Raw genomic sequence first — 72,089 nt, 5'->3', positions numbered from 1 at the left:
ACAAAATACTAGCAAACAGAATCCAACAGCACATTAAAAGGATCATATACTATGATCAAGTGGGGTTTATTCCAGGAATGCAAGGATTCTTCAGTATACGCAAATCAATCAACGTGATACACCATATTAACAAATTGAAGGAGAAAAACCATATGATCATCTCTATAGATGCAGAGAAAGCTTTCGACAAAATTCAACACCCATTTATGATAAAAACCCTACAGAAAGTAGGCAAAGAGGGACCTCTCCTCAACATAATAAAGGACATATATGACAAACCCACAGCCAAGGTCCTCATCAATGGTGAAAACAGAAACCATTTCCACTAAGATCAGGAACAAGACAAGGTTGCCCAATCTCACCACTATTATTCAACATAGTTTTGGAAGTTTTAGCCACAGCAGTCAGAGAACAAAAAGAAATAAAAGGAATCCAAATTGGAAAAGAAGAAGTAAAGCTGTCACTGTTTGCAGATGATATGATACTATACATAGAGAGTCCTAAAGATGCTACCAGAAAACTACTAGAGCTAATCAATGAATTTGGTGAAGTAGCAGGATACAAAATTAATGCACAGAAATCTCTTGCATTCCTATACACTAATGATGAAAAATCTGAAAGTAAAATTACGAAAACACTCCCATTTACCATTGCAGCAAAAAGAATAAAATATCTAGGAATAAGCCTACCTAAGGAGACATAAGACCTGTATGCAGAAAACTGTAAGACACTGATGAAAGAAATTAAAGATGATACAAACAGATGTAGACATATACCATGTTCTTGGATTGGAAGAATCAACATTGTGAAAATTACTCTACTACCCAAAGCAATGTAGAGATTCAATGCAATCTCTATAAAACTACCACTGGCATTTTTCACAGAACTAGAACAAAAAATTTCACAATTTGTATGGAAACACAAAAGACCCCGAATAGCCAAAGCAATCTTGAGAAAGAAAAACGGAGCTGGAGGAATCAGGCTCCCTGACTTCAGACTCTACTACAAAGCTACAGTAATCAAGACAGTATGGTACTGGCACAAAAACAGAAATATAGATCAATGGAACAGGATAGAAAGCCCAGAGATAAACTCACGCACATATGGTCACCTTATCTTTGATAAAGGAGGCAAGCATATACAGTGGAGAAAAGACAGCCTCTTCAATAAGTGGTGATGGGAAAACTGGACAGCTACATGTAAAAGAATTAAATTAGAACACTCCCTAACACCATACACAAAAATAAACTCAAAATGGATTAAAGACCTAAATGTAAGGCCAGACATCATTAAACTCTTAGAGGAAAACGTAGGCAGAACACTCTATGACATAAATCACAGCAAGATCCTTTTTGACCCAGCTCCTAGAGAAATGGAAATAAAAACAAAAATAAACAAATGGGACCTAGTGAAACTTAAAAGCTTTTGCACAGCAAAGGAAACCATAAACAAGATGAAAAGACAACCCTCAGAATGGGAGAAAATATTTGCAAATGAAGCAACTGACAAAGGATTAATCTCCAAAATTTACAAGCAACTCATGCAGCTCAACATTAAAAAAACAAACAACCCAATCCAAAACTGGGCAGAAGACCTAAATAGACAGTTCTCCAAAGAAAATATACAGATTGCCAACAGACACATGAAAGAAAGAATGTTCAACATCATTAATCATTAGAGAAATGCAAACCAAAGCTACAATGAGATATCATCTCACACTGGTCAGAATGGCCATCATCAAAAAATCTAGAAACAATAAATGCTGGAGAGGGTGTGGAGAAAAGGGAACACTCTTGCACTGTTGGTGGGAATGTAAATTGATTCAGCCACTATGGAGAACAGTATGGAGGTTCCTTAAAAAACTACAAATAGAACTACCATACGACCCAGCAATCCCACTACTGGGCATATACCCTTAGAAAACCATAATTCATAAAGAGTCATGTACCCAAATATTCATTGCAGCTCTATTTACAATAACCAGGACATGGAAGCAACAGAACTGTCCATCAACAGATGAATGGATAAAGAAGATGTGGCACATACATACAATGGAATATTACTCAGCCATAAAAAGGAACGAAACTGAGGTATTTGTAGTGAGGTGGATAGACCTAGAGACTGTCATACAGAGTGAAGTAAGTCAGAAGGAGAAAAATACCATATGCTAACACATATATATGGAATCTAAAAAAAAAAATTGTCATGAAGAACCTAGGGTCAAGATGGGAATAAAATGCAGACCTACTAGAGAATGGACTTGAGGATACGGGGAGGGGGAAGGGTAAGCTGGGACAAAGTAAGAGAATGTCATGGACATACATATGCTACCAAACATTAAAATAGATAGCTAGTGGGAAGCAGCCGCATAGCACAGGAAGATTAGCTCAGTGCTTTGTGACCACCTAGAGGGGTGGGATAGGGAGGGTGGGAGGGAGGGAGATGCAAGACGGAAGAGATGGGGACATATGTATATGTATAACTGATTCACTTTGTTATAAAGCAGAAACTAACACACCATTGTAAAGCAATTATACTCCAAGAAAGATGTTAAAAAAAAAAGTAATGTAAAAGATCTTTGGCATTACTGCATAAAAGAAGAGCTAAAAATTTAACGATTAAAATATACTATTAATAAAAGCACAGAAATTAAAAGATATTTAGGAATGTGTCTAACAAAACTTACACAACATTTAATGAGATAATTATTGTACAAAATGTTATTGGAAGATAGTCAAGAAGATAATTAAATGTAAAGATAAACCATGTTCATGGACTGGAGGAAGACCATTAAGATATCAGATTTGCCCAAAATAAACAAAAAATTAACTGGCTTATAAAATATTTGTCGATTTTCTTGATCTTTTCAACTTTCTTTTTTATTAATTTTCTCTATTGTTTTTCTATTCTCTATTTATTTCCACTCTGTTCTTTATAATTTCCTTCCTTCTGTTTGCTTTGAATTTAGTTTGCTTTTCTTTTCCTAGCTTTTTAAGGTGGAAAGTTAGATTATTGGTTTGAAATCTTTCTTCCTTTTTGATGTAAGTATTTGTAGCTATAAATTTCTTTCTAAGCCCCGTTTTAGCTGCATGCCATAAGTTTTGGTGTGTTGTGTTGTTTTCATTCATCATAAAATATTTTCTAATTTCTCTATGATTTCTTCTTTGACCCGTTGGTTGTTTGTGTTGTTTAATTTCCATATATTCATGAATTTCCCCAATTTTCTTCTGTTACTTATTTCTAATTTCATTCCATTGTAGTTGAAGAGCATACTTTTTAAAATTTCAGTCTTTTAAAATTATTGAGACTTGTTTTATCGCCTCACTTATGATCTATCCTGGAGAATGTTCAGTGTGCAGCTAAGAAGAATGTGTATTATGCTATTGTTGAATGGAGTGTCTATTGATGTCTAAGTGTTCTATTAGGTCTAGTTGGAGTCTAGTGTTGTTTAAGTCTGTGTCCTTGTTAAGCTTGTGCCTAGTTCTCTACTGTTAAAAGTGAGGTTTTAAAGTTTCCAACTATTATAGTGGAATTGTACATTTCTCCCTTTAATTCTGTCAGTTGTTACTGCATGTATTTAGGGGCTCTGTTGTTAGGTTTATATATGTTTATAACTGTTACATCTTCATGATGGATTGTAGGTTCTTCCTTCTTAAGTGCACACTCATTTCCAGAGTCATGAAAATACACAGTCAGCACTTTCATGACCTTGAGAGAGAGTATCTCCCTAAATTTTCCACCCTAGACACCTTGCTGGCTCACTCTAGTCCTGGCTCTGGTTAGTGGAATAGACTGCAGTTGGTCTCAGAGCCACAACTGAAACTAATCATCTCCCTGCTATACTATTCATTCTAGATTCCCTTCAGCCTTAACTAGTTCTTCCCAGTGGCTTACCTGATGATGTACCAGATTCTCATCCCTGAGTGGTTTGAGTTCCTGATTACTATACCTTTCTTGAGATAAGTTTTCTTCACTTGTCCATTTACCATCATAACTGGACAACAAAGAACAAAGTACCACCTAAAGAGATCACCTGTATGCCAAGTATCAGTAGATTCCATAGATTAGGTTCCATAACAGAAACTATACTTCCTCTTGGATCAGGGTCAATTACTCTTGCCAAGATTATGCCTCTTCTTGCTTGCCGATAGTTAGACACAGAGAATTCTAAGTTTCCAAGTGGTAGCCATAACTTACAGTTCAATTTGACCCTTGCTATATCACCTGATGAAAGTATTTCCTATTTGGGGAAAAAGACCTCTAAGGCTGGAGATCCCAGAAGCACAAATTCCCCAAGTGGGTTATTGGAAGTGATGGTAACCAGAGCCACTCTTACTTTGACCCTCTGGTTCCCAGACTCATGCATTCTTGCTAATAGAGACAGAACAGCATGTGAAGGTCTTGACTACTGTAAGTTGGCCCCTGGATCAGATGTGATGTTATACAGGATCCTATGTGAGTGAATCAAACACTGTAAGCCCTCAGACAGTGATGTTGGCTGAGCCCCTGCAGGCAGGAAAGGAATATCTATTCCTAGAATATGTGTCTATTCCTGTCTGAATGAATAATTCTTTCTTCCAGGATGGAAGGGGCCCGGTGCAGTCAGTTTTCCACTGCATTATGTATCCAGTTAACCTCCTCAAGTGATGGTGCTATAGTGGAGGCTATGCATTGATTTTCTCTGTGGGGAGTTCGGATATTTGGTAGTGGCAATAGCTAGATCAGCCTTGAAAAGCAGGAGCCTAGGCTATTGATCCCATGCATAGCTTTCATCTATGCAATCATGATCACTTCATTCATGTGACTATTGGATTAGCACTGAGGTAACCAATGGCAGAGGCCAGTTGACATCAATTGGACAATTTATTTTGTCTAGTTGTTTGTTTAAAGTTTCTTCCATGATGGATGCTCTGTGGTGGGTATTAACATGTAATCTTCATGTTTTGTGTCCACTCCCATATATTTACCCACATGCCTCAATCCCACACTTCCTTGATCTCAGGCTTCACATTTTTTAATCTTTCAGGCTCCTCATCATCCAACCAAGTCATTTTCCACTGCCCATGTATCCATATAAATTCTAACTTTGGGCCACTTTTCCCTCAACACAAAATGTATGACTATGCTCATACTGAAGTTCTGCCTATTGAGAAGATTTTTATTTTTTCTTTTTCTTTCTTCCATTTTCATTGAGATATAATTGACATACAGCACTGTGTAAGTTTAAGGTGTACAACATAAGGATTTGATTTACACACATTATGAAATGATTACCAAAATGGGTTTAGTGAACATCCATCATACATATAGGTACAATATTAAAGAAATAAAAAGAATTTTTTTTCTTGTGATGAGTAGGATTTACCCTCAACAACTTTTATATATAATATACAGTAGTGTTAATTATCTTTATCATGTACATTATATCCCTAGTACTTATTTATCTTACAACTATATTTCCCACACTGTACCTTTTGACTGCCTTCATCCAATTCTTCTCCCCCCACCCCCTGCCTCTGATAACCATAAATCTGATCTTTTTCTATAAGTTTGTTTGTTTGTTGAAGTATAATTGACCTACAAGGTTATGTTAGTTCCTGGTACACAACACAGTGATTTGCTATTTCTATACATTTCAAAATTATCATCATGATAAATTTAGTTGTCATCTGTCACCAAAGATATTACATAATTATTGACTGTATTTCCCACACTGTATATTTCACACCTGTAACTCACTTATTTTATAACTGAAAGTTTGTACCTCTTAATCTCCCTGACCTATTTCTCTCCTCCTCCTATCCCACTCCCCTCTGGCAACCACCTGTTTATTCTCTATATCTATGCTCTGTTTCTGTTTAGTTTTGTTTATTTGTTTTGCTTTTTAGTTTCCACATATAAGTGAAATCATATTGTATTTATCTTTCTCTGTCTGACTTATTTCACTTAGCATAATACCCTCTGAGTCCATTTGTGTTGTCACAAATGGCAAGATCTCATTCTTTTTTTATGGCTGAACCATAAAACCATATGAACTATCTTATATATATATCATATCTTCTTTATTGATTCATTTATCGATAGACACTTAGGTTGCTTTCATATCTTGGCTATTATAAATAATACTTCAATGAACATAGGGGTGCATATATTTTTTTGGATTAGTATTTTCATTTTCTTCTGATAAATACCCAGAGGTAGGGTTGCTGGATCATACGGTAGTTCTGTTTTTAATTTTTTGAGGAATCTCCATATTATTTTCCACAGTGGCCGTACCAATTTACATTCCCACCAACAGTGCACAAGTGTTTGGGGAAGACTTTAACAGGGATAGGAAACCAAACATTGGCCAAATCCACAACCATATTCATGTATCTAAGCCATGTTAACTTTTTTCAGCAAGAGATACCTCATTTGGCATGCAGTTGCAATAGGGATTACAATTTGGTTGAATTTGTGGTAGGATCAGTCTGGTTTTGTTACAAATACCAGATTAATGACTTAAATAGAGATAGGATGAGGCTCACCACTCCTGATTCCTTTAGATCCTTAATGGTAGCACTAACTTCTGTTCTCTCCATCCCTGGAACACAATATTTTTTTTAAATTTAATATCTTGCCCAGGGTTAGGGAGTTTAGGCACTTGGACTTGACCTTCCCCATTGTTATAGAAAGCTCTTACCCCATTGGCCAAGGACCCAATGTGGAGGTTGCACCAATTAGCAATTATACTTTTGGGGACTGGGGTAATTACCACAGGGTGATTCACAAACCCAAGGAACCAACAACAAACTAGACGTTTATCAAAGTCCATGTTTTACCTGACCCCTCAGTCTCTGTCTTAACAGAGGGACCATAAAAATATTTCATGTCTCCAGGTGTCAATGTTAACTCCAACATGGTTTCCAACAGTCTTTGAATTAGTTGGGTATTCCCTTTTCACAATGTCCCTGAGTAAATTGCTATATGTCCCTTTGGGGAAGACCTGGAGAAATCATTACTGCATACCTTGCTATGGTGTTGCAGTCTTTCATTCAAGAGGCCCTATTTCCTCTTCAATCAACAAGTTCAGGATCCAAAAACTGGCTCAGGTCCAGAAAATGGACAAAGAATCATGACTTTTTATTTGGGTCATGCCTTCAGCCTCTTGATTTCCTCTGATGGTACAAGTTGAGTAATACCTTGATGAATGTACATCTCTTCTGCCCCCAGAGATGCCACAGTCTGTTGACAATTCATAACTCTGCAGATCCCATCTTTTGGCTGCCATTCCAACCTTGCCATTCTTTATGAAAATTACATCCACCTGGCTTCTGACTGTTAAATGCTGCCAACTGGCCTCAATTGTTTTAGGGATCCAGTCATCTCATTGCTATCAATGAGCTTTGTTCTGTGATAGTTTCTCCTATCATTATCCATGACCTGTATATGAGCGGCATCACTGAAATTCTTGATGCTGGTGACCTTCTCATCAGAGCTTTCCTTGTGACCTTGGTAAATTGTATATCCTCTGGGTCTTCCCAAAGAACATAATCATCTGGTGGGTGATGTGGCTTTACACAGTATATCCATTTCAGCATGCCTACTTCCCAAGTCTTCTAATAATTGCCTCCTTCTTCTTCCATGGAAATTCTGGCATTTCAGCCTCACTCAATGTGGGCTATTGATTTTTCATGCTTCCAGGCTTTGTAACAAGTCTGCCACATCACTGAGGTTCTTGACACAGTATTAAATCCTGTATCTCAGAGGAATTGTCCTAATGCAATAAAATCTCCCTTATCCAGCCATATATTTTAATCCCCTTGATCAAGCACCCTCAGAATCCAGTCCCACACAAACTCCCCCCAGCCCCTGTCAGTACACTCTGGCAAAGTCCTGCATCTCCTTTAAAGTATAGTCTCTTTTCTTCCTTTGCAGACTTTGTACTTCTGGCTGCCAGTTACAGAGGTCTAGTGGCCAGGAGGGGAGGTGGGGCAGGTCCTGAGGACAGCACATGTTTCTCAGGAGAGAGGCTGCTGCATTTTCTTCAAGCAAGAAAGGGAATATGTTAGCTCTTAATAGGAATGGGTGGGCTACTTCTATAGGCTCAAAAAGTTCAGGATAATCTAGAAATTTAAGATTATTAGAGGAATCAATTCATATGTCCCTACCCTACATGTCAGTGTCCCCTTCTTTCCTAACCAGAGTCCTGACCTTAGCCTTAGCATAACAGACCTTCCTTGGTTGGGAGTTTAACCTTCTTTGGAGCTCAGTCACTCCACTGATTAAGTCCTGGTTTAGCTCCATAGCTTTTCTGTCCTCCCACTATGTGAGATGAGAGTAGTCTATCAAAAGGTCTTCTGGGTTTCACATTTGGTTTTGAAATTGCTTGTTAATCATTCTAACTCTTCCTCTTTTTTCTTATGCAGGGGTCAGCAAAATTTTTCTTTATAGGGGTATATAATGAACATTTTAAGCTTTAAAGCCATAAAGTCTCTATCACAATTATTCGACTTGCCTTTGTAGTGTAAAAATAGATATAAACAACATGTAAATGATAGGTAGGGCTTTGCTCCAATCAACCTTTATTTATAAAAACAGCAGTGGGTGGAATTTCACCCATGGGCCATGGTTTGCTGTCTCCTAACCCATTGCATCAATCAAGCTTAGCAGTAGCCACTCAATTACGCTGTTTTTCTGGTTACAATTTTTCCCATATTTCTCTCACTTGATGCATAACATTTCCTTCCACTGGTATACCATCCAACCCTGGTGAAAGTCTTAATAACTGAAGATTCTCCTGTGCCAAGGGCTCTCTGTGCTCTGCTAGTGATGGAGTCATCATTGCCAGATGGGTAGTAAATCATCTAGCTCCAAAATTCCATCTTAATACCTGCTTTCTTGGACCACCCGGGCACCAACTGTCACTGGTTGAGTTCTCTGGGAAGCAGACTAAGATGGAGGTTAGTGTGGAGGATGCTCTTTAGGGAAGCAACTGTGGGAGGGAGAAGAAAGAAGATTGGGTAGAGGGAGAAGCTGAGCTGCAGTATAAACCCAACTGACAGCCTCGGCCAATCCCATGCGGAGTTCTGGGGCTAAAATGTCCCAGTGGAGTTGTCCTGCATTGGCCTGAAGTGGCTAAGCAGTTTTCCTCCCACCTCCATCAGTAATTAGATGTATGTCATTTCAGGAAAGTATTGCCTTTGATGAGGTGCTCTCTGCAGCTGATCCAATATTAAATGGACTGAGAACTGAAGGCTCTCTGCAGATAGCACTCCTGCAGCTGGGCACCAACTGCAGCTGACTGTTAAACTGTGGGACTTAGAGGCACAGACCCTCAGTCCAGTTGAAAATCTGCATGTAATTATAGTTGGGCCTCCATATTCACAGTTCCTCATTATATATGTGGTTCCTCCATATCCGTGGTTCTGCATCTGCAGATTCAACCAACCTCGGAGCATGCAGTATTGCACTGCATTGAAAAAATCCACGTGTAAGTAAGTGGACCCACAGTTCAAACTCTTGTTGTTCAAGGGTCAACTGTGTTTCTTTGAAGGACTGAGTAGTGCATTTCTAAGTACATCACAGCCCTCAACTTAGCCTTTTTACCCACTGACTTTCCCCTTTTCCTGCTTTACCCATCCGTTGGTCCTTTACCACCCATACTGGCTTTGCTTTTGCCTCTTTACTGATACTGGCTGCATTACTCTTTCATGGCACCTTTCACAAGGTCTGCACCCTATGTTCCTTTCTCCTTTTGCTGACTGATACACAGATATTTCGTGTGGCTCTCACACTGATTTTCTGCTTCTCGCAGAGTCAAATCCCTCATTAATAATGATTTGCAGTGTTATCTCTGCTGTACTCCCGTTATGTTACTGAGCATGGTGAGTGGGTAAGCACCTATGGGAGGCTTTTAACATTATTTATATTTGTCTTCAAAAGCAAATAATTACAGACTTGTTGGGGTTGGGAACAAAAACCAACAGATAAATTTAAAGCTTTGGTATAAATGGTCAGACGGTTGACAAAATGGTCTCCTCTTTAGTGGGACCAAGAGAGCCATCCAGAGATAAGTAGGCAGCACACAACCCAAGCTAATTTGTCTGGTGCCCTGGGTAAGTCTTCATGCTCTAACCCCACCTCCCAACCCCCCATCAGCCCATCTGAATATTGAGGAACAGAGCTTATCACCTCCACTTCTGTCCCTTGGGGGTTTCATGACCATTAAAGATGCATGTTCCTTTGAAAAGGTGATACACAAGTAATATTATTTTGAAGAAATAGAAAATATTGTAGAAGGGGAAGGAAGAGATATTCAGGACAAAACTACAGAAGATGAGTTAGGTTTGAAATATGGAGGAAGGAAAACAAAGTAAATGAAGGATGAAGCGGAGGAAATAGAATGGACAAAAAATAAAGTATGGGGAAGGACACTGAAGAAAGAGGAGAAGGAGAAAGAAGAAGAGGAGAAGGAGAAGCACAACTACAACGAGGAGGAAGAAGAGGAGAAGGAGAAAAAGGAGGTCAGAGAAGACCAGCATGAGCTCTAAACTTCAGGCAGAGCAACACACTCCCTCTAACAAACAATAGCACATGCAAATTGAGCCCGAATCTCATCACAGAAATGAAATTGGCAATCTAGAAAATGAAGGTAGATGAGGAAGCCAAGATCTTAGAATTTCCTCAACTACAACTCTGTCTTGCTCCTTGTTTATTTGTCTAATACAGCTTGTTGTTGGGGATGCAAGTCTCTCCAGAATTCAGAAGGATAACTTGAAATAGGTTCCTAGAAAAATGAGAGAGAAAAAAAAAAACAAACCCAAAACTAAAAATAGAACTCCAGCTTTGAACAAAGAATAGAACTCACAGAGGCAGGAAATTACGCATGTAGATTCAGATCTACATGGTTCTCTGGTTTCCCATCCCACTCACCCCATCATCTGAGCTTACACTGGGAAACTCAACCATTATCAGAAATTATTTTTAAGGTGAGGAGAGAGTTGCACATTACCTTCATCTGCGGATTTAATACTCAAAGAATGCCATAAGAAATTTAAGATAACTGGAATTATTTTTTAAATATAGCTTTATTGTGCTCCACTCCCCTGCCAGCGATAAAGTGGACTCCTTAAATAGGCCTTGTAAAAGCAGACTATAAAATCAAAGATCCAAGAGAAACAGACACTTAAGCACCCCACTTGCTGTACCCAGGGCCGCCAAGGACCTCTGAATGTGCACCTTAAGAGCAAGCACAGGTTTTTATATTTACCTTGCCTCCATTATACAGGTATCACAGTCCCAGTCAATCTCCTTCACCTTTGGCATTAATTATTCCCCATCTCAGCGTTCACCCTCTTCTTCCCTTTCTTCTTGTATAATACTTTTAGCCCTCCCGGGTGTAATCATTTCTTTGATCGAGAGGACAGAATCAAATTTGGTTTTGTAAAGAATCTCTCATGGCTGGAGCTCAGAACACTTGAAAAGGCAATGCTGATGCACAATGGTGAGTGGGAGAAAGGTTCTAACACCCACTTCTCTGTGTTTACTTGGGTAGAGAAGATTACCTGACCCATTTTTACCCAGATGCTGGGGGTCTGAGCACAGCACTGTAAGATACAGATTAACCCCTGGATGATCCTACACCAAGGAAATGGACTCTCCTTCCCTGGCATTGACTAGAAGGGAGCCAGTTGTATTGACTGTTTTCTCACTTCATTTACAAGGTCTTTGAAGTTCATGAGTTTGTGTAAGGAAATGGGATGGGGTGGAAAGGGGGAGGGGGTGTCTTAAAAGCTCTCTTAAAAGGAGAGAAATAGGATGAGAAAGTCCTGAGGGCAGTATGTATTGGAAAGTAATCTTAACATTTCCACTTATTAAGTGCCTGTTATGTGCCAGGCACTTGATATAAATGATCTCTACTCAAGGTACAAGATTCAAACCAAACCTGGGTTTTAATTTTAGCTCCAACTGTTATTAGCTGTATGATCTTGACAAATTAGTTTGGCTCTCTGCACCTTGGTTATCTCATTTGTTTATAGGGATAATAATGCCTACTTCACAAAATAATTGAGGAGGATTAGTGCCGCTTAATGGAAAATGATGGTAACTATCATTATTATCATCTTCAATCCAAATCTTCTATCTATGCCCTTTAAAAATGAGAAACCTGAGGCTCAAGAGAGTTTAAGTAACTTGTTCAAGGACGTAGAGACAGTGAAGAGCAGACCTGGGATTTGAGCCCAACTCTACATGACTCTTTCCACTCTGTAATGACACCTCGGAGCACCCAAGATAGTATCCATGGCAACTGCAGAGCGACTTTGGTGGAGGTTTTTCTAGTTATCAGCATCATACCAGTTCAACTTCTAGGTGTAAACATCTCCATCACCTATTCCTGTTTAGAGCTTGACTTAGTTCATTTCACTGACTTCCAGAGGTTTCTTTTGGTCTAGTGAGAAAAATACACCAGTGAAAAATGAGTGATGGATAATTTTCTAATTTTCTTCCTTAAACATGGAAGGAAGACAGATGAAATATATGCCGAGTCACTGTGCTTAACCATTTTCCTCTACCAAGTCTCCTTTCTATTCATTTATTCGACTAATATTTACTGATCACTTACCACACGTCAGTCACTATTCTAACGCTGGGAATATGGCAGTAAACAAGAAGACAGGGTGCTTCCCCTTGAAAGTAACAGGCATCATTGTAAAGACATACTAATTGAATATCAAGACAGGAGGGAACCTTAGAGATGTTGAAAAAGAATAAAATAAGAGAAAGACTAAAAAAACACCAAAAAAACAGATATTGTTGCAAAAGATGTGACTTACAAATTCTGGAATTCTCACCAACATCATACCATCTGAGAATGTCTTCAATAAAAAATATGTAATTATAATAATTGAAGAAATGCATAATTGAAGTAGTTACAGGAGTTAAATGAGAAAGAAAGAAGGGTCAGAGATTTTAATAGCAGCATGATGGATGGATTCAGTTAATTAGATGAGGCATTCTCTTTACACTAATCCTTCCTAAAATGGGCTTGTCAGTCATGTAGCTTGCTACATTCACCATCCCTCCTAAAGAAAATTGTCTACCCACAGCCTTCTGAGGGACATTGCCCTGGGGTGTTTTATAAACAAAGATTGGCCACTGATTGAACAGCATGGAAATCTGACCCAAGTGTGGTCAGTCTACATACACTGGTCACCAATCATCCGATACTCTTGTAAGAAAAGCTCTACTATGATATGATTTCCAGGGGGGAAGGGTGGGAGGGAGGGATAGACTGGGAGTTTGAGATTGACATGTACACACTGCTATATTTAAAATAGATAACCAACAAGGACCTACTATATAGCACAGGGAACGCTGCTTAATATTCTGTAATACCAACACAACATTGTTAATCAACTATGCTCCAATATAAAATAAAATTTTTAAAAATAGATAATAAGGACCTACTGTATAGCACAGGGAAATCTGCTCAATATTCTGTAATAACCTATATGGGAAAAGAATCTGAAAAAGAATGGATATATGTACATGTATAACTGATTCACTTTGCTGTACACCTGAAATTAACACAACATTGTAAATCAGCTATGTTCAAATAAAATTTTTTTTAATGAAGAAAAAAAGAAGAAAACAAAAAGAAAAGCTCTACACAATAGAGGTTAATATAATTTTCCAAAACATTCAATATCTTTCTCCAGATTTCAAATGGGGGAAACTGATAAAATATATTAGTAATAAGGGCTTTAAATATATGAACTCATTACTTATCAAAACAACCAACGAGGAAAGTACTATTATTATTCCCATTTTACAGATGAGGAGATTGAGGTAAAGTAACATGCACAGTTAGTAAGGAATAGAGTTGGTGTTTAAATCAGGTATTTTAACTCCAGAATCTATGCTCTTAGTTACTTTGAATCTCCAAAGAGTGGGAAGAGGAATGATAAAAGACACAAAAAGTAGAAGAAACAGAGAATAACAGAGCCTTGTTAATGGTGTCAGAGTGTAGATCTAAAAATTCTTGCTCCTAAGGGGACAACAGAGATGACATTGGTGCTCAGGACTATCTGGGAAAATGGGTAGTGGATGTTCCTTGATTCCTGTGAGAATACTGTCTTCTCTATTGCCTCGTGTGCCCTTTCCAGAAACTTCCACTACTAAGATAACTTAAGCAAGTTTCCTGCAGCCCAAGTGCCTAACACTCTTTTCAACCATGAGTTCCCCATGCAAAAAATTCTAGAATTCCAGAATTTGTAAGTCATATCTTTTGCAACAATATGTTTTTGGGGTTTTTTTTAGACTTTCTCTTATTTTTTTCGTTGTAGCAAATACAAATTGTGAATCATTCCTGATGAGATCTAGGAAAAGAGTAAACTGGAGGGTAGCTGACTACCTGGGGTTCTAGCTTTTATGTATTCAGCACATAGAGACTTGGCTGCTGACTACAAATCTAACTAAGGATACTGGGCATCATTCTGTAGGAAACCTGAGCCAGCCAAACCAGCCATGCGGGCTCACACGTTTGTTACTCTTGGACACAGACTAAGATGTAAATCCTCTGGGCATCTTTCTGCTCTTCATTTCACATTCCCATGTCACTTTGCTTTGCTATCCCATACTTTTTTTTATTTTTATTTAACATCTTTATTGGAGTATAATTGCTTTACAATTGTGTGTTAGTTTCTGCTTTATAACAAAGTGAATCAGTTATACATATGTTCCCATATCTCTTCCCTCTTGAGTCTCCCTCCCTCCCACCCTCCCTATCCCACCCCTCTAGGTGGTCACAAAGCACAGAGCTGATCTCCCTGTGCTATGTGGCTGCTTCCCACTAGCTATCTGTTTTACGTTTGGTAGTGTATAATATGTCCATGCCACTCTCTCACTTTGTCACAGCTTACCCTTCCCCCTCCCCATATCCTCAAGTCCATTCTCTAGTAGGTCTGTGTCTTTCTTCCCGTCTTACGCCTAGGTTCTTCATGACCTTTTTTTTTTTTTTTTTCTTAGATTCCATATATATGTATTAGCATACAGTATTTGTTTTTCTCTTTCTGACTTACTTCACTCTGTATGACAGACTCTAGGTCCATCCACCTCACTACAAATAACTCAATTTCGTTTCTTTTTATGGCTGAGTAATATTCCATTGTATATATGTGCCACATCTTCTTTATACATTCATCCAATGATGGACACTTAAGTTGCTTCCATGTCCTGGCTACTGTAAATAAGAGCTGCAATGAACATTTTGGTACATGACTCTTTTTGAATTATGGTTTCCTCAGGGTATATGCCCAGTAGTGGGACTGCTGGGTTGTATGGTAGTTCTATTTTTAGTTTTTTAAGGAACCTCCATACTGTTCTCCATAGTGGCTGTATCAATTTGCATTCCCACCAACAGTGCAAAAGGGTTCCCTTTTCTCCACACCCTCTCCAGCATTTATTGTTTCTAGATTTTTTGATGATGGCCATTCTGACCGGTGTGAGATGATATCTCATTGTAGATATGATTTGCATTTCTCTAATGATTAATGATGTTGAACATTCTTTCATGTGTTTGTTGACAATCTGTATATCTTCTTTGGGGAAATGTCTATTTAGGTCTTTTGCCCATTTTTGGAATGGGTTGTTTGTTTTTTTGTTATTGAGCTGCATGAGCTGCTTGTAAATTTTGGAGATTAATCCTTTGTCAGTTGCTTCATTTGCAAATATTTTCTCCCATTCTGAGGGTTGTCTTTTGGTCTTGTTTATGGTTTCCTTTGCTGTGTAAAAGCTTTTAAGTTACATTAAGTCCCATTTGTTTATTTTTGTTTTTATTTCCATTTCTCTAGGAGCTGAGTCAAAAAGGATCTTGCTGTAATTTATGTCATAGAGTGTTCTGCCTATGTTTTCCTCTAAGAGTTTGATTGTGTCTGGCCTTACATTTAGGTCTTTAATCCATTTTGAGTTTTTGTGTATGGTGTTAGGGAGTGTTCTAATTTCATACTTTTACATGTACCTGTCCAGTTTTCCCATCACCACTTACTGAAGAGGCTGTCTTTTCTCCACTGTATATGCTTGCCTCCTTTATCAAAGATAAGGTGTCCATATGTACGTGGGTTTATCTCTGGGCTTTCTATCCTGTTCCATTGATCTATATTTCTGTTTTTGTGCCAGTACCATACTGTCTTGATTACTGTAGCTTTGTAGTAGAGTCTGAAGTCAGGGAGCCTCATTCCTCCAGCTCCATTTTTCGTTCTCAAGATTGCTTTGGCTATTCGGGGTCTTTTGTGTTTCCATACAAATTGTGAAATTTTTTGTTCTAGTTCTGTGAAAAATGCCAGTGGTAGTTTGATAGGGATTGCATTGAATCTGTAGATTGCTTTGGGTAGTAGAGTCATTTTCACAATGTTGATTCTTCCAATCCAAGAACATGGTATATCTCTCCATCTATTTGTATCATCTTTAATTTCTTTCATCAGTGTCTTATAATTTTCTGCATACAGGTCTTTTGTCTCCTTAGGTAGGTTTATTCCTAGATGTTTTATTATTTTTGTTGCAATGGTAAACGGGAGTGTTTTCTTAATTTTGCTTTCAGATTTTTCATCATTATTGTATAGGAATGCAAGAGATTTCTGTGCAGTAATTTTGTATCCTGCTACTTTACCAAATTCATTGATTAGCTCTAGTAGTTTTCTGGTAGCATCTTTAGGATTCTCTATGTATAGTATCATGTCATCTGCAAACAGTGACAGCTTTACTTCTTCTTTTCCGATATGGATTCCTTTTATTTCTTTTTCTTCTCTGATTGCTGTGGCTAAAACTTCCAAAACTATGTTGAATAATAGTGGTGAGATTGGGCAACCTTGTCTTGTTCCTGATCTTAGTGGAAGTGGTTTCAGTTTTTCACCATTGAGGACGATGTTGGCTGTGGGTTTGTCACATATGGCCTTTATTATGTTGAGGTAAGTTCCCTCTATGCCTACTTTCTGCAGGGTTTTTATCATAAATGGGTGTTGAACTTTGTGGAAAGCTTTCTCTGCATCTATTGAGATGATCATATGGTTTTTCTCCTTCAATTTGTTAATATGGTGTATCACGTTGATTGATTTGCGTATATTGAAGAATCCTTGCATTCCTGGAATAAACTCCCCTTGATCATGGTGTATGATCCTTTAAATGTGCTGTTGGATTCTGTTCGCTAGTATTTTGTTGAGGATTTTTGCATCTATGTTCATCAGTGATATTGGCCTGTAGTTTTCTTTCTTTGTGACCTCTTTGTCTGGTTTTGGTATCAGGGTGATGGTGGCCTTGTAGAATGAGTTTGGGAGTGTTCCTCCCTCTGCTATATTTTGGAAGAGTTTGAGAAGGATAGGTGTTAGCTCTTCTCTAAATATTTGATAGAATTTGCCTGTGAAGCCATCTGGTCCTGGGCTTTTGTTTGTTGGAAGATTTTTAATCAGTTTCAATATCAGTGCTTGTGAATGGTCTGTTCATATTTTCTATTTCTTCCTGGTTCAGTCTCAGCAGGTTGTGCATTTCTAAGAATTTGTCCATTTCTTCCAGGTTGTCCATTTTATTGGCATAGAGTTGCTTGTAGTAATCTCTCATGATCCTTTTTGTTTCTTTAGTGTCAGTTGTTACTTCTCCTTTTTCATTTCTAATTCTGTTGATTTGAGTGTTCTCCCTTTTTTTCTTGATGAGTCTGGCTAATGGTTTATCAATTTTGTTTATCTTCTCAAAGAACCAGCTTTTAGTTTTATTGATCTTTGCTATCATTTCCTTCATTTCTTTTTCATTTATTTCTGATCTGATCTTTATGATTTCTTTCCTTCTGCTAACTTTGGGGTTTTTTTGTTCTTCTTTCTCTAATTAATTGCTTTAAGTGCAAGGTTAGGTTGTTTATTTGAGATGTTTCCTGTTTCTTAAGGTAGGATTGTATTGCTGTAAACGTCCCTCATAGAACTGCTTTTGATGCATCCCATAGGTTTTGGGTCATCATGTTTTCATTGTCATTTGTTTCTAGGTATTTTTTGATTTCCTCTTTCTTTGATTTCTTCAGTGATCACTTCGTTATTAAGTAGTGTATTGTGTAGCCTCCATGTGTTTGTATTTTTTACAAATCTTTTCCTGTAATTGATATCTAGTCTCATAGCGCTGTGGTCAGAAAAGATACTTGATACGATTTCAATTTTCTTAAATTTACCAAGGCTTGATTTGTGACCCAAGATATGATCTACCCTGGAGAATGTTCCATGAGCACTTGAGAAAAATGTGTATTCTGTTGTTTTTGGGTGCAATGTCCTATAAATATCAATTAAGTCCATCTTGTTTAATGTATCATTTAAAGCTTGTGTTTCCTTATTTATTTTCATTTTGGATGATCTGTCCATTGGTGAAAGTGGGGTGTTAAAGTCCCCTACTATGATTGTGTTGCTGTCGATTTCCCCTTTTATGGCTGTTAGTATTTGCCTTATGTATTGAGGTGCTCCTATTATCCGATACTGTTGACCCAGCCCCTTACTACTCTTTTTTTTCCTATATTTTTGAGAGTGCCCTCTGAAGTTCTCATTCTTTATAAGTGAATTGCAGTTAAGTATATCCCTTTCTTCATGTATAAAATAGATCAATTAAATGGCAGTTGCTTCATCTTCTTTGTTCTATCTTCTGAGTCTATTTTTTTTGCTAACCTTGCATACACAGTCTATACATACCACCTTCTCCAACTTTCTTCAAAAACTCTTTTCAGAGTCTTTTTATTCATTCTGAGAAGTCCGTAGGTAATAACTACCATTTGTCTTTTCACAAAAGTATAGCTATTTAGATAAAAAGGAAGATCTGCAGTTAGAATTTCATTTGTTCTTAAAAGTAGGGGAGGATTTTAGGGTGGGGAGGTAGCTTGAAAACAATCACTTCTTTTACTTATCATAATTGACTTCAATATTAGACCTGGGTACAAATTACTCCAATAGAAGCATTTATTGTTTGCAGGATGAGAACAAGCTTTACACATGATCCCTGATTACAATAGGAATATGTCTTTATCAGCAGGATGGTGATATTGAAATCTCCTTAGGCAATACTTGATGTTATTAGCAAGGAGAATGAAAACATGTTAATAACAACTCCACATTATTTTTCAAAATTAACTTAAAAACTACAGTGAAAGGTTTATCCTTCGAATTTTCCTTGATTTTTCTTTCTTAGGGAGGACGACAACACTGCCAAGTTTGAAGCTTATAGCTTTAGACCTTTCTGAGTTAGTTACACAATAACAAGGAGGAGATTGAAGTATTTTCTGTGAGAGGGGGACTTGAAGGGGCAAAAAAGCCTGTGTGGTCTGACTTAGAGGCAGAGAAATTGGTGGAATTGTATCAGTTCAAACTTTCAGAAGAGAAAAGAAACTCACTTCAGGATAAGCCATGAAGTATGGCCATTTCCAGACCAAGTCTTTTTGTGATGAGGAGGATGAATATCCTGAAATGTGAGAAGAGAAATGGCACATGGTTCATAATTATACAGAGTTTCTCTATTGTTCAAGATCCAAGTCCGCAGTTAACTCTAGCTGACTCTAGCTGAAATCACTCACATAAAAAAACACTGATTTCTAGGGAATCATTGTCTACAAGGTCTCCAATATGATCCTCAAATCAACACTTGGATATGGGTATTACTAAAACCATTCTATGAATAAGGAAGCAGAAGCTCACCAAGATTAAATGACTTGCCTCAGGACACAGAGGTGTTAATTGGCACAGCCAAGAGTGGAAATCCAAACTTTCTGACTTCAAATTCTGGGCTTATTTCATTAGGGCATAAAAAAATGAGTATACTAACCAACTAAGCCAAGTCATTGGATCACCGAAGCAAGATGCTACTCTGCATCTATCTATCTACCATCATTAACCTAGGTTGTAAAACTCAAAGTAGATTTTTGACCTATTAGAAAAGGACAAGAAAACTAAAGGATTCATCTCAATGGTAGCATAACTACCTTTAGTTTGCTCTACTCCAGATCAGACAAAGGGAGCAAGAGTTTTCAAATGGAATACTGCAGCCAATGACTTTAGATTTCCATGACACTTCTTAATTTTTTATGTAAACTTTGTAAATCCTAGAAAAAAATTTTGCATTCTATCATTAATCAAATGTTAGGAAGTTCCAGCTATGCAACAGGCATTGTCATAAGTCCTAGGAATATAAAGAAGAATAAAAGTTATCCTGGTCTAAGAATACTTCCTAGTATTGTAGAAGAATGAAATCACTGAAACTAGTATTACACAATACAAGTGTAATTAAACAGAATGAATAAAGTACAGAGGAAAGACTCTGCCAGGGGAGTCAGAGAAGTCTTTTCAGAGGTGATATTTGACCTTAAACTTGAAAGATGACTAGGAGAAAAGAGGTAAAGGTACATTATAGAAACTAGCTATTTTATGTTATTTTGAATTACATTCAGGGCCAAGTATGAGAAGTGGGGAGGAGTTAATTTCCTGGGTTACATAGCATGTTCATAGGTTTCCAATGGCTATCCCCTGTGTCATGATGTCAGGTTGGCTTCAGATTTATTAATTATATAAGTTTTGACCATGGCTTCAGGTTTTAAAGACCCACAGTGAATTTTATTTTATTTTCCAGCTTTATTGATACATAACTGACATAACATTGTGTAAGTTTTAAGGTATAAAATATTTTGATTTGGTATACTTACATACTACAAAATGATTACCACCGAAGCACTAGCTAACACCTTCATCAATGTCACATAATTATTTTTTTGGTGAGAACATTTAAGATCTAATACTCTCTTACCAATTTGCAAGAAAATGATACGGTATTATTAACTATAGTTATCATGCTGTAACATTAGATCCTCAGAGGGTAGATTTTATTAATGGATATTTTTTAAAAATGGGAATGGGAACCCTTATTTTATAAAAGGTACAATATCTTTTTGGATTAAGGAATTGAAAAAAAAAATATCAGTGATTTTTGAGTTTCAAAGGCTAAAAAGACCTGTGTCTGGAAGAGTTTCAAGGAATCAAGTTTGCTCAGGAAAGAAACTGAATTTGCTTTAAAATAGCGCAGGGAGATCAGCTCTGTGCTTTGTGACCGCCTGGGGAGGTGGGATGGGGAGGGTGGGAGGGAGGGAGATGCAGGAGGGAGGAGATGTGGGAACATATGTATATGTATGACTGATTCACTTTGTTATAGAGCAGAAACTTAACACACCATTGTAAAGCAATTATACTCCAATAAAGATGTTTAAAAAAAATGCATCACCTTATTATCATATCTGGAGCTCTGGGAGAAAGAAGGAAAGCTTTCCTTAGGAGATCTTAGAGGACTGCCTAGACCCATGTGAATGTGAAAATACTATCTTGGGGGCCAACGGACAGATATGACAGGGAAAAAGAGATGTTCCTGGATTAGAAAAGGAGAGGAGAAGTTTTACGTGTTCTAGATGCAAGACAGTTGCTACAGTCCAAAGAAATCCCACAGAACAAAGCCCAGCTTTACCTGTCATTTTTCTCCAAAAGGAGCTTGGATCCAGGAACTGCTCATTTTAAAGCCAAAGATAGTCTTTACTAGTAAAGGGAATTGGGGAAACACTCTTGAAAGTTGGGATAGCTATAAAAAGGATTTCAGAAGAAAAAAAATTAGATAAAAAAGACCAGCATAAATACTCATAGCATTACTGGGGTGAGTTTCAAGGCAACACATTTACTGTAGGTGGGGATGCAGTATTGTGATGGTTAATACTTAACAACCCACTCTCTGGAAAAAATAATAAACTTATTTGTAGTGTTTGCCAATTTCTGTGATATGAATACTGCCTCCATAGCTGATTTCAAGCTTGCAATACAGTATCACTGCACATGGTTATGGGAATAGATATACACAATCAGCCTTTGTGAGTCTGTGTGAGCCCACTCTGGCACCCCATTGGGGGCATGAGGTTATTGGAGTATGCTCAAAATTGTGTGAAATTTGACCTCCAAGGGAATGTGAGGAACAACTAAAACATACTAACAGGGACCTGAGGAAGACAACAAAAAGTGAGTCCTCGACTGCTTTAGATGCTGATCTTCTGCAACAATACTTCCTGGGTGAGGTTAACCAACTCGGGGTTAGGACGTCAAAGAGGATTTGCTTGAACGATAGATGATGTTATTGATCAGATTGCACCGACTTTTCATGTCTCACTGTAAGGGTTACCATAAGGAAAAAATATACAAGCATAAAGTTTTTAAAAGCCAATGTCTGGGGCTGGACTGATATTCAGCTAGAATGCACTGGTGTGTGACAGCACGCCCACATGCCTTATTTATAGCCAGCATCTCTTTTGGTTGGTTGTTGCCTGCGCTATACTGAAGGTTAAATGTTCGAGTATCATTCCTGTCTAGGCCAGAAGTCAAAGGAAAGAGGAAAGAGAGCACTTAGTCTAGTAAATACTGCCAGCCTTCCACGTGGTAGAGAAGGAAAGGAACTAACTACAGAAGGAGGTTAAACTGTCAGAACCTCAGCTGAGCCTTTCTAAAAGGCACAGGGGAACTAGCAAGAAAAACGAAGCACTAGAGGCCTATCCCATTATTGCAGGAAAAAATTATGGGAAAAAGAAAGGTTACTTAAGCCCTGTAACATGCAAATGCAGAGGAAAATAAGAATCACATGGCAGATGTGCTCAGGGGCACAGCCTTCAGAAATGTCAACTGCAGCTTCTGTTTAGGCGTTTTCCCAGGATAATGCTCTGGCTAAAAGGGATGTCAGGGCAAGGGTCAAAACCTTAAAAGACGGATTTCTTAGGATAAACAATGCCAGAGGAAAAGGCAATGGTGGGGCCATGGAGGCACAGGACTGACAGATATCTGCACCTGAAGCTCCAAGAAGGTAATCGCTTTAAAAAGAGCCCACACCCAATGTGGCTCTCAGGTGGCAGGTATAAGGACTCCAATGGAAAAGAGCAAAGTAAGAGATTTTATATATGCAGGATGGGTAAAATAGGAGGTCTCAAGCAAGACTGATGCTTGTGACTGCCACCATTGCATGTCTAAATTTAGAAGAAGAAACCTGTCTTTTCTGAGTAAGGGGACTGCATGTATATTTGAGGTTCCTCTCAGCTCTGATGAATCCATGACCATGATAGACTCCTTCAAGGGATTTTTTTTTTCCCTGCTGGGTTTAAATGCATAGGCCATGGCATAAACTGACTGGCATCCTGGCAGAGTTGCAACCGTGATATTTCCCTTTTTAGTCTAGATTCTTTCAGATATGACTAAGTCTCAACTATAATTGTTAGCAGACGCCAGCATCATCTGTACAGTTAATCCATACTCCCTGGTAGTGTGTATCTGAAAGTTTGGCACTCTTGGTAAGGACACATTCCTGGCTCAATTCTAAGCTGGTCGTTTAATCTGAGGTGCTACTAGATGTACTAGGTCAGACTTTCACAACCGGGATTCCCTAAAGATATTAATACCTAATGAAGACCTACTGCCCTAAAGCAGGCAAACTTTATTAAAGGCTCAGAAAGAACATATTTTAGGCTTTGTGGGTGCATTGTATGCATTTTTAATTTTCTGCATATTATAATGTTTTGACATCTTAAAAAATCTTTCTGGCTGGGGAGAGACTGCCTCTCCCAGGACTAGCCAGTTCTTAGAGAAAGTAAAGGGCTCAACCAAGAGCAGGCCTTCCATATGTAAACTAAGCACTCCAGAACCTGGCCTCCATGTACCCCAGGAGGCAATATGCTTCTGCCCTAACCAGAGCCAGGCATCAGACAATTAGAGACTACCTCAATAGCCCAAAGCCTGCTGAAATTATGCAGACTCATCAATGCTAAACTGTTCATTCGGCCCTGCTTTGCCTTTCTAGCAGAAATCCTAATAAAGGTGGCAAGTGACCTAAGCAATTCCAACCCCCCACCCCTGCCCCCACTCCTGTCTTCGGCTTCCTGAATACCCTGGTGTCTTTCCCATGTGGCCCTGTGGGCGTGTTGTGCCTCTTATTTTTAGGACTTGAAAGTATTCTAAAATTTGTTTCCCTGAACCTCTCCTCTGTCTCCTCTTGTGGCAGCACCTGACTGACCATCTCATAAAAGAATACAAAACATTCTCTGTTCCAGCTACTCAACTCTACCATTGCAGCATGAATGTCGCCACATGTAATATACAAACAAATGGGAGTAGCCATGTTGCAATAAAACTTTATTTACAAAAACAGGCAGTGGCCTGCCTCCAGTAATAGTTTGTCAACACTTGCACTGAAGCATCCAATGTATATAAGAACTTAGCTCCTCTTCAGTGCATTTAGAATACTAGTTATACCAACCTGGAGGAAACTGAGAAAATAATTCCTCAAATTATTTTCAGTGCTCTATGCTTCAGACAAGGGGGGGGAAAGGCTATACTTGATAGTGTAGATACCTTAATTCAAATAATCCCACACAAACTCTAAAATGTCTCTCTTAAAACATTTGAGCTGCGCCCCCCCCCCCCACCTGCCATTCCTACAGCTCCCTCTATTTTTGCCTTATCCTGGATGTAGATCTTGGCACCTCTTCAAATTCCACCAGAGGAATTCAATTACCCCAAAATAGGGGCTGGCATCAACAAGTGATGCAGTAGGAGTTTTACATATGATATCTCACCACAAACTTCATAAATGTTCCCATTAGAATATATCTATACCTCAAATTCCCTTCTCAGCCATGTCAATCCTGGGGGTTCTGCTGCATGTAATTACACAACTGCCCTTTTGCCTGTTACTTAATCTTTCCCGGACCCCCGAACTTCTTCTTTCTCCTTTATTATGCAAAGCGATTCTGCTTGGCTCCAAGACTGTACCTTCAACTTCGCATAACCAAGTCTATCCTAGACTTCAGAAAAACCAAGGCCTTACTGTTGATACTATTAACCCTGCTTCGAAGCAGGCTGTGTTAAAGATGGAAAATAAACCTTCTCCTTATACAGATATAGTTTGTCAAGCGTTCTAAAATTGTGTGTGTGTGTGTGTGTGTGTATGAAGGAAAAAAGCATGTATATTTTTACTAATGTTATCTACAGGCCATGCTGTTTGACCTTGGGACTCCAGCTGTATACACCACTCATAGTGTAGGATGTCCTGACTCCTGGACAGATCTTCCAGGCTGGTGAAGGCCTGATGCACAAGATATATGACTAGGGTGCTGAGGTTGCTAGAGGGAGAGGTGAGCAGGAGATTCTGGTGTGATCTAGAAACGAGAAACTGAATCCTGGGTGAGTAACTAAACACACAATGATGTGAAGGAGCATGGGCAAACTATGTGAGAAGAAGCATGTAATCAGGTACAAATGATTCAGGTGCGTGATTATACATCATGTTTAAATTAACCTGAAAGATTGAGTTAGACGGGAGAGAAATCTAATTGTTATACCCTTCTGGGATAGTTCCAAAGTTAATGAATCTCTTATCAGAAGGAACCCAAAATTGGCTGAATTGAAAACAAGATTATTTTGTTCTGTGTCACTTGTTTGTGACTTCAGTGCCTCCTGTTGACACCTGCCTAACTTCTCCAGGTCAATGGGACTTCATACTTTCGGTCTCTGTGTTAACATCACCCCCTTCATTAGAGCTGCTTCTCTGGTAGAGTGGGTTAGGGTTTTGACCTTTATGGTCAAGGAATAAAGTCTGTACTTGGAGGGTTTGGAGATAACTTTAGAGAAAGGGATGGCAAATAACTCAACTTGCATAATAACACTAATTGGTTAGTAGTGGCTATGTAAATGCTGTGTTGAGAGGGATTCTGAAGTCACATCAAGGGTAAACAGGCAAAAGTTTTTTCCCCTTTGATGTTCTAAAGTGCTGTTGGCCTGCCCACATTATCAAGGATTTTCAAGGAAGAGTTTGGTAGACTAAAGAAAAAGTGACTGCTTTGGAGAAAGACAAGCCTCGGTTTGAATGCTGACTCTTCCACTTAGTATCTGTGTTTCAGGCAAAGAGCTTAAAAGCCTCTCTGAGTTCAGACACCTTTATTTGTGAAATGGGGACAATAACACCCACCCATAGAGTTGCTAAAAATGATTTATCATATGTTAAAATCTAGCACAGACCCTGGCACATGGCTAGTAACTCAAAGTATGCTAGTCCCCCTTCCTGACTACAAAGAAACCATGCTCTCTCATCCAGAAATCTCAGATTTGTCAACTGGTATAAAAATCATCTGATGGAAGCCTTGATTCAAGACTGTAGATCTTTCCAAGATATATACATCTCTATGTTCACTGAAGCATTATTTACAAGAGCCAAGAATGGAAGCAACTGAGGTGTCCATTGATAGATAAATGGATAAAGAAGATGTGGTGTATATATATATAAACAGGAAAATTACTCAGCCATCAGCAAGATTGAAATATTGCCATTTGTGACAATATGGATGTACCTAGAGGGTATTGTGCTAAGTGAAATAAGTCAGGCAGACAAAGACAAATACCATATGATTTCCCTTATATGTGGACTGTAAAAAACAAAACAAATGAACAAACATAACAAAGCAGAAACAGACTCATAGATACAGAGAACAAACAGTGCTTGCAAGAGGTTGGGGGGGTTGGCAATGAGTGAAATAGGTGAGGGAGATTAAGAGGCACAAATTTTCCAGTTATAAAACAAACAAGTGAAAGGGATGTAATGTACACCATAGGGAATATAGTCAATAATATTATAATAACTTCGTATGGTGACAGGTGGTAACTAGACTTATCATGGTGATCATTTTGTAATGTATGAAAATATCAAATCATTATGTTGCACACCTGAAACTAATATAATATTGTAAGTCACTTATACTTCAATAAAAAATAAAATTGAAGATTGAAAAAAGACTGTAGATCTTTTCAGTCTGGGACAAAATGTTACGGAGACCAATGTGACTGTCAACAAGTTTGTCTCTCTTTGAGGGATACAAAATTGAGAAGCAAGAACTTGAAGTGAATGAAAATGTAATTTAATTCACAATCAAAGAAAAATTCTGCAGCCTGAGAATCAGAGAATATCCTTGGAATGGACTCTTTTCAGTACCATAAATTTAACCAACTGAATTCTTTAAGTATCCACCTTGTCAACCTTTTGAAATGAAGGTTGATTAGGTTCAATGGGAAATCTGCATTTCATCATGAAAATGGAACACAATGTCCTTGGCTTAGTCTCCCAAGGAGTAGCAATTTGGGGAACTATGTGCAAAGCATGAAGTAAAAACACAGGTAGCAGATTTATTTCAGGCATGCCAAACGGAGGCATGCATATGCATAGTCCAAGAAGAATGAAAAGCCATAGCTTCCACTCTCACTGTACAGACGTCTGTAAAAGGAAAACTCCCTTAAGGGGCTTCTCTAGCCTTTCACATTACAAATAATAGTTTACGAAAATGGAGACATTACAAGGAAGGGAGACACTTTAGATTGAGTTGATTTCTTTAAATATTGGGGGAAGAAGAACACAATTATCAAGGGGTAAATGCAGCAATGGTAAGTCTTGTCAAAAGAAACCAAGCCCCATTGGGTGTTTCTCAAATCTTTGCTCCTTTGAAATGGTTTAATGCACAGCCCAAGAGAATTTAACTATCTAACAACCTGAACAAAGTTAAAAAGAGGTATAGTGGAAGAAAAAGTGTGCGTATTATGCATCTCATTTCTAAAACAACAATGAATTGTGTGCTAGATTTATCAGGTTAATTAAGGAGTCTGTTAGCAATGAAGTAAAAGCTGGCACATTCCCAATTCTGGCTGATACTAACCCAGACATAGACATAACTGATGTTTCTCCAGTACAACCAAGATGCTTCACCTAATCCAGAGAAAACGCATTATCTATAACAGGCTTAAAGTCAGATTGGAAGCCAAAATGTTGTCAGTGTTTTTAGATCAAGTAATATGCCTCTGAAAAGCTGAGTAAGCTGTTTGGCTGATGGAGCAGTAAAAAATTGAAAGGATAGGAGGAGCTTCAGGATGGCAGAGGAGTAAGATGTGGAGATCACCTTCTCCCCACAAATACATCAGAAATAAATCTACATGTGGAACAACTCCTACAGGACACCTACTGAACGCTGGCAGAAGACCTCAGACTTCCCCAAAGACAAGAAACTCCCCACGTGCCTGGGTAGGGCAAAAGAAAATAGAAAAGCAAAGACAAAAGAATAGGGATGGGACCTGCACCCTGGGAGGGAGCTGTGAAGGAGGAAAAGTTTCCACACACTAGGAAGCCCCTTCACTGGTGGAGACAGGGGGTGGCGGGGGTGAAGCTTCAGAGCCACGGAGGAGAAAGCAGCAATAGGTGTGCAGAGGGCAAAGCGGAGAGATTCCTGCACAGAGGATTGGTGCCGACAAGAACTCACCAGCGTGAGAGGCTTGTCTGCTCACCCGCCGGGGAGGGTGGGGGTTGGGAGCTGAGGCTCTGGCTTTGGAGGTCGGATCCCAGGGAGAGGACTTGGGTTGGCTGCGTGAACACAGACTAAAGAGGGCTAGTGTGCCACAGCTAGCTGGGAGGGAGTCCGGGAAAAAGTCTGGAACTGCCTGAGAGGCAAGAGACCATTGTTTTGGGGTGTGAAAGGAGAGAAGATTCAGAGCACCGCCTAAACGAGCTCCAGAGACCGGCGCGAGCCGTGGCTGTTAGTGCAGACACCAGAGACGGGCATGAGATGCTAAGGCTGCTGCTGTACCACCAAGAGCCTGTGTACAAGCACAGGTCACTATCCACATCTCCCCTGCTGGTAATCTGTGCAGCCCGCCACTGCCAAGGTCCCGTGATCCAGGGACAGCATCCTCAGGAGAACACATGGCGTGCCTCAGGCTGTTGCAATGTTACACCAGCCTCTGCCACTGCAGGCTCACCCCACATTCCATATCCTTCCCTCTCCCCAGCTTGAGTGAGCCAGAGCCCCCTACTCAGCTTCTACTTTAACCCCGTCCTGTATGAGCAAAGAAGAGATGCCTTCAGGCGACCTAAACGCAGAGGCGGGGCCAAATCCAAAGCGGAACCCCAGGAGCTGTGCGAACAAAGAAGAGAAAAGGAAATTTCTCCCAGCAGCCTCAGGAGCAGTGGATTAAATCTCCAAAATCAGCTTGATGTACCCTGCATCTCTGGAATACCTGAATAGACAACGAATCATCCCAAAATTGAGGTGGTAGACTTTGTGTGATTTTGTCTGTATAGCTTTGCTTTTACCATTTATTCTAGGGCTCTGTCTGTCCATTTTGTTTGGTTTTTTTCTGTTTTTTTATTTCGTTTTTAGCGCTAGTTATCATTGGTGGATTTGTTTTTTGCTTTGGTTGCTCTCTTTTTATACACTGCTTTTTAATTTTTAATTTTTAAAAATTTATTTTTAATAACTTTATTTTATTTTTTTTCTCCCTTTTCTTCAGAGCTGTGAGGCTGACAAGGTCTCGGTGCTCCAGCCGGGTGTCAGGCCTGTGCCTATGAGGTGGGAAAGCCGAGTTCAGGACATTGGTCCACCAGAGACCTCCCAGCTCCACGTAATATGAAACAGCAAAAAACTCTCCCAGAGAGCTCCATCTCAATGCTAAGACCCAGCTCCACTCAATGACCAACAAGCTACAGTCCTGGACACCCTTTGCCCAACAGCTAGCAAGACAGGAACACAACCCCACCCATTAGCAGAGAGACTGCCTAAAATCATAATAAGGTCACAGACACCACAAAACACACCACTGGATGCAGTTCTACACCAAAAAGACAAGATCCAGCCTCATCCACCAGAACACAGGCACCAGTCCCCTCCACCAGGAAGCCTGCACAACCCACTGAAGCGACATTAGCCACTGGGGGCAAACACCAAAAACAATGGGAACTACGAACGTGCAGCATGTGAAAAGGAGACCCCAAACACAGTAAGTTAAGCAAAATGAGAAGACAGAGAAACACACAGCAGATGAAGGAGCAAGGTAAAAAACCCACCAGACCTAACAAATGAAGAGGAAATAGGCAGTCTGCCTGAAAAAGAATTCAGAGTAATGGTAGTAAAGATGATCCAAAACCTTGGAAATAGAATGGAGAAAATACAAGAAACGTTTAACAAGGACCTAGAAGAACTAAAGAGCAAACAAACAATGCTGAACAACACAATAAATGAAATTAAGAATTCTCTAGAAGGAATCAATAGCAGAATAACTGAAGCAGAAGAATGGATAAGTGACCTGAAAGAGAAAATGGTGCAAATAACTACTGCAGAGCAGAATAAAGAAAAAAGAATGAAAAGAATTGAGGACAGTCTCAGAGACCTCTGGGACAACATTAACTGCACCAACATTCAAATTATAGGGATCCCAGAAGAAGAAGAGAAAGAGAAAGGGACTGAGAAAATATTTGAAGAGATTATAGTTGAAAACTTCCCTAATATGGGAAAGGAAATAATCAAGTCCAGGAAGCACAGAGAGTCCCATACAGGATAAATCCAAGGAGAAACATGCCAAGACACATATTAATCAAGCTATCAAAAATTAAATACAAGGAAAAAATATTAAAAGCGCAAGGGAAAAACAGTAAATAACATACAAGGGAATCCCCATAAGGTTAACAGCTGATCATTCAGCAGAAACTCTGCAAGCCAGAAGGTAATGGCAGGACATATTTAAAGTGATGAAAGGGAAAACCCTACAACCAAGATTATTCTACCCAGCAAGGATATCATTCAGATTTGATGGAGAAATTAAAACCTTTACAGACAAGCAAAGCTAAGAGCATTCAGCACCACCAAACCAGCTTTACAACAAATGCTAAAGGACCTTCTCTAGGTAGGAAACACAGGAGAAGGAAAAGACCTACAAAACAACCCAAAACAATTAAGAAAATGGGAATAGGAACATACATATTGATAATAACCTTAAATGTAAATGCATTAAATGCACCAACCAAAAGACACAGACTGGCTGAATGGATACAAAAATAAGACCCATATATATGGTGTCTACAAGAGACCCACTTCAGACCTAGGGATACATACAAAGTGAGGGGATGGAAAAAGATATTCCATGCAAATGGAAATCAAAACAAAGCTGGAGTACCAAGTCTCATATCAGACAAAATACACTTTAAAATAAAGACTATTACAAGAGACAAAGAAGGACACTACATAATGATCAAGGGATCAATCCAAGAAGAAGATATAACAATTGTAAATATTTATGCACCTAACATAGGAGCACCTCAATACATAAGGCAAATGCTAACACCCCATGAAAGGGGAAATCGACAGTAACACAATAATAGTACGGGACTTTAACACCCTGCTTTCACCAATGGACAGATCATCTAAAATGAAAATAAATAAGGAAACACAAGCTTTAAAGGATACATTAAACAAGATGGACTTAATTGATACTTATAGGACATTCCATCCAAAAACAACAGAATACACTTTCTTCTCAAGTGCTCATGGAACATTCTCCAGGATAAATCATATCTTGGGTCACAAATCAAGCCATGGTAAATTTAAGAGTATTAAAATTGTATCAAGCATCTTTTCTGACCACAACGCTATGAGATTAGATATCAATTACAGGAAAGTATCTGTAAAAAATACAAACACATGGAAGCTAAACAATACACTACCTAATAACCAAGAGATCACTGAAGAAATCAAAGAGGAAATCAAAAAAATACCTAGAAACAAATAAGAATGAAAACACGACGACTCAAAACCTATGGGATGCAGCAAAAGCAGTTCTAAGAGGGCAGTTTATAGCAATACAATCCTACCTCAAGAAACAAGAAACGTCAAATAAACAACCTAACGTTACACTGAAAGCAGTTAGAGAAAGAAGAACAAAAATCCCCAAAGTTAGCAGAAGGAAAGAAATCATAAAAATCATCAGAAATAAAAAGAAATGAAATGATAGCAAAGATCAATAAAACTAAAAGCTGGTTCTTTGAGAAGATAAACAAAACTGATAAACCATTAGCCAGACTCATCAAGAATAAAAGGGAGAAGACTCAAACCAATAGAATTAGAAATGAAAAAGGAGAAGTAACAACTGACACTGCAGAAATACAAAGGATCATGAGCGATTACTACAAGCAACTATTTGCCAATAAAATGGACAACCTGGAAGAAATGGACAAATTCTTAGAAAAGCACAACCTTCCGAGAGAGAACCAGGAAGAAATAGAAAATATAAACAGACCCATCACAAGCATTGAAATGGAGACTGTGATTAAAATCTTCCAACAAACAAAAGCCCAGGACCAGATGGCTTCACAGGTGAATTCTATCAAACATTTAGAGAAGATCTAACACCTATCCTTCTCAAACTCGCCAAAATAAAGCAGAGGGAGGAACAGTCCCAAACTCATTCTACAAGGCCAGCATCACCCTGATACCAAAACCAGACAAAGATGTCACAAAGAAAGAAAACTATAGGCCAATATCACTGATGAACATAGATGCAAAAATCCTCAACAAAATACTAGCAAACAGAATCCAACAGCACATTAAAAGGATCATAAACCACTATCAAGCGGGGTTTATCCCAGGAATGCAAGGATTCTTCAATATATGCAAATCAATCAATGTGATAAACCATATTAACAAATTGAAGGAGAAAAACCATATGATCATCTCAATAGATGCAGAGAAAGCTTTCGACAGAATTCAACATTTTGATAAAAATGACAAAAACCCTCCAGAAAGTAGGCATAGAGGGAACTTACCTCTACATAATAAAGGGCATATGTGACAAACCCACAGCCAATATCATTCTCAATGGTGAAAGACTTAAACCTTTTCCTCTAAGATCAGGAACAAGACAAGGTTGTCCACTCCTACCACTATTATTCAACAAAGTTTTGGAAGTTTTAGCCACAGCAATCAGAGAAGAAAAAGAAATAAAAGGAATCCAAATCAGAAAAGAAGAAGTAAAGCTGTCACTGTTTGCCGATGACATGATACTATACATTGAGAATCCTAAAGAGGCTACCAGAAAACTACTAGAGCTAATCAATGAATTTGGTAAAGTAGTAGGATACAAAATTAATGCACAGAAATCTCTTGCATTCCTATACACTAATGATGAAAAATCTGAAAGAGAAATTAAAAAACACTCCCATTTACCATTGCAACAAAAAGAATAAAATATCTAGGAATAAACCTACCTAAGGAGACAAAAGACCTGTATGCAGAAAACTATAAGACACTGATGAAAGAAATCAAAGATGATACAAATAGATGGAGAGATACACCATGTTCTTGGATTGGAAGAATCAACATTGTGAAAATGACTCTACTACCCAAAGCAATCTACAGATTCAATGCAATCCCTATCAAACTACCACTGGCATTTTTCACAGAACTAGAACAAAAAATTTCACAATTTGTATGGAAACACAAAGACCCCGAATGCCAAAACAATCCTGAGAAAGAAAAACGGAGGTGGAGGAATCAGGCTCCTGCACTTCAGACTATACTACAAAGCTACAGTAATCAAGACAGTATGGTACTGGCACAAAAACAGAAATATAGATCAATGGAACAGGAGAGAAAGCCCAGAGATAAACCCACGTACATATGGTCACCTTATTTTTGATAAAGGAGGAAAGAATATACAATGGAGAAAAGACAGCCTCTTCAGTAAGTGGTTTTGGGAAACCTGGACAGCTACATATAAAAGAATGAAGTTAGAACACTCCCTAACACCATACACAGAAATATACTCAAAATGGATTAAAGACCTAAATGTAAGGCCAGACACTATAAAACTCTTAGAGGAATACATAGGCAGAACACTCTATGACATAAATCACAGCAAGATCCTTTTTGACCCACCTCCTAGAGAAATGGAAATAAAAACAAAAATAAACATATGGGACCTAATGAAACTTAAAAGCTTTTGCACAGCAAAGGAACCCATAACCAAGACAGAAAGACAACCCTCAGAATGGGAGAAAATATTTGCAAATGAAGCAACTGACAAAGGATTAATCTCCAAAATTTACATGTAGCTCATGCAGCTCAATATGAAAAAAAAAAAAACAACCAACCCAATCCAAAAATGGGCAGAAGATCTAAATAGACAGTTCTCCAAAGAAGATATACAGATTGCCAACAAACACATGAAAGGATGCTCAACATCACTAATCATTAGAGAAACACAAATCAAAACTACAATTAGGTATCGCCTCACACCCGTCAGAATGGCCATCATCAAAAAATCTACAAAGAATAAATTCTAGAGAGGTTGTGGAGAAAAGGGAATCCTCTTGCACTGTTGGTGGGAATGTAAATTGATACAGCCACTATGGAGAACAGTATGGAAGTTCCTTAAAAATCTAAAAGTAGAAGTACCATATGACCCAGCAATCCCACTACTGGGCATATAGCCTGAGAAAACCATAATTCAAAAACAGTCATGTACCACAATGTTCATTGTAGCACTATTTACAATAGCCAGGACACAGAAGCAACCTAAATGTCCATCGACAGATGAATGGATAAAGAAGATGTGGCACATATATACAATGGAACATTACTCAGCCATAAAAGGAAACAAAATTGAGTTATTTGTAGTGAGGTGGATGGACGTAGAGTCTGTCATACAGAGTGAAGTACGTCAGAAAGAGAAAAACAAATACCGTATGCTAACACATATATATTGAATCTAAAAACAACAACAACAACAAATGGTTCTGAAGAACCTAGGGGCAGGACAGGAATAAAGACGCAGATGTAGAGAATGGACTTGAGGACACGGGGAGGGGGATGGGTAAGCTGGGACGAAGTGAGAGAGTGGCATGGGCATATGTACACTACTAAATGTAAAATAGCTAATGGGAAGTAGCTGCATAGCACAGGGCGATTAGCTCGGTGCTTTGTGACCACCTAGAGGGGTGGGATAGGGAGGGTGGGAGGGAGATACAAGAGGGAGGGTATATGGGGATATATGTATATTTTTAGCTGATTCACTTTGTTATACAGGAAAAACAGACCATTGTAAAACGATTATACTCCAATAAAGGTGTTAAAAATAAAATCCATAGGAGTTTTAGATGTAAAAAAAAATTGAAAGGATAATTCAGTGTGCTTATACAGTAAGAGAATCATTTACTCAAGTTCATGACATATTCTTCCTCAGTCCTGCACCTTTAAATCAAGTTGACCCTCCCTTTGATGAGGTAGCTAAGGCCAGTTAAGATGAGAGGTGCAGCTAACCCATTCCCTGCAGTGGTTTTGGCCCTCAGCACCTCTGCTGGACTACGAAGCTTTGGGAACACTAGAGAAAAGTACAAGCTGGACACCCAATTTGTACTGTAGCCCACGTGTATTAACGAGCACCCAGTATGCATCTAGCTCTATGCTTGGTATTGTGGATACATAGGTAAATGAAACATAACTCTTCCTGCAAAGAGCTTGTTGGTAAGTGGGGAAAATAGATGGGAAAGAAACAGTTATATTGCAAAATGGTAACGTTGGATATAAACAACTACAGAAACTGAAATGTGAAAGGATAGCTATTTCTGAATCAAGAGGGCAACGTGAGGGTCAGAGAAAATGATCGAGAAGTGGTGATCTTTGAACAATGACTGAGTTGTCCTGTGGACAAAAAGGAGGGTGCATTTTAAGCAATGCAGACAAAAGCCAATGTGTGGAGGCATGGCTAAGGAATAACAGTAAAGAGTTTTTGGCGTGGCCAGAGTGGAGGAGCTGTGTCCTAACTCTGAGACTTTAACCTTTGGGACAGGGACGGGCATCTTGATCCTTTACACAGTGCTGTGTAAAATCCCCACCCCCAGCACCTCACCCAGTTGAGACTCTAGTCCTAAGGAGATGAAGTCACTGCTGACAGCATCCTGTGTTCTTCACTCCCTCCTCTGATGAGATCTAATTTTTTTTTTCCCTTGAGCAAATATTTCTTTTCAGCAAATATGCATTGAGCATACTGGTATGCTAGTAGTATGAAAGGCATGGAGAAAGAAGTATTGTCATTAAGTGGAATTAGCATAGGTTAAAAGTGAATGTCTGAAATCAGACTGTCTGGGTTCAAAGTTTTGTTTAACACTCACTAGCTGTGTCATTTTAGATAAAGGACTTCATTTCTGTAAATGAGATAATACTGGTATTTCACTGTAGCATGGCTACAAGGATTAAATGAAACATAGTATGTATAATACTTAAAACACTGCCTGATACAAAATAAGTGTTAGGTAAACGTTGGCTGTATCCATCATCTTTGGGTGCTAGAATGAGTACTGCACAAAGTAACTCGCAACATAACTGTTACCCTGCTTGCCCATCAGCCTCCTCTGTTCCATCCATGTTTCATTCCCTGCAATAGAAGTAATACCCTTTCTACACAGCTCCAGAGGGTTTTCTCTGGACTTTTGAAGAGCTCATTTTGTTGGCTATTCCTCCTAGTAAATCACATTCATTCCTCACAGAGCATCAAGGCCCCCCCCAACAAATCAGAACAAGTCCTTCTCAACTTCATCCCACACTCATACTCCCACTGACAGACAACAAATGCTATCTGCAACCCCTGCAAAACTCATTTATTTCAACATGAAATCAGCTTGTTCCTGATGAACTGCAGCAAGAAAGGTAAGGACCACGGGACTGTTTAGAGGTTGGTGGTTCCCTGAGCGTTACGAAGGACTAGAAAGTCAGGAGAGAGAGGGGAGGGGACAGGAGCTTGGGGACAGAATGAGAAGGGAGTCAGTGAGACCCACAGGGTCAGGCTGCTCATGGCAGAATCTGAGTCCAAAGAAACCTAGAAATCCTAGGATTAGCCTTCAAGGAGGCACTTCTTTTTCTGATTCCTGAACCTGAGTGATTCAGAAGGAGCCCAATGCATGGTGAAAGAAAGGAGGAGAGATAGGAAGATCCGACAACTATCCTTGGCAATAAATAAGGGAAAAATCAGTACAAGCAGCATAACGGTTGAAAATCTGTGCCAGCCTCTATAGTAGGATGCCACCTGCAAGCTGGTCACTGTGACATTCTGAGAACAAAACCACAAGGAAGCGTTCATGGCAACCAGCAGCTGCAGGACTCTGGGATATGGCAACCTGGGCAGAAAGGAGCCCGTGTCACCAAACAGCTCTCAGGCACAGCGGTGTGTCTGTGGGTGGCCAGTGTCCCGCGGACAATAGATGATTTAGCTACAGCCTCCTGATTAACCTGCCAGAAACTGAAATATAAGATCAAGGAGACAGACAGGGATGTACTAATGAAGCAATGATTTAAAAAGAAAACCCCCAGTCAGTCAGTCTTAGACGAGTAATGTGCTTTCCCTGCCACAGTGCAGCCTCATTATTCCCTCACTCCTCCCCTAGGGAGTGGGCAGAGGTCACCTTTCTGAAAGAAGGGGACCCGTATCTTTCCCCTCCTGCCACTATCAGAAATGACGGCATAATCCCGCTCGCATATGTCCTCCCAGCAAAGATCACCCCTGGAAGTCTCTCTTCTCTCAGACTAACGTAACTTCCCACCTATAACCTAAGTCCACAAAATCTTTGAAAATGCAGATATCCCCAAGAAGAGGTGGCATTTCAAGCAAGTGGCCATTTAGACCTTGGTGAGAAGGATTTACAAGCAGGTTTTAATATGGCAATAGAGTCCTTCCTCAATAAATGCTTGCGAAGTGAGTCTGCAAGAATTCTATGTGTTAAAATTCGAGAGAAAGAAGTAGTCATCCCCAGACGAGCTACAACATAGGAGTGGTTTAAAGAAAATGACACAACAACAAAAAATAAATTACCTAGCATCCAAGGAGCAGGTCAAATTTCTAGTCACACATAATACAGCTGTTTTTCAAAGGGGGAGGAGGCTAGGAGGGAGGAAGCGAGAGGAGTAGCAGGGAAGGGTGGCATTCTGAGGTAGTTTTGACTATGATTGATGGCCCTGTGCTGTATCCTCACTCATGTAGAAAATTAGAGCGAGATCGCTCCAGATACTGGCCCATCTGAGTTCCTTTCTGGGTCCATCCTCTGCACCCAGTTACTCTCCTGGGAGCCCTCTGTTCCTGCCTGAGGGCCTCATTATTCAAAATTCCTAGCAGAAGAAAGCAAAACCACTTCTTTCTTTCCTATTCTCTCTCTTTTACTGTGCAGAATAAAATCATCATTTTGAGGAGTTCTTCCTTTAGTGAATTAAGGGAAAAGTCATTTCTCTTGGAGCTTCAGGTTATTTTTCTAGGAGGTTCAAAAGCAACAGTGACAATTACTTCTGAGGGTGTCTTCATCAAATTTGCCGTGGCGCCATCTCTGCTAAATTGGCCTGTCTCTCCACCCCTCCGCTGGACTCCCCCGTGCCCTCCTACACATAGCCTGCTTTGTACCAGGCAGGATTTACTGTATAACTCTGCCTCTCCATTTAATTAGTCTGCTACAATTTTAGGCAGATCTTACAAGGTTTCAGTTTCTCTCCTAAGGGGCGGAGCAACTGAACATCCATATTTTTCACAGGGTCTATACTGTGACCAAATATGCCCTCAATCTAACCAGGGGCAGGCATCTACAAGCTGCTTTCATAAGATGCCTCCAGTAAGGTAGAATGTTTTAGCATCGTTCAATTTTAAAAGGATGTCATTCTATGAATGACATTCAGTTCACTCACATTTATTTTTACAATCTCTGTTAATATACCACCTTTTATAAAAACCCAAAGTCCACTGCAAAATTTGGAAAGTATGTATATTTAAAGTTATAACTGGCTACCACTTTGTTTCAACATGGAAGGCTGAAACACTTACCCAACCCAGTCAAAAGGGGATGATATTTATCAAAAGTTACATTCATGCCAACCAACAGATAAATGAAAAATGCACATCCAATCAGCTACATATTAGTCTGATTTGAGACAACCAAACCATATTTTCACTCTGTTCAGGAGAAGTTTTCTTTTTAAAGGAACCTCATCATGAATTCTGTGGCGAAGCAGGTAAGTTGAGATACCAATCTTCTGACCTCACTGCCTAAGAACAAGCAATGTTTTTGCAGCACTGCAGGGATTTGACCCCAGGGGAAAGAAAAGGGGGGATGAGAGTTACCTCTTTACCCCCACCCCCTCCCCAGCGTCCTTTTACCCCACATCAAAAACACTCCAGTCAGAATGGCCATCATCAAACAATCTAGAAACAATAAATGCTGGAGAGGGTGTGGAGAAAAGGGAACACTCTTGCACTGTTGGTGGGAATGTAAATTGATACAGCCACTATGGAGAACAGTATGGAGGTTCCTTAAAAAACTAAAAATAGAACTACCATACGACCCAGCAATCCCACTACTGGGCATATACCCTGAGAAAACCATAGGTCAAAAAGAGTCATGTACCAAAATGTTCATTGCAGCTCTATTTACAATAGCCAGGACATGGAAGCAACCTAAGTGTCCATCATCGGATGAATGGATGAAGATGTGGCACATATATACAATGGAATATTACTCAGCCATAAAAAGAAATGAAATGGAGGTATTTGTAATGAGGTGGATGGAGTTAGAGTCTGTCATACAGAGTGAAGTAAGTCAGAAAGAGAAAAACAAATACAGTATGCTAACACATATATATGGAATCTAAGGGGAAAAAAAAGGTCATGAAGAACCTAGTGGCAAGACGGGAATAAAGACACAGACCTGCTAAAGAATGGACTTGAGGATATGGGGAGGGGGAGGGGTGAGATGTGACAGGGTGAGAGAGTGTCATGGACATATATACACTACCAAATGTAAAATAGATAGCTAGTGGGAAGCAGCCGCATAGCACAGGGAGATCAGCTCTGTGCTTTGTGACCACCTAGAGGGGTGGGATAGGGAGGGTGGGAGGGAGGGAGATGCAAGAGGGAAGAGATATGGGAACATATGTATATGTATAACTGATTCACTTTGTTATAAAGCAGAAATACACCATTGTAAAGCAATTATACTTCAATAAAGATGTTTTAAAAAATATAATTAATGCTGGTTGTATTTTAAAGACACATTTGGATAGTTACAGAGACATAAATTTATAGCAGCAAATTAATTAATTAATTAGGGCTCAAACTGAAGTGAGTCCATATATATCATGTATGGGAATGAAATACAGAATTTGATCATTGAAAATGAATCAGATGAGAAAAGAAGATAACCATATAATGTCAACAAGGAGATATCTCCCCTGTCCCATTTTGCTTTATGTAATAAGCACAGTGCCAAAATGATAAGGCATTTATAGGTAACACTAGAATTGCACAGTAATCATGCCTATATATTAGTTCTAGTATGTATGTATGTATAACACACACATATAATACTGTTATTAAATTTATAAAAATCAAATTATATCATCTAAAATACAGAAAAAAAAAACAAAAAAACACTCCAGCTCTGTTCTTCTCAAATTCAAATCAGCAGCAGGAATGTGGTTCCATCCAGCTGGGATGCGCAGTGTCAGGGTGACCTTGGAAATAATTAGGCTCCACACTGTTACAACTTTATAGATTAAACCCAGCAACTTGAATTGCATGAGGGAGAGAGGTGAGGCAGTGATGGACAGTGGAGCTAAGACTACCCTGGACTGGACAGGCAGAAATGCCACTGGAAATATCAAGTGTGTCTCCAGTCAACCTTATTTTTAACACAAAGACCTTTCTCTGTTGGAGAACACTTGCTGAAACATGATTTAAACTCATATCCAGAAGAAAAGTGCATTCTTGGAATTGAAATTGTGATCTTTCTCTCCCCTTTGGAGGCCCCTGGTCCTCATGGCAGGTGACTACTTTGAGCTTTGTTGGAGGCCAGCCTTCCAGCCTTAGGCAGACCAGCATGTGATACCTCCCCTAGTTCCTGGCTAATTCTCCTTTCTGCCCTTTCTCCCAGCCCAGACTTTCCCTGCTGTTCACTTCAGTACCTGCTGCCCAGCATGGCTTTGGTCTAGCTTCTGGTGATTGTAGCAAGCTTTGGTTTCTCTCACCAAATGGACCCTGCTGTTGTTAAGCCTGGAGTCTTTTTTAGGAGTCTGCCTGCTTCCTCTGCTCCCCTTTTCTGTTCTTTTCATTTTATGGATCACTTCTGTGGGTTTTTCCCAAAGATCTGGCAGTAGTGTGGGAGTTAGTCTGTCGAGCTCTCTCCTCTTCCTTGTTTTCTCCAAGGTAACTATAAAGGCCCTTTTGGTTAAGAGTTTGCTTTTAATATCTACAGAAAAAAAACAAGCAGCCAAAAACCTAACAGTGATAATTAATACAGTGAAGTTACAAATCTTAAGAAATCCTTCAAAGTCTCTACAGCATTGGTCTCCAGGCTATAGTTATGGCTCCCCTTAAGATGGTAACTGAAAACTACACTTGATTTCCCCGTTTTAAAAGTTGGAGCCTACTAACCTTCACCATCCCCATCCCATCTCACATTGATGACCATTTAGTGAAAGCATGGACAACGTTAGTCCCTAAGGACCTTCCACACTGAGGGGCCTTCATCTCTCTCAGCCTCCATCTCATGTAGTCCTTTGGTCACAGATATTTAAACGAACCTTTAATCTCTACCTAAGTTCCCATCTTAAACATCCCAATTTAATTTGGTACTTAAGCTTATTTACACCAAGGGGCTAATAACTACATACTATGTTACCTATCTAGGAGTATTTACATTTAAAAAATATAACATTCCAGAGAGAAAGAGAAATAAAAGGAATGACACTCTAGTGGGGGAACTTTAGGCATATATCATCCAAAGCCAGAGGGAAAACTGACTAATACACTTGAACTGTCCCAGTACCTGGGATGAAAGACCCTGGTTCAGCTCTGTCTCTGTCCACTGTTAGAAGGTTTTATTAATATTAATGTGGATTGTAGTCAAGAGCTGTTCCAGCACATTCTTCACACCAAGATCAGAAGACTGTGGGTTATAAAATGGGATCTAAATTCCAGTGGATTTGAATTGTGGTTAAATAAACCCGAGAGGAGCCAAATCAAAGAGCTGCCATCTGGGCTCAGTCTGGCTTCCAGTTAGTGTGTGCGGGGCACGCCCAGTCTGCTCAGCACCATTCTAGGCACTGAACAGATCACACAGAGCCTCTGCTCTTTCTGGACTTAATTGAGGATGCACAATGGACAAATATAGAGTCAACGCTTGATTATACATGCTAACATTGGGAAGCAATGGTGCAGATAATCAAAAGCAGCAGGTCATCGGAAAATTATACATGCCCTGCTCCCTACCAGGGCTGTGGGAAGCAAAAGGAAAGAGAAAAGGTAGCACCAGGAAACACAAGCAGAATAAGCTTCTGGAAGGAAACAGATAGGGGGTGTGTCGGGCAATAATTTGCATCACAGCAACTGTCTTGGCAAACTGGTGTGAGGGGATGTTTTGTATGTTTAATTATATGTGTTGGTTAAAAGATATAACTGTTTAATATATATCAGTTGTACTGGGGTTTTTAAAAATTCAGGTGGTAGAGTCACTCGTTCAGAGAAACCCTGAGGGAGACAATGATGATAATAATTACAACAACAACAAAACCACAGATAAAAGCCAAGGCCTGGAATTTGGGCTACGATGAGTTTACTAAAATACTCTCTCCACTTGGTATTTTATCGTTTACAGACTTATTAAAGGAATTGGTTAAAGAATTGTCACCTTGATTTCTCAGTCCATTTCAAACTGAGGGAGTGGACTCAAGCCAAGACCAAGAATTCCCTCGGCTGAAAATGCACTAGTGTCACCACTAGTGGCCTGGGGCTAATCAGGGCCTTACTGTGTCCACTTCCCTCTGTGTGTCAGAGCAACTTAATGAAAGTAGTAAAAGAAGAGTCGTGGTCTCCAGACCTTAGTCTCCCTTTACCCACACCCACGTCCATACCACCCACATCTCTGCCTTTCCCCGCTCAAAGCCTTCCTCCATTCGTTTCTACTGAGGGTGCCTGCGCCTCCTTCACCAGATGAAAGGAGCTTTTCCCACCCAGGGGAATGGCTCCTGCATCTTGGTTCAATTGCCAAATGTTTGCAACTCCATTGACCTCTGAGCTGGGCCAGGTAGAGAAGAATTGGTGAAATCCAGAACTCTTGCTTATCTGCCCCTCACCCTGGGATGTGAGGTCCAGCACAGCCCTCCAACTTTTCCCACATCAGGATAAATTTTCTGACTTCCTGGGATACCTTCCCAGGGGACTGGAGGGCAGACTTTGTCCTCACCTGCCTTCCCATGGTTCTCCAAAGTTCCCATCACTGTGCCTCCTGAGAGACTTGGGAGACTTCAAGAAAACAGAACCCCACATAACCTGCTATGGCATCACAGAATTCCTGAGGTAACTATGCAGATTAGACCCCTCTATGATCCTGGGTGACTTTCATTTAAGGCAACATGCTGATTAAATGCTAAAATGAGTGGTACAGGCAGCAAGTGCCAAGGGAGTTCAGAGTAGGGAGAAAGTTCATATCCCTCTCTGTTCAATTTATAAAGAAAGCCAAGGAATTTTCTCCTCTTTGCCTTTGAATTGTCTCCTTATTCCCTTCTTAAACACACACACCCACACACAAACAAACACATACACACACACACACCACAATTTTTTTGCAATAATACGTGACTATAAGCCCCAGGAAGTCCAAGAGAATATTCTCAATCTAAGCCCTGACACTGGGCAGCCAAAGTAAAATCTAGTCGTTTGGAAAATAAGCAGTGAACACCTACTATGTGTCAAAGCAGTGTGCTTGACTCAGGGAATTCAAAAATTAATAAGATGAACCCGTTGTTTTTATGAAGGCTATAGGTGGGAAAGAGGGTGGTTAAGAATGTCAGCAGGCCACGAGGTTCAGGTTGAGAAGTGCTTCAGTTGTGGCACATAGAGGCTGCTGGGGAAGGAGAGGAGAAAAGGAAGGACCAGGAAGGCTGCAGGAGGTAACACTGCACACTTCAGGTGCAGATGAACAATACTCTTCCCCAACATTTAAACTCCTGAACCCAGAACACCCTCTGGAAACTCAAAACAGAGAATGAAAGCACAAGTGGGTAAATACACATACCTAGATTTGATGTAAATGTGGGGGCCAAAAGATCTCAGACTTTTTAAAAGATCAGCTAAAATGGAATTAGTGTGGAGTGATAAAACAAAATACTTTTCCAATGTTTTGTGGCCAGTAAAAGACATTTTGGTGAGCATTTGTACTGAAAAAAGTATGATAAACTCTAATAGCACACACTTCTCATAAGATTTGTATCCTTCCATTGTGATATGAGGTAGAAACTTCACATCTTGATGATTTAGAGAAGTAGGATTTTTAGGGCACAATAGCAACAAGCAAATAAATGCCATAATTAAAAGTAACGGTGACTCAAAACCTAAAGATGAAGAATGTGCCACAAAATTATTGTGAACAGCTGCCAACATGACAGTCAATATCTAAATTCCAGACTGAGACCCTTTTGTGACTCTGGAAACATGACCACAAAGGCCAGCATCTTTTGTATATGGCTGGAATAAATTATTTGGTTAATTGGGAGTAAAAAGGAAACTACCCAAAAATGCTGGCATCACAAATATCTTAATGATTTGATCAAGTTATAAACACACACACACACAAACACACACACACATTTCCTATCAGGACTTAGTTAACAATTAAATCAAGATATATGGGTGATCAAAACACCCATGTCAGGGACATATAGGGAGGTCCCGGCAATGGGGCAGTGGTCTCTGAAGAACTCACAAAAGCAGCCATATGAGAAACCGAAGACAAAATCAGAGAGAACCACTTGGGTTTGAACTGGCTACTTTTTCATCATTTTTCTATATAACCTCAAAATTCTCTTCTCAAGGTATATTGCTTGACATAATTATAATAAAGAACATATTTTGGAAAATAATGATTTACACTCACCATCCCCTTTACTGCCCTTTGTTCCTCAGCAATTTTATTCCTGATATCATCATTCTATTGACACCACCTATTCTATTGACACAATAATTATATCTGCAGTTCTCTTGCCTGACTTGTCCAAGATATTTGACACTGTTGGCTACTTCCTCCTCCTTGAAATTTGTCCTTTGACATTTGTGGCAGATCTTCTGTCCTGGATCTCTTCCTCCACGTCTGGATTCCCCTGATGGACACTTCTGGATATTCCCTTAATTTAAATATTGTTGGCACTGACGTTCTATCCTTGGTTCTACTTTCTTCTATTCTGCATATTCTCTAGTGGTCATCTGTTCCAATCACTACCTTCCTTCTCATTACTTCCTGGCACAGGAGGCAAAATAAATGCATATATGAAATGGCTTTTTTCAATTTTCCCTAGTGAATCAATCTCTTTTAATCTCTTTTAGTGTAAAGTTCTATTTATTAGGATGAAGTGAAAACAGAAGTATTGGGCTAAACACCCATCCCAATGATAGGTTCCAGAGCATGGCCTGGTGAAGCTCTAGTGATAGGTGGGATTTGCAATGGTTCTTCTGAAGGTATACTTTGGCTTCTTCTGGTGCCTTCTTTGAGAGCAATTTAGGGGACCAATGCAATGTGAAACTCATCTAAACAAACAGTACTCACATCCCATAGCTTGAAACAGGGACTCAGTCTGCTTGTAAGGGACCCAATTCTCCATGATTTACACCCCCATTATTGCTACAACACTATATAATGCTTGCTAGATCACCTCAGAAGTGGAATCTGGTGATTGTCCTAGCATCTATCATAAAGACAGAGAAAGGACTTAATACAAGTGTGGCAAGGTAACAATTTGGGATATTAATTGTGGTTCCCCCCACCACTTCCAATAATCTTATTGCCATTCCCTCCTCCATTTAGTAGAAATACCCATTTACCTCAAGGAAAGATTGTTACAACAGAAACACTGAAGGACAGTATAGCTGTTGAGTCTCAAAAGAGTGTTCTGAAATTATTGCCAGAGACAACTGTTTCAGTAAAAAGGGCTTTTATGTTCCAAAATCTTGGCTTTTGAGTATCAAAACCAACGTTTTGAAAGGCTCTGAGGCTAAAGTTTGTTCCATATAAATACAGGCTTGGGGAGAAGAGATGAAGGATCAGAGGCCCCCTACCCTGGTAAGGTGAGGAGTCCATCAGTGCAGATGAGGGAAGGTAATCAAAAAGGAGAAGAAACAAGCTTAGATATCCAAGTTCTCTAAGAAAAGTCATGTCCTGTGCCCTATGCCAACTTTCAGGAAAGGGGAGTTTAGAAATTTCAGGAAAGTTTAAGAATCTGAGATCAGTGAGGACCTGTGCTTTACAGGCCAGATAGAGCCCATGAAAATGCCCAGGTACCAAAGACCCACCCTGAAGTGCATGTGGGAAGCACATGAAATTTTTTCATGTACCCAAGAGACCCAAGGAGGTGGCCAGGGAAAACCAGTGGGTCTGAAGCAGCCTCCCAGTTCCCTGAGAAGGGGCACAATAATTAGAGTGAAACTCTCATTCCAGACCACATGAAAATGCAAACTTCTCACTGGATGTGCCAAGGGGAAATGGGAATGCCAAGAGGAAATGTGGCAAAGGCCAAAGACTGGAAACCACCCCGACCACAAGGTCTTAATGTTACATAAGCCCCTGGGAAATTAAAAGCTCCCAAGGAGAGAGGGAGGAGGAGGAAACTGAATTGACTGGGTTCATTCTGAATTGCCCAATATTAAATTTCCTCATTAGTGGAAAGACGATATAATGAATTTAAGTTACATAAGTAGGCTAATTTATATTTTGGCATGCTTGAATTTGTAGACTTAGATTTTGTAACTCTTATATGCTTTCTGCTTAAGTGAATTTTAAAAAAATACAATAGGATCCTAGAAGTTGTGAGTAATCTTATACGATGACCAAGTCCCTCAGGCAAGTCCAACATACCGATTTCTAAATCGCCAAGCTTTAGACACCCTACCATCAGTATAACTTCCAACATCTACTCTCTTCTCCTGCCCTCTTTCCCCAAAAGGCAATCCAGATGACTTGAAGTAGGTGAGAAATGAGGGTAAGTGCTGCTTAGGTGGGCAGAGTCTGTCCCCCACACCCCCAAATGCCCCCAGAGTCATGGTCTGAATGTAGTAGCTTCTATACTTATTTAATAAAAATCTACGGGGCAGAATGGAAAAACACTGCACAAAATGAGCAATCACACAGATCCCTTTCGGGACACTTGTTCTGCTGCTTTCTGCCTCAGAGCTACTGCTGAGTTGGGAGAAGAGGGCATTGTTAGCTCTGAGCTGCTAGCAATGGCCCTCCCCTGTCAGTCCTGCTGCTATAGCTGCTGTTGTTGGCAGCTCTGCCTGTGGCAACTGCTCCCTTCTCCCACTGTGTGCCCACACTCGCAACCTATCCTCCAGCCTTCTCAGAAAAAGCTGCAGAATCAGGAACTCTGTGGCCTTCCACCGGATCAGACCCCTGCTCTTCTGCATCCCCGGATCCCAGGACTTCTAATTGCTCTCTGCTGGTCCATAGGAAGCTCAGCCTCAATCTCATGAATTAGACTCTTCTTGTGGCTGAATTCTTCCAACTTTGAAAGTTTTAACTTTCTCAAAGCACTTGCTAAGACTGAGAAGTCAAAAAGAGTGAAAGAACCCTAAGATGCAGCGTTTAGCATTTGGGGCCAGCTGTAAGCTAAATTCAATTTGAATTTTAAAATCTCAGTCTCTCAGAGCTAAGCAGGAGTTTCATCTCCTTAAAAAAAAAAAAAAAAAAGGATATTCTTGGCCAGCTGCATTCCCTTGTGGTACGGTGAGGATTAAGTTAAATTTGATTAATGGAGAAAACAAAAATCTGTTGGTTATAAAGTGATGTTTAAATAGAAGTTATTTCATGTTTCAACATTAAATCTGAAAGGTGTCCTCTGTTGCTTAAAATAAGTAAGAAATATGTGATGTAGTTGGATTAAAAATATATTAATCTTTTCTAAAATAACTAATCACAGCTGGGACAGGTAAAGGATTTAGGGAAAACAAAGACTACCTTGAATATTTTCCCTCTATCCAAATTTAAATGGAATGTTTGCAAGCTTATTAACTTTAATATTAGCAACTTTCTTGCTTCTGAATTTCTTTCTTCCATCCTAAATAGGAAAAGAAAATGTTGATGAATTTTGTTGACTTGGAATCCACTTCACTGACATTTAGGGACATTTTCCAGGGGCCAGGCAATGCTAGGGATACAAAGAGGTTTAAAATACAGGCTGAGTGTTTAGAGGACTCAAAACTATAGAAAGGTACAACCCACAAATGTTTATAGTATAATGGAAAGGATGTAGCAGTTATAAGAGTACTTTATAATTGGAATCCAGGGAAAGGTGCAATTAATCCACCCAGGGGTGGGTCAAGGAAGGATAGAGAAAAATATGTGACATTACAATTGAAGCCTCCCAGGGTATGTAGGGGTTTCTCCAGAAGACAAGCAGAGAAAAGCATACATGGCAGAAAGAACCACAAGCAAACTCATGATATGAGACATCCTTGGTATGCTCCATCTCTTCAATTCTTGGGGAATCATGGCTAAAGCCAAAGGTACATGGGACAGAGTGACAGTATAAGAGGCTGAAGAAGTAGATTGGAGCCTCCATATAGAAGAGACCTGTATGCCAGACTAAATAGTTTAGTTTTTATCCAGAGGCGTCCTTGATGCTTTTAATGAGGGCAGTGACTTGATTAAAGGGAGGACAGGGGATCAGATAGAGGCAAAGAAATCATATAGGAAGCTATTACAATAGTAGAGGCAATATGAGAAAAGGGGTGATTTTTTTTCTGGCTTAATCTAGACACAGCAGAAGAATGCTTTGCCAAATAACTGATTAACAATATTTATTAGTGGGCTAACATAAAATAGTTTGAACCATATGTAATTGCCATTTTTGTAGGTCAACATTGGTTGAGCATCAGCAATTTCATATGATTCAGTCTAATATAAAATGACTGCCCATAGCTCCTCTTAATTTAGGAGAGGTACAAGGAGCACATACCTTAGCAGAATTAAATTTCTAGTACTGGGGATCATAACTGTATAACTTGCTTTGTACATACCTACAACAGTATTGCCTATAACTAGATTCGTAATGCTCTGATAAGGGAAAAAAATCTGTCAAAAATATTGCTTAATATTTTGCTATTTCTCCTATCTCCCCATTGTTGTTTATTTAGAAGTATGTCATACAAGAAAGAAAAATATCACAATATACGTATAATGAGAAAGAGAAAGGAAAGTGAGATTCAAGGTAGTAGGAACAAGGGCAAAATAAAGAAATTGAGGGCAGAGTTTGCTAACTGCAACTAGAGAAAATGAGAGTTACATTGTGCGGGTAGATTTGCCTGAGGAAATTCAAAGAAGATCTCTCTGGATTTCAGCTAGAGAGAGGAAAGAAATCTGAGGCCAGTGATGGGCAGATGAGGATGACATTCTGAAGGAGCTCATGGTGTAGGAAGAGGACTTGGGAAGATTTGGGATGAATATTTCTTCTACCAGAGATGCAACATGATTTAGTCTGAATCCAGTCTCAGTAATAGCAACCCCCGCCCTGACAAACATTTGTGCACATGCACGCATACACACACACAAACACACACACGCACATCCGTACACATATACACAGTTCCTCTTTGGCTGAAAATTAACATTAAACTGTTCTATTCAAGGAACCAAGGTTTTTCTATCACACCCGAAGAAGTGACAAGTTGCAATTTCCCACCATGTGGTGCTACCCGGAGGGGGAAAGGAGGGACAGCAATCTGAGGAGGCAGAATGCAAGTGGGCCTGGAGATACTGAGGTTATGTTCTCACTCCCCCCGCCACCGCCCCGCACCCATGCCATACGGCGGGCTACACCTGTTCAGAGAACGAACTTCCACACAGAACACACCCCCTTGGCTCTCCCCTGAAACTGCAAACATTACAACCAAGAGAGGGAGTAAGTGGTCCCACATCAAAGAGCATTTCCAGATGAAGAGGAAATTTTGAAAAGCCAGCAGGGCTGTTAGCTTTCACAGTGAGGTCCAGTGGTCTGAACTCCTCCACTGACTCACCTGGATCTACCACCAGAGTTAACCACAAGCCTCCACCATGACCTAGTTTTTAGAAAAGTGGGAGTGCAGTGGCAGAAAACATGCAATAGGGTCCTGATGGAGAATCCATGATAGACTGCACAGCCTGCGGTTACACTGGAGGCTCGTCTGCTCTGATACACCAAAGAGGCACTGCTAGGTTGCAAAATTGGCAGTAACATTTTTCAGGTCCTCCCAGAAAGAGAGGTTTATTTCGCTAACCCTTGAATCTGCTGGCATTGAGAGTTGCTCTGACTAAAAGTGATGTTGTGTGTTCTCTGAGACTCAGCTTCAAAGGCCCTTGGGAACCAGAAACCATCACCCCATGAACCAGGTCAGCTAACCTGCTGGATGACAAGGGACAAATGCCTACCTCAGCCAATAGCCAGATGACCACCAGACAATGCAAGTGAGGCAATCCCGCCTGCTGAATCTTGGTGCAGGAGTGAGGTCAGCTGAGACCAGCAGAAATTCCCAGCTGATCCTAGCCCAAGTTGTGAACTAAAAAAACAGTTGCTGTTCGAAGCCACTAAATTTAAGGTGGACTATTATTCTGCAAAACCTGATGATAGAAAGGTGGTTGGAAAATGTGCATAATAAAATCATTATTTAGAATTCCTACAGAAGATCATTTTGAGTTCTTATTATGAGTTTTTTGGTTGTTTTTCCTGTTTTTTGTTTTCTCTTACTGTCTAGGTTTAGCTCCTATATCTCATTTCTCTCTGCTAGCTGCTTCTAGAAATCCTTTTTCTCCCCTTATTAATGCATTAAATCAGCTGCTGTTTAAGAAATCATATAATTAAGCATAAAATAAAGGGAAATGAGTCCAGAATAAGGGTCTAAGGACTCTTATCAGTAAAGTAAATAAAATGCAATGATTGTACTAATATTATGGTAGACTAGCTACTCTGAAGGCCTTTCCAATATGAGAGAACTATACTATATATAAACTGAAACAAACATTATTTTAAAGGCATTGCTGGACTCTCATAGAAGTAGCTGAGGAGCAGAGAGGGAGTGCTGAAACTCAAACCGTGAATGGAAGCCAATAGCAAATTTAAATGTACCCTGGGGACAAATAGCAATAATAGCACTAGAACTAAGAGACCACAGCTGGGGTGTGCTGCAAAGTGCAGAGCTCATCTTGAGAAGCCAGCATGAAGACAGGATGCTCTAAGGGGGCTAAGGAAGTCCCAGGACATAGGGTCCTCTAGCATCTGAAGAGCTTAAGAAAAGTCCTGCCTGGAAGAAAGCAAATCAAAGTTAGGCCCTCTGGGGCAGAGACCTTCAAGATGGCGGAAGAGTAAGACGTGGAGATCACCTTCCTCTCCACAAATACATCAGAAATACATCTACTGGTGGAACAACTCCTACAGAACACCTACTGAATGCTGGCAGAAGACCTGAGACTTCCCAAAAGGCAAGAAACTCCCCACGTACCTGGGTAGGGCAAAAGAAAAAAGAAAAAACAGAGACTAAAGAAGAGGGACAGGACCTGCATCTCTGGGAGGGAGCTGTGAAGGAGGAAAGGTTTCCACACACTAGGAAGTCCCTTCACTGGTGGAGATGGGGGGTGGCAGGGGGGAAAGCTTTGGAGCCATGGAGGAGAGCGCAGCAACAGGGGTGCGGAGGGAAAAGTAGAGAGATTCCCGCACAGAGGATTGGTGCCAACCAGCATTCACGGGCCCGAGAGGCTTGTCTGCTCACCCGCCGGGGAGGGTGGGGGTTGGGAGCTGAGGCTCGGGCATCGGAAGTCAGATCCCAGGGAGATGACTGGGGTTGGCTGCGTGAACACAGCCTGAAGGGGGCTAGTGCGCCACAGCTAGCCGGGAGGGAGTCCGGGAAACAGCCTGGACCTGCCTAAGAGGGAAGAGACCATTGTTTCTGGGTGCGCGAGGAGAGGGGATTCAGAGCACCGCCTAAACGAGCTCCAGAGATGGGTGCGAGCCACGGCTATCAGCACGGACTCAGAAGACTGGCATGAAACACTAAGGCTGCTGCTGCAGCCACCAAGAAGCCTGTGTGCAAGCACAGGTCACTATCCACACCACCCCACCCTGGGAGCATGTGCAGCCCACCACTGCCAGGGTTCCATAATGCAGAGAAAATTTCCCCAAGAGAACACATGGCGTGCCTGAGGCTGTTGCAATGTCACGCAGGCCTCTGCTGAAGCAGGCTCATCCCGCATTCTGTACCCCTCCCTCCCCCCGGCCTGAGTGAGGCAAAGCCCCCTGATCAGCTGCTATTTTAACCCCGGCCTGTCTGGGCGGGTAACAGATGCCCTCAGGCGACCTACACTCAGAGGCAGGGCCAAATCCAAAGCTAAACCCCAGGAGCTGTGCGAACAAACAAGAGAAAGGGAAATTCTCCCAGCAGCATCAGGAACAGTGGATTAAATCTCCACAATCAGCTTGATGTACCCTGTATTTCTGGAATACCTGAATAGACAACAAATCATCCCAAAATTGAGGCAGTGGACTTTGGGAGCAACTGTAGACTTGGGGTTTGCTTTCTGCATCTAACTTGTGTCTGGTCTTATGTGTATCTTACTTTAGTATTTAGAGTTTATTATCAATGGTAGATTTGTTTATTGATTTGGATACCTTTTTTTGTTTTATATATAGATATATATATATATTTTGCATTTTCTCTTTTTGTGAGTGTGTATGTGTTTGCTTCTTTGTGTGATATTGTCTGTATAGCTTTGCTTTTACCATTTGTCCTAGGGTTCTGAAAGTCTGTAGTGTTTTTCTTTTTTGTATACTTTTTAGCACTTACTATTCTTAGCGGTTTTGGTTTTGGTTTGGTTGCTGTCTTCTTTCTTTGTTTATTATTCTTTTTTTATTACTTTAAAATTTTTCTATTTTTAATAATTTTAATTTATTTTTTATCTTAATAACTTAATTTTATTTTACTATACTTTTTTCTTTCTTTCTGTCTTTTTTTCTCCCTTGTCTTCTGAGCTGTGTGGCTAACAGGGTCTTAGTGCTCCAGCCAGTGTCAGGCCTGTGCCTCTGAGGTGAGAAAGCTGAGTTCAGGACATTGGTCCACCAGAGACCTCCCGGCTCCACATAATATCAAATGGCAAAAGCTCTCCCAGAGATCTCCATCTCAACGTGAAGACCCAGCTCCACTCAAAGACCAGCAAGCTACAGTGCTGGACACCCTATGCCAAACAACTAGCAAGACAGGAACACAACCCCACTCATTAACAGAGAGGCTGCCTAAAATAATAATAAGGTCACAGACACCCCAAAACACATCACTGGACATGGTCCTGCCCACCAGAAAGACAAGATCCAACCTCATCCACCAGAACACAGGCACCAGTCCCCTAAACCAGGAAGCTTAACAACTCACTAAACCAACCTTAGCCACTGGGGGCAGACACCAAAAACAAGAGGAATTATGAAACTGCAGCCTGATAAAAGGAGACCCCAAATACAGTAAGTTAAGCGAGAAGACAGAGAAACACACAGCATGTGAAGGAGCAAGGTAAAAACCCACGAGACTAAACAAATGAAGAGGAAATAGGCAGTCTACCTGAAAAAGAATTCAGAGTAATGAGAGAAAAGATGATCCAAAATCTTGGAAATAGAATGGAGAAAATATAAGAAACGTTTAACAAGGACCTAGAAGAACTAAAGAGCAAACAAACAATGATGAAAAGGACGATAAATGAAATTAAAAATTCTCTAGAAGGAATCAATAGCAGAATAACTGAGTCAGAAGAAGGAATAAGTGATGTGGAAGATAAAATAGTGGGAATAACTACCACAGAGCAGAATAAAGCAAAAAGAAGGAAAAGAATTGAGGACAGTCTCAGAGAAATCTGGGACAACATTAAACATACCAACATTCGAATTATAGGAGTCCCACAAGAAGAGAAAAAAAAAGGGTATGAGAAAATATTTGAAGACATTATAGTTGAAAACTTCCTTAATACGGGAAAGGAAATAATCAAGTCCAGGAAGTGCAGAGAGTCCTATACAGGATAAATTCAAGGAGAAACACGCCAAGACACATATTAATAAAAAAATCAAAAACTAAATACAAAGAAAAAATATTAAAAGCAGCAAGGGAAAAGCAACAAATAACATACAAGGGACACCCCATAAGGTTAACAACTGATCTTTCAGCAGAAACTCTACAAGCAAGAAGGGAATGGCAGGACATATTTAAAGTGATGAAAGGGAAAAACCTCCAACCAAGGTTACTCTACTCAGCAAGGATCTCATTCAGATTTGACAGAGAAATTAAAACGTTTACAGACAAGCAAAAGCTAAGAGAATTCAGCACCACAAAACCAGCTTTACAACAAATGCTAAAGGAACTTCTCTAGGCAGGAAACAAAAGAGAAGGAAAAGACCTACAATAACAAACCCAAAACAATTAAGAAAATGGTAATAGGAACATACATATCGATAACAACTTTAAATGTAAGTGGATTAAATACTCCAACCAGAAGACACAGATTGGCTGAATGGATACAAAAATAAGACCTGTATATACGCTGTCTACAAGAGACCCACTTCAGACGTAGGGACACATACAGACTGAAAGTGAGGGATGGAGTAAGATATTCCATGCAAATGGAAATCAAAACAAACTGGAGGAACAATTCTCATATCAGACAAATAGACGGTAAAATAACGATTATTACAAGATACAAAGGACACCACATAATGATCAAGGGATCAATCCAAGAAGAAAACATAACAATGGTAAATATTTATGCACCCGATATTAGACCACCTCAATACAGAAGGCAACTGCTAACAGCTATAAAAGGGGAAATTGACAGTAACACAATCATAGTAGGGGATTTTAACACCCCACTTTCACCAATGGACAGATCATCCAAAATGAAACTAAATAAGGAAACACAAGCTTTAAATGAAGCATTAAAAAAGATGGACTCAACTGATATTTATAAGACATTCCATCCAAAACCAACAGAATACACTTTCTTCTCAAGTGCTCATGGAACATTCTCCAGGACAGATCATATCTTGGGTCACAAATCAAACCTTGGTAAATTTAAGAAAATTGAAATTATATCAACTATGTTTTCCGACAAAAACAGTATGAGATTAGATATCAATTACAGGAAAAAATCTGTAAAAAATACAAATACATGTAAGCTAAACAATACACTACTAAATAACCAAGAGATCACTGAAGAAATCAAAGAGGAAATAAAAAGATACCTAAAAACAAATGACAATGAAAACACGATGACCCAAAACCTATGGAATGCAGGAAAAGCAGTTCTAAGAGAGCAGTTTATAACAATACAATCCTACCTCAAGAAACAACATCTCAAATAAACAACCTAACCTTACACTTAGAGCAATTACAGAAAGAAGAACCAAAAAAACCCCCAAAGTTAGCAGAAGGAAAGAATTCATAAAGATCAGATCAGAAATAAATGAAAAAGAAATGAAGGAAACAAGAGCAAAAAGCAATAAAACTAAAAGCTGGCTCTTTGAGAAGATAAACAAAATTGATAAGCCATTAGTCACACTCATCAAGAAAAAAAGGGAGAAGACTCAAATCAATAGAATTAGAAATGAAAAAGGAGAAGTAACAACTGACACTGCAGAGATATAAATGATCATGAGGGATTACTACAAGCAACTATATGCCAATAAAATGGAGAACCTGGAAGAAATGGACAAATTCTTAGAAAAGCACAACCACCTGAGACTGAACCAGGCAGAAACAGAAAATATAAACAAACCAATCAGAAGGACTGAAATTGAAACTGTGATTAAAAATCTTACAAAAAACAAAAGCCCAGGACCAGATGGCTTCACAGGCGAATTCTATCAAACATTTACAGAAGAGCTAACACTTATCCTTCTCAAACACTTCCAAAATACAGCAGTGGGAGGAACACTCCCAAACTCATTCTATGAGGCCACCATCACCCTGATACAAAACCAGACAAAGATGTCACAAAGAAAAAAAACTACAGGCCAATATCACTGATGAACATAGATGCAAAAATCCTCAACAAAACACTAGCAAACAGAATCCAACAACACAATAAAAGGATCATACACCATGACCAAGTGCGGTCTATCCCAGTAATGCAGGATTCTTCAATATACGCAAATCAATCCAAGTGATTAACCATATTAACAAATTGAAGGAGAAAAACCATATGATTTTCTCAATAGATGCAGAAAAACCTTTTGACAATATTCAACACCCATTTATGATAAAAACCCTCCAAAAATTAGGCATAGAGGGAACTTACTTACCTCAATATAATAAAGGTCATATATGACAAACCCACAGCCACCATCGTGTTCAATGGTGAAAAAAGGAAACCATTTCCTCTAAGATCAGGAACAAGACAAGGTTGTCCACTCTCACCACTATTATTCAACATAGTTTTGGAAGTTTTAGCCACAGCACTCAGAGAAGAAAAAGAAATAAAAGGAATCAAAATCAGAAAAGAAGTAAAACAGTCACTGTTTGCAAATAACATGATACTAAATATAGAGAATCCTAAAGATGCTACCAGAAAACTACTAGAGCAAATCAATGAATTTGGTAAAGTAGCAGGATACAAAATTAATGTACAGAAATCTCTTGCATTCCTATACACTAATGATGAAAAATCTGAATGAGAAATTAAGGAAGCACCCCCATTTACCATTGCAACAAAAAGAATAAAATACCTAGTAATAAACCTACCTAAGGAGACAAAAGACCTGTATGCAGAAAACTATATGACACTGATGAAAGAAATTAAAGATGACACAAACAGATGTAGTGATGTACCATGTTCCTGGAATGGAAGAAACAATATTGTGAGAATGACTGTACTACCCAAAGCAATCTACAGATTCAATGCAATCCCTATCAAACTACCAATGGCATTTTTCACAGAACTGGAAAAAAAAAAACTTCACAATTTTTATCGTGTTTTCATTGTCATTTGTTTTTAGGTATCTTTTTATTTCCTCTTTGATTTCTTCAGTGATCTCTTGGTATTTAGTAGTGTATTGTTTAGCCTCCATGTATTTGTATTTTTTACAGATTTTTTCCTGTAATTGATATCTAATCTCATACTGTTTTGGTCGGAATTTTTATGGAAACACAAAAACCCCTAATAGCCAAAGCAATCTTTAGAATGAAAAACAGAGCTGGAGGAATCAGGCTCCTGGACTTCAGACAATACTACAATGCTACAGTAATAAAGACAGTATGGTACTGGCATAAAAACAGAAATATAGATCAATGGAACAGGATAGAAAGCCCAGAGATAAACCCACGCCCATAACATCATCTTACCTTTGATAAAGGAGGCACGAATATACAATGAAGAAAAGACAGCCTTGAAGAGGAACCAAGATGGCAGAGTAGAAGGACATGCTCTCACTCCCTCTTGTGAGAACACCAGAATCACAATTAGCTGCTGAACAGTCATTGACAGAAAGACACTGGAACTCACCAAAAAAATACCCCACATGCAAAGACAAAGGAGAAGCAATAATGAGATGGTAGGAGGGGAGCAATCACAGTAAAATCAAATCCCATAACTGCTGGGTGGGTGAGTCACAGACTGGAGAACACTTATACCACAGAAGTTCACCCACTAGAATGAAGGTTCTGGGCCTCACGTCAGGTTTCCCAACCTGGGGTTCTGGCAACGGGAGGAGGAATTCCTAGAGAATCAGACTTTGAAGCTTAGTGGGATTTGATTGCAGGGCTTCTACAGGACTTTGACAGGACTGGGGGAAACAAGACTCCACTCTTGGAGGGCACACACAAAGTAGTGTGTGCATTGGGATGCAGGGCAAGGAGCAGTGACCCCAGGGGAGACTGAACCAGACCTACCTGCTAGTGTTGGAGGGTCTGCTGCAGAGGCAGGGGGTGGCTGGGTCTCACTGTAGGGACAAGGACACTGGCAGCAGAAGTTCTGGGAAGTACTCCTTGGCGTGAGCCCTCCCAGAGTCTGTCATTAGCCCCACCAAAGAGCCCAGGTAGGCTCCAGTTTTGGGTTGCCTCAGGCAAAACAACCAACAGGGAGGGAACCCAGCCCCACCCATCAACAGTCAAGTGGATTAAAGTTTTACTGAGCTCTGCCCATCAGAGCAACAGTCAGCTCTATCCACCACCAACCCGCCCATCAGGAAACTTACACAAGCCCCTTAGATAGCCTCATCCACCAGAGGGCAGAGAACAGAAGCAAGAAAAACTACAATCCTGCAGCCTGTGGAACAAAAACCACATTCACAGAAAGATAGACAAGATGAAAAGGCAGGGCACTATGTACCAGATGAAGGAACAAGATAAAACCCCAGAAAAACAACTAAATGAAGTAGAGATAGGCAACGTTCCAGTAAAAGAATTCAGAATAATGATAGTGAAGATGATCCAGGACCTTGGAAAAAGAATGGAGGCAAAGATCGAGAAGGTGCAAGAAATGTTTAACAAAGACCTAGAAGAATTAAAGAACAAACAAACAGAGATGAACAATACAATAACTGGAATGAAAACTACACTAGAAGGAATCAATAGCAGAATAACTGAGGCAGAAGAATGGATAAGTGACCTGGAAGACAGAATGGTGGAATTCACTGCTGTGGAACAGACTAAAGAAAAAAGAATGAAAAGAAATGAAGACAGCCTAAGAGACCTCTGGGACAACATTAAATGCAACAACATTCTCATTATAGGGGTCCCAGAAGGAGAAGAGAGAGAGAAAGGACCAGAGAAAATATCTGAAGACATTATAGTCTAAAACTTCCCTAACATGGGAAAGGAAATACCCAGCCAAGCCCAGGAAGCGCAGAGAGTCCCATACAGGATAAACCCAAGGAGAAACATGCCAAGACACATAGTAATCAAATTGGCAAAAATTAAAGACAAAGAAAAATTATTGAAAGCAGCAAAGGAAAAACGACAAATAACATGTTAGGGAACTCCCATAAGATTAACAGCTGATTTCTCAGCAGAAACTCTACAAGCCAGAAGGGAGTGGCATGATATACTTAAAGTGATGAAGGGGAAGAAACTACAACCAAGTTTACTCTACCTGGCAAGGATCTCATTCAGATTCGATGGAGAAATCAAAAGCTTTATAGACAAGCAAAAGCTAAGAGAACTCAGCACCACCAGACCAGCTCTACAACAAATGCTAAAGGAACTTCTCTAAGTGGGAAACACAAGAGAAGAAAAGGACCTACAAAAACAAACCCAAAACAATTAAGAAAATGGTCATAGGAACATACATATCGATAATTACCTTAAACGTGAATGGACTAAATGCTACAACCAAAAGACACAGGCTTGCTGAATGGATACAAAAACAAGACCCATATATATGCTGTCTACAAGAGACCCACTTCAGACCTAGGGACACATAAAGACTGAAAGTGAGGGGATGGAAAAAGATATTTCATGTAAATGGAAATCAAAAGAAAGCTGGAGTAGCAATACTCATATCAGATAAAATAGACTTAAAAATAAAGAAGGTTACAAGAGAAAAGACAGGACACTACATAGTGATCAAGGGATCAATCCAAGAAGAAGATATAACAATTATAAATATATATGCACCCAACATAGGAGCACCTCAATACATAAGGCTAAGAGCTATAAAAGAGGAAATCGACAGTAACACAATAATAGTGGGGGACTTTAACACCTCACTTACACCAATGGACAGATCATCCAAAATGAAAATAAATAAGGAAACCTAAGCTTTAAATGATACAATAGACCAGATAGATTTAATTGATATTTATAGGACATTCCATCCAAAGACAGCAGATTACACTTTCTTTTCAAGTGTGCATGGAACATTCTCCAGGGTAGATCATATCTTGGGTCACAAATCAAGCCTCAGTAAATTTAAGAAAATTGAGATCATATGAAGCATCTTTTCTGACCACAACACTATGAGATTAGAAATGAATTACAGGGAAAAAAAGTAAAAAATACAAACACATAGAGGCTAAACAATACGTTACTAAATAACCAATAGATCACTGAAGAAATCAAAGAGGAAATTAAAAAATACTTAGAGACAAATGACAATGAAAACACGATGATCCAAAACCTATGGGATGCAGAAAAAGCAGTTCTAAGAGGGAAGTTTATAACTATACAAGCCTACCTCAAGAAACAAGAAAAATCTCAAATAAACCATCTAACCTTACACGTAAAGGAATTAGAGAAAGAAGAACAAAGAAAACCAAAAGTTAGCAGAAGGAAAGAAATCATAAAGATCAGAGCAGAAACAAATGAAATAGAAACAAAGAAAACAATAGCAAACATCAATAAAACTAAAAGTTGGTTCTTTGAGAAGATAAACAAAATTGATAAGCCATGAGCCAGACTCATCAAGAAAAAGAGGGAGAGGACTCAAATCAATAAAATTAAAAATGAAAAAGGAGAAGTTACAACAGACACCACAGAAATACAAAGCATCCTAAGAGACTACTACAAGCAACGGTATGCCAACAAAATGGACAACCTGGAAGAAATGGACAAATTCTTAGAAAGGTATAACCTTCCAAGACTGAACCAGGAAGAAATAGAAAATATGAACAGACAAATTACAAGTAATGAAATTGAAACTGTGATTAAAAATCTTTCAACAAACAAAGTCCAGGACCAGATGCCTTCACAGGTGAATTCTATCAAACATTTAGAGAAGAGCTAACACCCATCCTTCTCAAACTCTTCCAAAAAATTGCAGAGGAAGGAACACTCACAAACTCACTCTGTGAGGCCACCATCACTCTGATACCAAAACCAGAGAAAGATACTACAAAAAAAGAAAATTACAGACCAATATCACTGATGAGTATAGATGCAAAAATCCTCAACCAAATAGTAGCAAACAGTATCCAACAACACATTAAAAAGATCATACACCATGATCAAGTGGGATTTATCCCAGGGTTGTAAGGTTTCTTCAATATACACAAATCAATAAACATGATACACCACATTAACAAATTGAAAAATAAAAACCATATGATCATCTCAATAGATGCAGAAAAAGCTTTTGACAAAATTCAACACCCATTTATGATAAAAACTCTCCAGAAAGTGGGCATAGAGGGAACCTACCTCAACATAATAAAGTCCATATACAACAAACCCACAGCAAACGTCATTCTCAATGGTGAAAAACTGAAAGCACTTCCTCTGTGATCAGGAAGGAGACAAGGATGTTCACTCTCACCACTATTATTCAACATAGTTTTGGAAGTCCTAGCCATGGCAATCAGAGAAAAAAAAGAAATAAAAGGAATACAAATTGTAAAAGAAGAAGTAAAACTGTCACTGTTGGCAGATGACATGATACTATACATAGAGAGTCCTATAAATGCCACCAGAAAACTACTAGAGCTAATCAATGAATTTGGTAAAGTAGCAGGATACAAAATTAATGCACAGAAATCTCTTACATTCCTATATACTAATGATGAAAAATCTGAAAGTGAAATTAAGGAAACACTCCCATTTACCATTGCAACAAAAGAATAAAATACCTAGGAATAAACCTACGTAGGGAGAGAAAAGACCTGTATGCAGAAAACTATAAGACACTGGTGAAGGATATTAAAGAGGATACCAACAGATGGAGAGATATACCATGTTCTTTGATTGGAACAATCAATATTGTGAAAATGACTATACTACCCAAAGCAATCTACAGATTCAATGCAATCCCTATCAAATTACCAATGGCATTTTTTACAGAACTAGAACAAAAAGTCTTAAAATTTGTATGGAGACACAAAAGACCCCAAATAGCCAAAGCAGTCTTGAGGGAAAAAAATGGAGCTGGAGCAATCAGACTCCCTGACTTCAGAGTATACTACAAAGCTACAGTAATCAAGACAATATGGTACTGGCACAAAAACAGAAACATAGATCAATGGAACAAGATATAAAGCCCAGAGATATACCCACGCACCTATGGTCAACTAGTCTATGACAAAGGAGGCAAGGATATACAATGGACAAAAGACAGTCTTTTTAATAAGTGGTGCTGGGAAAACTGGACAGCTACATGTAAAAGAATGAAATTAGAACACTCCTTAACACCATACACAAAAATAAAACTCAAAATGGATAGGAGATCTAAATGTAAGGCTGGACACTATAAAACTCTTAGAGAAAAATATAGAAAGAACACTCTTTGACATAAATCACAGCAAGATCTTTTTTGATCCACCTCCTAGAGTAATGGAAATAAAACAAAAATAAACAAATGGGACCTAATGAAACTTGAAAACTTTTGCACAGCAAAGGAAACCATAAACAAGACGAAAAGACAACCCTCAGAATGGGAGAAAATATTTGCAAATGAAGCTATGGACAAAGGATTAATTTCCAAAATATATAAACATCTCATGCAGCTCAATACTAAAGAAACAAACAACCCAATCCAAAAATGGGCAGAAGACCTAAATAGACATTTCTCCAAAGAACACATACAGATGGCCAAGAAGCACATGAAAAGCTGCTCAACATCACTAATTATTAGAGAAATGCAAATCAAAACTACAATAAGGTATCACCTCACACCAGTTAGAATAGGCATCATCAGAAAATCTACAAACAACAAATGCTGGAGAGGGTGTGGAGAAAAGGGTATACTCTTGCACTGTTGGTGGGAATGTAAATTGATAAAGCCACTATGGAGAATAGTATGGAGGTTCCTTAAGAAACTAAAAATAGAATTACCTATGATCCAGCAATCCCACTTCTGGGCATATACCCAGAGAAAACCATAATTCAAAAAGACCCATGCACCCCAATGTTCATTGCAGCACTATTTACAATAGCCAGGTTATGGAAGCAACCTAAACACCCATCGACGTTTCCTTTGTCCATAGCTTCAAACAAATATTGAATATTAACGCATGTATGTGGAACCTAGAAAAATGGTGCAGATGAACCAGTTTGCAGGGCAGAAGTTGAGACACAGATGTAGAGAACAAACGTATGGACACCAAGGGGGGGAAGCCATGGAGGGGTGGGGATGATGGTGTGCTGAATTGGGCGATTGGGATTGACATGTATACACTGATGTGTATAAAATTGATGACTAATAAGAACTTGTTGTATAAAAAATAAAATAAAATAAAATTCAAAAAACCCCACTAATACTAAACTTTCTTTGGGTTATTTGTACGTAAATATGTTAATATAAATGTTTCTGACATTACATGAAATTCCTAAGAATCTTATATGTTCTGGTATAATGTTATAAGTCATAATTCTAGTTATTACTTTAAAATGTATATCTCTGAAGTAATTAAATTTCCTTGTCAATTGCATTATTATGAACTTTCATCAAATCTTTAACCGTGGTGATTTTTAAGTCTTTTGTCATTTACAGACAGTTCTGGGTGTACTCTGATGCTTTTGCAAAAATATTCCTATAAAAGGGTTTCATCTTCAAGGAATTCATGGAAAAGTCTCTGACAAGTGCAGGTTTCTGGTAACTGACTATACTGCTGAACTGAATGAAAAAGCATTTTCAGAACTCTAATGGAAAACTGATGAATTCATAAAATTGCTAGCAAAATATCAAGATGAAAAAGAAATTAGTTACATGGGACTGAGTGAACTCATGAGGATGACTATAATTTTTGTGACTTTCTGTTTGAATAAAAAAAATGTGATATAAATTTATGTAAAAAGAGCTTAATGTAAAACAATGCCACTCTTCTCACATATTTTCCTTGTTTTGGAAAATATAGATATTTTCCGTTAAAAAAAATAAAAGACAGCCTCTTCAATAAGTGGTGCTGGGAAAACTGAACAGCTACATGTAGAAGAATGAAATTAGAATGCTCCCTAACAGCATACACAAAAATAAACTCAAAATGGATTTCAGACCTAAATGTAAGGCCAAACATTGTAAAACTCTTAGAGGAAAACATAGGCAGAACACTCTATGACATAAACCACAGCAAGATCCTTTTTGACACAATTCCTAGAGAAATGGAAATAAAAAAAAAAAAACAAATGGGACCTAATCAAACTTACATGCTTTTGCACAGCAAAGGAAAACATAAACAAGACGAAAAGGCAGCCCTCAGAATGGGAGAAAATATTTGCAAATAAAGCAACTGACAAAGGATTAATTTCCAAAATATACAAGCAGCTCATGCAGCTCAATATGAAAAATAAACAACCAACCCAATCCAAAAATAGGAAGAAGATCTAAATAGACATTTCTCCAAAGAAGATATACAGATTGACAACAAACACGTGAAAGAATGTTCAACATCACTAATCATCAGAGAAATGCAAATCAAAAGTACAATGAGGTATATCACCTCACACCAGTCAGAATGGCCATCATCAAAAAATCTACAAACAGTAAATTCTGGAGAGGGTGTGGTGAAAAGGGAACCCTCTTGCACTGTTGGTGGGAATGTAAATTGATACAGCCACTAAACAGTATGGAGGTTCCTTAAACAACTAAAAAGAGAACTACAACACGACCCAGCAATCCCACTACTGGGCATATATCCTGAGAAAACCATAATTCAAAAAGAGTCATTTACCACAATGTTCATTGAAGCTCTATTTACAATAGCCAGGACATGGAAGCAACCTAAGTGTCCACTGACAGATGAATGGATAGAGAAAATGTGGCACATATATACGATGGAATATTACTCAGCAATAGAAAGAAATGAAATTGAGTTATTTGTAGTGAGGTGAATGGACCTAGGGTTTGTCATACAGAGTGAAGTATGTCAGAAAGAGAAAAACAAATACCATATGCTAACACATATATATGGAATCTAAAAAATAATAATAATGGTTCTAATGAACCTAGAGGCAGGACAAGAATAAAGACACAGATGTTGAGGTTGGACTTGAGGACACAGTGAGGGGGAAGGGTAAGCTGGGATGAAGTGAGAGAGTGGCATAAGCATATATACACTACCAAATATAAAAAAAAATAGCTAGTGCGAGGCAGCCACATAGCACAGGGAGATCAGCTCAGTGCTTTTTGGCCACCTAGAGAGGTGGGATATGGAGGGTGGGAGGGAGACACAAGAGGGAGGAGATATGGGGATATAGGTATATGTATAGCTGATTCATTTTGTTATAAAGCAGAAACTGACACACCATTGTAAAGCAATTATATTCCAATAAAGATGTTAAAAATAAATAAAGTAGGCCATTTACATTTAACATTAAAAATTAAAAAAAACTTACGCCCTCCGGAATAAAACAAATTAAACTAAATCAAATATGGGTTCAAAGTTTTTATAAAGTCACCAAACACACATGGAAACAAGCTACTAGGACTAAAAAACAATCTAGAGAGGGAAAAAAGCAAAGAATTTAAAACCTCAAGAACTTCAGGTACTAGAATTATTTGATTGGAAATATAAAATAAGTACAAATGAGATTTTTTTTAAAAGATAGAATAAAAATAAACATGGAACAAAATCTAATCAAATTACCAGGAAAATGTACAAAAATGAAATAAATAGAATTTTTAGAAGTGAAACAAAAAAAATCATATAATCATTGAAGTTGAAAACACACTGGACAGACTGATTATAGATGAAGAGAGACTTACCGAAAAAGCAGCAGAAAGACAAGAACAAAGAAATTTGTGAAGGAGAAAATAAAAAGCAAAGAGGATACAATAAAAAAACGTAACCTGTCATGAAAATCTCAGTGAATATAGTAGGAGGAAATACCTAAAAAAATAGTGACTGATACTTTTCTAAAAATTATGAACAATGAGAATTCAGAGATAAAGGAAGAAAAGCATATACAAGCAAGATAAATATGAAGAAAACTTCATGTAAATATTGAGTTAGCCAAAAAGTGTGTACAGGTTTTTCCGTAACATCTTATGAAAAAACCCAAACGAACTTTTTGGCCAACTGAAGATATGGTAGTAAAATAGATTAACACCAAACAGAAAAATAGGTCCTAAAAGAAGCAAGGGAGAAAAGACAGATCACTTACAAAAGAATGAAAGTTAGACTGAAAGCAGAGCTATACTTGAAGCTAGAAGACATGGAATTTCTGAATTTCTGAGAAAAAATGTAGACACTCTCAGGTAAACAAAACCTAAGAAAGCTTACCACTAGAAAGCTTTCCTTAAAGAGACTTCCAAAGGATATAAATTAAGAGTAAGGAAATGGGGGAGTTCCTTGGTGGCCTAGTGGTTAGGTAGGATTCCAGGTTTTCACTGCCACAGACCAGGTTCAATCCCTGGCTGGGGAACTGAGACCCCACAAGCCATGCAGCACAGCCAAAAAAAAAAAAAAAAAAAAGAATAAGAAAGTGGTCTTAGTGAGAAGGTCTAAGATATAAGAAGTAGTGGTGAGTTTTTATCATAAATGGATGTTGAATTTTCACTAAAGCTTTTTCTGCATCTACTGAGATGATGATATGGCCAACAATTCCACTCCTAGGTATACATAAAATAAAACCCCAAAAATACTAATTTGAAAAGATACATGTACCCCAATGTTCACAGCAGCATTATTAAAAATTTCTAAAATATGGAAGTAAACTAAGTGTCCAGCAACAGCTGAATGGATACAGAAGATGTGGTGTGTGTGTGTGTGTGTGTGTGTGTGTGTGTGTGTATACATATACACACAACTGAATATTACTCAGCCATAAAAAAGAATAAAACATAATAAAGGCCATATCTGGCAAACCCACAGCTAACATCATACTCAATGGTGCAAAACTGAAAGAATTTCATTTAAGATCAGGAACAAGACAAGTATGTCCATTCTTGCCACTTTCATTCAACATAGTTTTGCAAGTCCTAGCCACAGCAATCAGAGAAGAAAAAGAAATAAAAAGGAATCCAAATTGGAAAAGAAGTAAAACTGTAACTGTTTGCAGATGACATGATACTATACATAGCAAATCCTAAAGAAAACTATTAGAGCTCATCCATGCATTTGGTAAAGTGACAGGATACAAAATTAATACACAGAAATCTGTTGCATTTCTGTACACTAACAACAAAAGATCAGAAAGAGAAATTAAGGCAACAATCCCATTTACCATAACATCAAAAAGAATAAAATACCTAGGAATAAACCTACCTAAGGAGACAAAAGACCTGTACTCCAACAGCTATAAGACACTGATGAAAGAAATTGAAGATGACACAAACAGATAGAAAGGTATACCATGTTCTTGTATAGGCAGAATCAATTTTGTCAAAATGACTATACTACCCAAAGCAATCTACAGATTCAATGCCATACCTGTCAAATCACCAATGGCATTTTTCACAGAACTACAACAAAACATTTTTTAATTTGTATGGAGACACAAAAGACCCCAAATAGCCAAAGCAATCTTGAGAAAGAAAAACAAAGCTGGAGGAACCAGGCTCCCTGACTTCAGACTACATGACAAAACTACAGTCATCCAAAGAGTTCAGTTCTGGCACAAAAACAAAAATACAGATCAGTGGAACTGGATAGAAAGCCCAGAAATGAACACACGCACCTATGGTCAATTGATCTATGACAAAAGAGGGAAGACTATACATTGGAGGAAAGACAGTCTCTTCAATAAATGGTGGTGGGAAAATTGGACAGCTACATGTAAAAAAATGAAATGAGATCACTCTTTAACACCACACACAAAAATAAACTCAGAATGGATTAAAGACCTACATATAAGACCAGATACTATAAAAGTCTTAGAAGAAAACATAGGCAGAACACTCTCTGACATAAATTGCAGCAATATATTTTTTGACCCATCTCCCAGAGTAATGGAAACAAAAACAAACAAATGAGACCTAATTAAACTCAAAAGCTTTTGCACAGCAAAGGAAACCAAAAACAAAATGAAAAGACAACCCACTGAATGGGAGAAAATATTTGCAAATGATGCAACTGACAAAGGTTTAGTCTCCAAAATGTACAAACAGCTCATGTGGCTCAATACCATAAAAACAAACAACCCAATCAAAAAATGAGCAGGAGACCTAAATAGACATTTCTCCAAAGAAGACATCCAGATGGCCAAGAGGCACATGAAAAAATGTTCAACATCGCTAGTTATTAGAGAAATGCAAATAAAAACTGCAATGAGATATCGCCTCACACCAGAATGGCCATAATCAAAAAATCTACAAATAATACATGCTGGAGAGGGTGAACAGAAAAGGGAACTCTCCTACACTGCTGGTGGGAATGTAAATTGGTACGGCCACTATGGTGAACAGTATGGAGGTTCCTCAAAAAATCTAAAAATAGAATTACCATATATGACCCAGCAATCCCACCCCTGGGGATACATCTGGAGAAAAACTTGGTTCAAAGTATACATGCACCCCAATGTTCATTGCATCATAATAGCCAAGACATAGAAGCAACCTAAATGTCCTTTGAGAAATGAATAAATAAAGAAGATGTGGTACATATTTACAATGGAATATTACACAGCCTTTAAAAACAATGAAATAATGCCATTCACAGCAACATGGATGGACCTGGAGATTATGATACTAAGTGAAGTACGCCAGACAGAGAAAGACAAATATCATACGATATCGCTTATATTCAGAATCTAAAAAAATATGCAAATGAATTTATTTACAAAACAGAAACAGACCCACAGACTTGGAGAACAAAATTACCGGTATGAGAAGGGAAAGGTAGAGGGAGGGATAGACTGGGAGTTTGGGATTGACATGTACACACTGCTATATTTTAAATAAATAACCAACAAGGACCTACCATATAGCACAGGGAATTCTGCCCAGTATTCTGTAATAACCTAAATGGGAAAAGAATTTGAAACAGAATAGATACATGTATATGTATAATTGAATCACTTTGCTGTACACCTGAAACTAACACAATATTGTTAATCAACTATATTCCAGTATAAAATTAAAAAACTTTAAGAAAAGAAAAAAAAAGAATAAAATTTTGCCATTGTGGCAACATGGATGGACTTGGAGGGTATTATGCTAGGTGAAATAAGTCAGAGAAAGGCAAATGCTGTATGATATCACTTATATGTGAATCTAAAAAAATTAACAAACTAGTGAATATAACAAAAAAGAAGCAGATTCACAGATACAGAAAACAAACTAGTGGTTACCACTGGGGAGAGAGTAGTGGGAAGGGCAATACATGGGTAGGGGATTAATAGGTAAAAAATATTATGTATAAAATAAGCAACAGGGGAGGAGAGAAGATGGCGGAAGAGTAAGACGCGGAGATCACCTTCCTTCCCACAGATACAGTAGAAATACATCTACACGTGGAACTGCTCCTACAGAACACCCACTGAACGCTGGCAGAAAACGTCCGACCTCCAAAAAGGCAAGAAACTCCCCCCGTACTTGGGTAGGGCAAAAGAAAAAAGAAATAACAGAGACCAAAGAACAGGGACGGCACCTGCACCAGTGGGAGGGAGCTGTGAAGGAGGAAAGGTTTCCACGCACTAGGAAGCCCCTTCGCGGGCAGAGACTGCGGGTGGCAGAGGGGGGAAGATTCGGAGCCATGGAGGAGAGCGCAGCCACAGGGGTGCAGAGGGCAAAGCGGAGAGGTTCCCGCACGGAGGAGCGGTGCCGACCAGCACTCACCAGCCCAAGAGGCTTGTCTGCTCAGCCGCCGGGGCGGGCGGGGCTGGGAGCTGAGGCTCGGCTTCAGTCGGATCGCAGGGAGAGGACTGGGGTTGGCGGCGTGAACACAGCCTGAAGGGGTTAGTGCACCACAGCTGGCTGGGAGGGAGACCAGGAAAAGGTCTGCAGCTGCCGAAGAGGCAAGAGACTTTTTCTTGCCTCTTTGTTTCGCGGCGCGCAAGGAGAGGGGATTCAGAGCACCGCCTAAATGAACTCCAGAGAAGGGCGCGAGCCGCGGCCATCAGCGCGGACCCCAGAGACGGGCGTGAGACGCTGGGGCTGCTGCTGCCGCCTCCAAAAAGCCTGTGTGTGAGCACAGGTCACTCTCCACACCGCCCCTCCCAGTAGCCTGTGCAGCCCGCCACCGCCAGGCTCCCGTGATCCGGGGACAAGTTCCCCAGGAGAACACATGGCGCGCCTCAGGCTGCTGCAACGTCACGCCGGCCTCTGACGCCGCAGGCTTGCCCCGCCTCCTCTGTACCCCTCCCTCCCCGCGGCCTGGGTGAGCCAGAGTCCCCGAAGCAGCTGCTCCTTTAACCCCATCCTGTCTGGGCGGGGAACAGACGCCCTCAGGCGACCTACACGCAGAGGCGGGGCCAAATCCAAAGCTGAACCCCAGGAGCTGTGCGAACAGGGAAGAGAAGGGGAAATCTCTCCCAGCAGCCTCAGAAGCAGCGGATTAAAACTCCACAAACAACTTGATGTGCCTGCATCTGTTGAATACCCGAATAGACAACGAATCATCCGAAATTCAGGAGGTGGACTTTGGGAGCAGGATATATTAATTTTTCCGCTTTTCCTTTTTTTTGTGAGTGTATATGTATATGCTTCTGGGTGATATTTTGTCTGTATAGCTTTGCTTTACAATAGCTTTATTTTACTTCACTATATTATAGCCTCTTTCTTTCTTTCTTTCTATTTTTTCTCCCTTTTACTCTGAGCCGTGTGGACGAAAGGCTCTTGGTGCTCCAGCCAGGCATCAGGGCCGTGCCTCTGAGGTGGGAGGGCCAACTTCAGGACACTGGTCCACAAGAGACCTCCCAGCTCCACATAATACCAAACGGCAAAAATCTCTCAGAGATCTCCATCTCAACATCAAGACCCAGCTTCACTCAACGACCAGCAAGCTACAGTGCTGGACACCCTATGCCAAACAACTAGCAAGACAGGAACACAGCCCCATCCATTAGCAGAGAGGCTGCCTAAAATCATAATAAGGCCACAGACACCCCAAAATACACCACCAGACGTGGACGTGCCCACCAGAAAGACAAGATCCAGCCTCATCCACCAGAGCTCAGGCAATAGTCCCCTCCACCAGGAAGCCTACACAACCCACTGAACCAACCTTAGCCACTGGGGACAGATACCAAAAACAACGGGAACTATGAACCTGCAACCTATGATAAGGAGACCCCAAACACAGTAAGATAAGCAAAATGAGACGACAGAAAAACACACAGCAGATGAAGGAGCAGGGTCAAAACACACTAGACTTAACAAATGAAGAGGAAATAGGTAGTCTACCTGAAAAATAATTCAGAATAATGATAATAAGGATGATCCAAAATCTTGGAAATAGAATAGACAAAATGCAAGAAACATTTAACAAGGATGTAGAAGAACTAAAGAGGAACCAAGCAATGATGAAAAACACAATAAATGAAATTAAAAGTACTCTAGATGGGATCAATAGCAGAATAACTGAGGCAGAAGAAAGGATAAGTGACCTGGAAGATAAAATGGTGGAAATAACTACTGCAGAGCAGGATAAAGAAAAAAGAATGAAAAGAACTGAGGACAGTCTCAGAGACCTCTGGGACAACATCAAACACACCAACATTCGAATTATAGGGGTCCCAGAAGAAGAAGAGAAAAAGAAAGGGACTGAGAAAATATTTGAAGAGACTATAGTTGAAAACTTCCCTAATATGGGAAAGGAAATAGTTAATCAAGTCCTGGAAGCACAGAGAGTCCCATACAGGATAAATCCAAGGAGAAACACGCCAAGACACATATTAATCAAACTGTCAAGAATTAAATATAAGGAAAACATATTAAAGGCAGCAAGGGAAAAGCAACAAATAACACACAAGGGAATCCCCATAAGGTTAACATCTGATCTTTCAGCAGAAACTCTGCAAGCCAGAAGGGAGTGGCAGGATATACTTAAAGTGATGAAGGAGAAAAAGCTACAACCAAGATTACTCTACCCAGCAAGGATCTCATTCAGATGTGATGGAGAAATTAAAACCTTTACAGACAAGCAAAAGCTGAGAGAGTTCAGCACCACTAAACCAGCTTTACAACAAATGCTAAAGGAACTTCTCTAGGCAAGAAACACAAGAGAAGGAAAACACCTACAATAACAAACCCAAAACATTTAAGAAAATGGGAATAGGAACATACATATCGATAATTACCTTGAATGTAAATGGATTAAATGCTCCCACCAAAAGACACAGGCTGGCTGAATGGAT

This window comes from Balaenoptera borealis (assembly GCF_965194805.1).
Source record: "Balaenoptera borealis genome assembly, chromosome: 1".
Lineage (NCBI taxonomy): Eukaryota > Metazoa > Chordata > Mammalia > Artiodactyla > Balaenopteridae > Balaenoptera > Balaenoptera borealis.
The sequence above is the reverse complement of the archived record's forward strand: the minus strand, read 5'-3'. Positions refer to the sequence as shown.